General features: G+C 53.5%; 1 protein-coding gene across 1 annotated transcript; it reads left to right on the top strand.

Annotated features, from left to right (window-relative positions):
- Positions 1 to 317: 317 nt before the first annotated feature.
- On the top strand, positions 318 to 44254 carry ANGPT4 (angiopoietin 4). The gene is made up of 9 exons (XM_004433849.2): positions 318 to 809; positions 21807 to 21962; positions 23458 to 23579; positions 26507 to 26739; positions 30403 to 30518; positions 32594 to 32695; positions 34388 to 34554; positions 39933 to 40063; positions 41027 to 44254. Exons 1-9 carry the CDS (start codon positions 501 to 503, stop codon positions 41185 to 41187), a joined length of 1497 nt encoding a protein of 498 aa, XP_004433906.1. The 5' UTR covers positions 318 to 500; the 3' UTR covers positions 41188 to 44254.
- The last annotated feature ends 16694 nt before the right edge of the window (positions 44255 to 60948 follow it).

Genomic DNA, 60948 nt, shown 5'->3' with positions numbered 1-60948 from the left:
AGACAGACAGAGAGACAGAGACAGGAAGAGAGGCTTCAGTTGCTTTTGGTTTTCCGGGGCGGACAGCGCTGGGGGGTGGGTGTCTGCGTGTGTGTGAGTGTGTGCGCCCGTGTCTGTGTGTGTTGTTTTCTGTCTTGGCCTCTCGCAGGGAGGCCGGGCCCCCACTGGATAATCAAAGGACCCAGAGGCGGCCGGTGCATGGAGGGCAGGACAGGGCAAGAGTGAAGAGGAAGGAAGGGAAGGGGGAAAATAGAGGTGCGGGGGTGTCTGGGGGCGGGAGCAGGAGGCGGTGGGAGGAAGCGAGCAGCTGTGGTATTTGGAGCAAGTATAAATAGCCGCCTGGACGAGCTCGGCCAAACAGTGGTTTGCAGCTGCAGCCCTGCGGGCAGGCGGTCCACTGTCGGCCACACGGGTTCGTCCTGGGCACGGAGTTGGGCAGTGGGCAGGCAAAGCCCCTGGGGGCTCTGACCGGACACCCCTCGCCATCGCCACATCTCCTGATGCTCTCCCGGCCAGCCATGTTGCTGGGCGGCCTCCTCCTCACGGTGGCCACCATGACTGCAGCCCAGCGGAGGGGGCAGGAGGCGGGCGGGCGCCGCCGGGCGCACCGAGTCCAGCACGGCCAGTGCAGCTACACCTTCGTGCTGCCCGAGCCTGAGCCCTGCCCGCCGGAGCCTGAGGCCTTCGGGGGCTCCAACAGCCTCCAGAGGGACTCGCCGGCCGCTGCACTGAGCCTGGGGGACTGGCCGGCCCAGCGGGTGCGACAGCTGGAGAAGGTGCTGGAGAACAACACACAGTGGCTGCAGAAGGTAAGGGCTTGGCCTGCAGAGGGGGTGCTGGGGGGCTCTGGGGTCTGTCTCGATGGGCAGGGGGCGTGTCCGCCCCAGAGGCCTTCCCTGGGCACAGAGGGCCAGGCTGATGGGACCCTTGTCTCTGAATTGTACAGATTGGGATAATGAGGACCAGAGAGGGCAGGGATGAGCCTGAGGCCACACAGCAAGACTGGGCAGGGTCAGACTGGAAACCTGGCTCCCCAACAGCCATTCATTCATTCATCCGATAGAAATTCACTGAGCACTGACCACAGGCCTGGCCCATCCTAGATGCTGGAGGATACACAGTAAACAGAACAGTACATGCCCTTCTGGACTAGTGGGGGAAAGAGGCGAGAAAGAGATGAACGATGAATACCCGCTGCGTCAGATGGTGAAGCAAAATGAAGGAGGGTAGAGGGCAAGGAGTGACCGGGGTGGCTATTTGAGGTCAGGTAATTTGAGAGGACTTCTCGGAGGAGGTGGCATTTGAATTCAGAGAACAAGTGAAGTGATGGAGCCGCCCGTGCAGGTATCTGGGGGAGACATTCCCGGCAATGGACAGCAAGAGCAAAGGCTGTGAGGCGGGACGCAGTTGGGCGCCTGGGGGACAGCAGGGCAGCCGAGGGGCTGGGACAGAGAAAGAGGGGGAGGAAGGGGTGAGGGATGAGAGCCCAGGGAGGGGAGGGCACATGTCAGGCCTTGGGGCCACTGGAAGGACGTTGGATCTTGCTCTGAGCATCTCGGGAGCCACTGCAGGGTTTTGAGCCGGGAGAGACACACCTGATTTGATTTTAACAGAACAGGCTGTAGGGGGCAGGACGGGTGCTGGGAGCCCAAGAGGAAGGCCACTGCAGCCACAGGCAAGAGATGATGGAGGCCTGGAGCGGGATGGGCCAGGGAGGGGGGTGGCCGGTCAGGTTCTGGAGTATTCTGAAGGGGGAGCTAACAGGCCATGCTGATGAATTGGATATGGGGTGGCAGAGGTCAAGGAGTTGAGAACTCCACCACCATTTTGGCCCAAGGCCGCTCTAGGATCTTCTGTCTCACTCTTAGCAAACACTCTGAGCACCCACTGTGTTCCCAGCTGGGGCGAGGCACTGAGGTGCAGAGGTGAAGGAGGCGGGCTTAGCCAAGGGTGGGCATGGGGGCAGAAAAGGCATCCTGCGGGGTCCAAGAAGGGGCTGGCCGCAGCCCCTAAGTAGCAGCTGCTGAGAGAGAGAAAGGGCCCCAGGCCCTTGGCACAGCAGCAGCCTGAGCGGTGGCTGGTGGGGAGGGGAGTGGACCAGCTCCCGGAGCTTCGAATGTGTTAACCAGCAGACAGCGAGTTGTAGACTGTAAGGAGAGAGCAGAGGAGGAAGAGGCAGCCCACAGTGCCTCTCCAAGGAGCAGTCCCTTCTTACCCCACGGGTTCCAAATTATTCACATCATGTGCCCAATCAGCAAACAACGTTTGCTCCCCTGATGCCTGCAGATTTGTTTAATATTCATGCACATGGACCCATGTTCATATAACACGTACAGGGTACAACACATATGAAGATAGAACTTAAAAAAGATGACAAGAAATCATGTGAATTGAAGGTCTGGTAGTTTCCTCCTGTTTTCCTAAGGATGGCCCTGTGCACACCCTGAGACGATCTGTTCCCAAGATGCAGAGGCGTAACGTATCTAACCAACCTGTGTCATGCACACTCGCATACACACTCGTGTGCGTGCACACTTAACTTCTTATCTCATTCCTGCCCTGACCACTGTCTCCTCAGCCCCTCACTCACCATCTTGCCCACTCGCCCTTCTACCCAGCTGCCCTGCAGCACATCCAGCCTGTCACCATCCCACCCCAGATCCCCCTCGAGGGAGCTCTTGGCCTCACACACTGGAGCTCTCAAATCTGTGTGTATCTCTTCAGGCAGCTGTTTCCAGTCCCATAAGGGTCGTTCCAAATCTTTCCTCCTCCTCAAGCCTCTATCTTCACCCCGCTCATCCTCTCACCAGACCACAGGCCTCCTACTTCAACAAGAAATGGGGCCGAGGGGAGAGACGCCTCTCAGTTGCTGCCCCACACTGCAGGTTCACCAGTGCACCTGCCAGTCCCCAGAGCCTTTCTCTGGCCCAGAGGAAAGGGGTTCCTCCATGGGCCAAGGCCACTCTTCCCTCCTAGGCTGCGGGTCCCTCCCCTGCAGCCCCGCAACGCCTCAAACCAACCATCCTCTCCTGTGTGCCTGACAACTCCTCCCTCTCTGCTGGTCCTTCGCCTCAGGGTTTACTCACATCCCAGTATCTCCCCTGTTAGAAAAGGAAGAGGGAGAGGAGGGGAAGAAGCCTCTTCTCCACCCACAGCCGCTTGGACTTCTGGCCTGGCTCTCAGGAGTACACACACTCTGCTTCCGCCTCCTCACTTCCCACCGCCTCCTTCCCCGAAGGTCACCTCCCCGTCCACTTCCCGCTTCCCATGGCCATGGCCCGGTCTTCATCTGACTTGACCTCTTGGCACATTTGACATTGCTGACCAACACTATCCTTCCAGAAACTGTCTCCATCAGCAAGTCCTCATCTACAAAACATAACTACTGGGACCACTTTCCCAACCTCCACAGCCCCACCCTGGACCTGCCACCTCCGTCTCCTACCTCGACGGTCATCACGGCCACCGCCCTGTTTCCACCCAGGCCTGTTCTTCACTCAGTAGACAGAAAGATCACATTAAAACCTAAGTTAGATCCTGTCCCTCCTCTGCTCAAAACCTTCCCGGGGCTCCCATCTCTTCAGAAGAAGAGCAAAAATCCTTACTGGCTGGAATACACCCCCCTAGACACCCACGTGGCTCACCTCTGGCCTCCCTCAGGTCTCTGCCTAAGTGTCACCTCCTCAGAAAGGCCCTCCCTGTCCACCCCATTTAAAATAGCCACCTCCTGTCACTCTCTGTCCCTCCCTTCACCTGGCTTTGGTTTTCTCTCTTAGCACTTATCCCACCTACTCTTAAAAGCATTTCTTTTGGTCTGAGAGCTCCAAGGGGGCAGGGACCACATCTGTGTTGTTCCCTACTGGGTTCCCAGGGTGTAGGACAGTGCCTGGTATGCAGTAGTGCTCGATACGTGGCTGTCGAATGCGTGGATGCATGGATGCATGGATATGTAGGCGCATGGACGCATGGGTGCGTGGGTGCATGGATGCGTGAATATGGGGGTGCATGGATGCGTAGATGCGTGGGTGCGTGGATCATGGATGCACGGATGCATGGACGTTCCTCCAATCTCCCAGGTCACTCCCACTCCTCCTCCTCTCCTGCAATGTTCGTGTTTCCCAGGACGTAGTCTTGAGGCTTCGTTTCCTCCCACGCTTCATGGTACTGCCCCCAGGGCTGTCCCCAACACTCCTGCAGCACCTCTCCAGCCTGCTCCATGATGACATCAGATTGGCATCTTATGGACTCCTGAGCCCCAAATCCATGACCCTGACCACACCCCCATGCCGCCAGGCATCTCCCCTCTGAGGGCCCATGGTGTCTCAACTCCAAAGCTGCCTGAAACTCAGCTCTTCCCTCCCCTGCCCACCTCTCTCTGTTTGAGGTATTACCACCCAGCCAACAGGCCTCCTGCGGCCAAAGCCAGGTGAATGCTCCTGGGGTGGCATTCACCCCACCTCACCCCCGGGTAGCAGGTCCCGTCCATCCTGTCACCTCAGCTTCTCTCACTGGCCTCCATCCTCCTGTCTCCCTGGCTGCTGCCCTGGCTCAGGCCTCATCACCTCCCACCTGGCTCCTCTACCCTAAGTCTCACCCTCTCAACCATCTGCGACTCCCCTGGGTGCCTGGTGCTCGGGCAACACTGGCTGACCCAAGGGATGGATTTAAAGCGGTGGCTTTTGAGTCAGAAGGCCACCCAGCTCACGTCTTCAGCCAGCAGTGGAATGTCCTCTCCAGGTGTTTGTCCACCTAGCCTGACAGTCCTGGGCAGCGGTCACCATAGAGCGCCATGGGGCTAAAGAGCACTGCTGTGGGAGTCAGGCAGACCCGAGTTCACATCCCAGCCCTGGGCTTACTTGCCACTTGGCTGTGGATGAGCGAGTCTCGGTTTCCCCATCTGCAAAATGGAGAAAATGACAGGATGTCAGGGGGTGGCTGGGGAGACCCACGAGGATGCTCACATGCCGCTCTCAGCCGCCGCCTGGCTGCAGGGCGGGCTTCGGGATGACGTCAGGTTGCCCATGTGGGCAAGGATGCAGTAGATTGATGGGCTTTTATTGAATTCAACATCATCTCTATTTCGAGCCCTGCACCCCTGGGTGGGGAAGCTCGGTCTTGATCAAGACAGTCCCAGGGTGGCAGGTAACCTCGGGGCTGGGAGTGTCACTGTCCCAGATGGTGTTCTCGAGGGGTCCCCAGTCCTGCTTGGTTGCTGGTGGGGTCCAAGCTGGTGTTCGTTGTGACTTCTCCTGGGTAAGGGGCCCTTGGGGTTAAGCGCTCCCTTCATGCCCCTTGGTGCTCAGGTCACTGCCAGGTCACCCGGTGCCCGTGGAGCCTGCCATGAGATCAGACCCATCGGCCTAACCACACCTGGCGGGCACTTTCCCTGGGTCCTGTCCTCCTTGGGGAGCAGCATAGCCTGGAAGGTGAGAGCCCCAACTCTGAAACCCAGCTGTTGAGATTAAAGAATCGTCCTGCCCCTTCTTAGCTGTGTGACCTGGGGCAAATTGCTTCACCTCTCTGAGCGTCAGTCTCCTCGCCTATAAGACGGGATGACAACACTACTCACTTCTGTGAGGATTTAACAAGATGATGTGCATGAAGTCTTTAGCCTGGTGCCAGACATATAGTAAATTCTCTATAAATGCTGGCTGTTTCCATTAGAGGCTCTCCTAGAAATAGAAACACAAGTCCTGCAATCCTTGGGTCCTTCCTCCCCCAGCTGAGACATGTGGCCCCTGGCTCAGGGATACACAGCATGTGAACAGTCATCCCTCCGACTCCCCCGGGCCCCTGTCATGGATGCCTGCTACCTTCTGAGGCTGTGACCTTCCTCTGGCTTGTCTCTCGTGCATTCTCTTGGTCTGGGCACATCTGAGTCTTTGACACTTGAAGGCTTCTTTGTGGCTTCGGCTATAATATCCTAGAAGAGAAAAAAAATTAGTTTCAAAGTATTCTTATCTAGTAGCATCATCATCATCACCATCACCACTAGGGGTGACCAGAGATGACGGGGGTGGGGGGGTGCCTGGCCAGACCGAGCACCCAGCAGGATTCCGTTCATCTGGGTGGATGCAGGGGCGCTGTTGCAAGCTCCCAGCAGCCAATGCCTACCCAGCCCATGCCCCCAACCCCTCTCCTTGATCCCCCAGGTGAGGAAACTGAGGCTGGGGAGGGGAAGGGACTTGCTAGAATCACACAGCAGCGAGAGCCAGCCTAGATTCTCACTCCAAACTTCATACTCTTTCTCCTCACTCTGGAGGGTGTCAAGGAGATGGTGGAGGCAAGATCTGAGCAATAATGGGCTGTTTCCTTCTGCATCAGAATTCCTGAATCCCAAGATACCCACTGTCTCCTCCCAGCATGCAGCTGGCTGATGCCCTCCTGCCAGTGCTCAGAGTGCAGGGGGCAGAGGGTGCCTGCTCCCTCTCCCCCTCCTTACCACTCTCCTCTGCAGCCCTCCCCCTCTCCTTCCTTCTACTGTTCTCCCCTTCCTTCCACCTCTCTCCCTTCTCTTCCCCCTCCTCCTGGAAGGCCTCTGCCCCAGTGACTCACGTCTGGAGTTGGTGTTGTGGGGTGCACATCAGCTCTTGGCTCCGCTCCACCCCTCATCTGGGTGAAAAGCTGAAAACCCACAGCCAGGAATGTTGAGGGGGTCGGAGGACAGAGCCAGCTGGAGAGCAGGCTTCTGTAGCTGGGCCTGGCGGCTCAGTGGTTAGTCACATGGCCTCCCGGGGCCCATCTGGCACTCGGTGCCTCGTCTGTGGAGAGCATCTCCCGTCTGGAGAGCATCTGCCCACAGCAGGCGCTCAGTGGAGGCTCCTCGTGTTCCTGTCATTCCCTCAGCTACCCAGGTCTCCCCGCCAGGAGGTGCCACACTCTGCCCTCTCCCGTGCCCCCCACAGGGTTCCATTCTGCAGATGAGGGAAGTGAGGACACCAGGGCTGACACAAGCCCTCAGGCGCCCCAGCCCACCCCCAGCACCCGAGGGCAGCACAGCTTCCTCTGAGTCTCTGGGATCTCAGGGGCAGGGAAGACTCTGAACCCCGAAACTGTGGGGCCCCCACTCTCTCGCCTGCGTCGGCACCGGGCCCTTTCTACCTGTCTCCCTGTCTGTCTCTGCCTCTCTCCAGCTCCGCATCTCTCTGCCTCCTGCGCGTCTCTCTCATGGTGGCGCTGACTCACCTCTCTGACTCTGTGGTTGTCTCCGTCACTCGGATTCTCTCTCCTGTCTGGCTGGCGTCTCCATGAGTCTCACCCCTGTCTCTCTCTCAGGTCCTCCCCTGCCCCCTAGGCCATCTGTCCCTCCCACCTCTACCTCCCCAGGTGTCCGCATGCTCTGTCCACACTGGAGTACCCGGGACACACCGGCCGAGGGCCAGTGCCCACCCCTCGGCCGGGCTGCTCAGCTGGGGCCTCCCTCTCTTCCCCTTCTACACCCAAAGCCAAGCGGGAGCGGTCCGGGGATGGGCAGGAGCCTCCCGGCCTGGCACTGCCCCCAGCCTCTGCCGTCCGCTCCAGGTCCCTGACGTCAAACCTCAGAATAACTCGACCCCTCAGCCCAGTGCTCTCGAGGCCTCGCCTGGCTGGACATGGGTCAAAAGCACGTCCAGCGGGAGCGCAGTGTGGGGTCCTGGCCCAGCCCGAGACTCTCCCTGACTGGCCCAGGCCTCCCAGCTGCCCCGGCCTCCCCAGGCTGCCCGTAAATTCTTGGCATTTTCGCCCTCTGGTTATCCAAACAAGAAATGAATCTCGGTTGCCGAACAAAATGTCTTGGGATTTGATTTCCTAACTTCACCGCTGGCTCCTTTCTGTTTGGGGATGGGGGTTGGGACGGGGGAAAAGCATCTACTTCTTGGAGGAATGGGGTTGTGACGGCTGGCCCAGATGCGCTCGGCCTAGCGATGACCAGGGAGCAGCGGCCCCTCGCACGGCTTCCGCCGGAGGGACAGGTTTATCCGTTCAAGGGCTTGGCCAGGCCATCCCGCGGGGCAGGGCCACGTGTGTCTGGCTCTCTCCTCCGAGGCCCCAGAGCTTGGCCGGGCTGGGACGTACACAGACCCTCTCCCCTTCTCTCCTGGGGCAGGACATGTGAGAAAACAGGCCCCCTAAGCCTGCACCTCTGCCCAGATGCCGGCCTCTGAGCGTTTGCTTAACCGCAGAGTCGGCTCTGAACTGTCTGGAATGGACCCCAGAACCCGCTGTGGGGTCTGAGGCAGACTGAGCCGGGTCAAGGGGTCATGTCCCAGAGGTGCGACTGACCAGCTGTGGAGCTCTGGAGAAGCCACCTGCACTGATTGATTCCCCTGTACAGTGGAGCTCAAAATACTCCCGTCTCCCAGAGAGAGTGTTGGATAAGGAAAGGTAACAGAGTTTGTGGCCAGCATTCACTGAGCACTTGCTGTGTGCCAGACACTGTCCGACGTGCCTTGTGAGAATTATTGCATTTAATTCTCACAATGAGCCTGTGAGGTAGGATTGTTTGCCCATTAACGGATGAGGAAACTGAGGCACCAAGAGGTTGAGTGACTTGCCCAAGGTCACACAGCCAGGAAGGGTGAGTCAGAGTCACACTCAGGCTGTCCGATGCCAGAACCCACACTCTCAGCACGCAGGCCAGTGTCCTAGCTAACAAACGACTGTGTCCATTGTGACCCGGCCCCTGGGTACCCAGCTGGGGCCTGGGAACAGAGAGGCCCCCGGGCACCAAAGGGGACGCTCACAGCTGCTAGGTTTTTCCCTTCCCCCAGGAGCCCCTCAGCCAAGGAGAGCTTCTCTAGGGACTTCTGCACGGAAGACTCCGGCAGCACCTCAGCCAGCTGTGGCAACTCTGAAAGCTGAGGGGACCCGGAACCTCCCTCTAGGCGTCCTCACCATTACAGTACCCATCCTTGGCCCAGGGCCTGGGGAAACCCCACAGAGACAGAGCATGGCCTTGGGGCCCGGCTGACTCAACCTGAATCGTATCTCCGCTGCTTGCTGGCTGTGTGTGCTCAACCGCTTGCCACTCTGTGCCTCAGTTTCCTTGTCTGTGAAATGGGGACACTGCTAGAAGCCACTGTGCAGGTCACGGTGGAGGTTGAGTGAGTTAGTGCACACACAGGGCTGGTGCAGCGCCTGGCGTAGAGGGGGCCCAGTAAACGTCGGCTGTTGGTCACACACCGGAATGCACGGCGCAGGAAGGGAATCCGTGCTGGAGACAGCACAGGAATCCAACTCCAGCTTCTCTACGTCCTGCCTTATGTGTTTGGGAAAGTCCCCTTTTTCTCCTCCCTGGGCCTCAGTTTCCTCGTCTGCAAAATGGAGGATGCAGAGATCTTGTGGAGTCTATGAGAAACGTGGAAATGTGTGAAGACGCAGAGGAAAAAAATCACTTATCCCAAACACCTGATCATCTCCTAGTTGGTTTCCTTACAGTTTATTCTATGCACTTTAAAATTGTACTGAATGTTTTAGATAGAAAGATCAAATAAAATTCCTTGTTCCCACAACCCACCTTAAGAAACAAAACCTTACCAATACCTTTAAGCCCCTGCCCCGCTCCTGCCTCCTCCCCTACCGGAGAGCTGCTGTGACTTCAGCGTCGATGACCTCTCACTCTGTCTATCCCTCCCTGACCAACGGATATTGTTTCCTATATAAATGGCGCCACACTATTATATCTTTCTAAAATTTGCTTTTGTTCACTCAACCTTATATCTGTGAGGTTTATAGTTCTGCAGATGTGGGAAAGGCCTAAGCCTCAGTTTTCCGTCTGTAAACCCAGGACGATGGTAGGCGCATGCCTGGGTTTGCTGTGGGGCCTCAATGACCAGCGTGTGCCGAGGTCTGGGGACGTGCCTGGCGCTGCTTCTGCTCGCAGGAAAGTGGGAGGAGCTGTTACTGCTTGTTCTCTCTTTGGGGGTGAGTGCGCTGATACACCTATGGGCCGCTCTCTGTGCCCGACACTATTGTATGTGTTTTACAAACGCTGACTCATTTAACCTCATGACATCCTGAGAGATGAGGACTCTTACGAGCTCCATGTGTTGTGGGGAAACTGAGGCCCAGAGAGTTCACACAGCTGTGAAGTGAGGGAGGTGGGTTTGAACCCAGGTGGGCTGGCTTCAGACTCACACTCTGAACCGCTACACAGACCGCCTCTCTCTGCCCCCGTGTTACAGGTGGGGACACTGACCCTGGGCAGGGCAGTCACTCAGCTACATTCATTCCGGGGTCAGTGGCAGGAGTCAGACAGAACCCAGGGTTCCCGACACACAGCTGAGGACATCTTGTGTCTCCTCCCCATGGTGACAAGACACACAGAATGTCATGAACCTCATGACAAATCCATGCAGCCTTACAAAGTTCTGGGATTGTGTGCACACGCACACATGCTCACACGCACAGTTCTGAACTTCATTTGCCAGGTGCGAGTACCCATTCCTCCACTCACTCAACCATCCCTTCCACCAGTGTTTATTGAAAGCTCACTGGGCTGGGCCCTGTGCAGTGCGGAGGATCCAGCACTGAGCAAGGAAGACTCGGCCCTTCCCCTCCAGGAGCAGTGGGAGAGATACTAGCGTACTAATATCTCGTGTGTAATGACTGACCGTGATACATGCTGTGAAGGAAGGGCTCACCTGTTCTAGGGGTGAATAATGGGAAGCCTGACCTTGATGGAGGGAGGGCACTAGGAAGAAGGACAGAGCTGAGATCTAAAGGGTAAATTGGCAGTTACTAGGCAAGGGAGGGAAAGGAAAAGCATTCCAGGCACAGGGAACAGCAAGTGCAAAGGCCCTGGGGTGGAATGGAGCAAGGGGATTTGGAGGAAGTGAAAAGCGTTCAGTGTGGCTGGAGCACAGAGAGCCAGGCGAGGGTGGCCAAGCTGAGACTGGAGGGCTCACAGGGGCCAGACCAGACCTCCCCGGGCCTGACCCTGCTCTCAGGGTACTGGCAACTGATGTGGCCACTTTTCTGCCCTGCCCCCAGTGAGGATTGCTCTGCAATGGGCAGTGGCCATGGACATCTGGACCTGCTCCTCCTCTCCTTGTCTTCTCCCTGTGGCCCCTTTGCTTTGGTACACTGGGTACCTGCCTCCTCATGCGAGATGAGGCTCAGAAGGCGGGACAGCCACAAATCTTCAGCAAATGTTGATACACACACCTACTGTGTGCCAGGCGCTGCACTGGGCCCCCGGGCTACGACCTCGTACAAGACAGAAGAATCCCAGCCCCCGCGGAGCACGGATCCAGTGCCCATTTCCTTTATTCCCCTCAGGCCCCCTGCAAGGGGGACACAGTGAGCCCTGTTTCCCGATGAGGCCACTGAGGCTCAGAGCGGCCACGCTGGCCAGAAAGAAAACTGCCGAGCGGGCCTGGACCCCTGCCTGACTCGGCGTGCTGCTCCAGGCCCACGTGGACTTGGCCGCAGCTGGCAGTGTGGCACAGCCAGGCCTGTGCCGGGAACTGTGGTCGAGCTGACAGTTGAAAAGTGCAGCCCCCCTCGACTGCCCGTTGGGCCCTGACACTCTCCGCTCCTGGCTCCCTGCCCACTCTGAGCCCTGACCCAGAAGAAAAGCAATGGAATCTCTTGCGGGGAGGAAAACAGCGGAGGAGGACTGGGCCTGGCTGCTCAGAGAAAACAAGACACAGAACCCTGGTCTGGGTGAAACCACAGGGTCAGGGCCTGTGTGGGCTCCGAGGGGCTGGGAGGGGCTGGGCAAGGCAGAGGAGGGGGCCCAGCCCGGGCCAGCGCGCCCACAAGCCGCCAAGTCAGCCTCTCTGTACAAATGAGGAAACCGAGACCTGGGATGGCTGGGTAGGGATACAGCCAAGCAGCCGGGCAGGGGGTCTGACCCCTGCAACCTCCGCAAAAGCGATGCGTGAGTTATCTATCATGGCATAACAAATTATTCTAAAACATTTAGCAGCTTACAATGACCGCAAACGTTTATCATCGCTCACGGTTTCTGAGCGTCAGGAATTCGGGAGCAGCTTAAGGCAGTTCTGACTCGGGTTATTTCTGAGTGGCTGCCCTCAGCCGTCAGCCGGGCTGCGGTCATCTGAAGGCTGGCCCGGGGCTGGAGGGGCGGTGGCCCACTCATGGGGCTGGCAGGTTGGCGCCGGGGGGTGGTGGGAGGCCTCGGTTCCTCTCCAGACGGGCCTCTCCCCACGGCTGCTGAGGGTCCTCAGGACACGGTGCCCAGCTGCCTCCAGAGCAAGAGATCCAAGAGGGGCAAGCAGAAACCACACCGTAATGACGTAGCCATGGAAATCCACCCCAACCTTTCTATAATATCCTATTGGTCACATGGGCCGGTCCTGACTCAGTGAGGGAGGGATTGCACATGGGCATGCGTACCGGGAGGTGGGATCACTGGGGCCGTCTGGGAGTCTGGCTGCCACAGCAGCCCACCCGAGTGGCGAAGGGCGTGGTCTCAGGACCCGAAGGTGTGCATTCCAGGCCGGCCTCTGCCACTCACAAGCTGTGTGACGTGGGCGCCGGGCTCATCTTCTCCGTGCCTTCTTTTCCTCGTCTGTAAAATGGGAAGGATGGGAGAGCCAAGGGATAAATGATCTATTTGCGAGGCCCTCGGGGCCACGCTGAGGGCTTCCAGGATCTGCCTTCGGAGCCCGGCAGCTGGGCAGAGCTCGGCTCACCCCTCGAGCAGAAACAGGTCTAGTGTGGTCCCTGCTGTCTCTCCAGCGCCTAGCACCGGTCCTAGCACATCTGAACAAGTTTGTTGAACAGATGAATGAGCGCTGAGACTACGTCATACTCATTTCTGGAACGTTCCTCCTGCAGACACCCCGAGCTGGCTCCCTCCCCTGCTGTGGGCCTCCCTCTGCCCCTCCACCCTCCAGCCTCCATGTTGGCATCCCTTCCCTTCCCTGCCTGCCTTGTACCAGTTGTCTCTCCCGATGTCTGTCTCCCGGCCCCTGTGGCCTTGCCTCACCTCTCCCAGGGCCTCGGCAGCAGCTGTGGCTGTGTTGGGGTTCCAAAACTTATTCCTAGCAGCCGAACAATTCATCAGTAGAGATGGGGCACCCCTTACATAAACCACCCATTTGTTCTTTCAACAAGTATTTGCCGAGCATCTCTTACGTGCCTGGCGCTGTTTGGGCAAGGAGGATGTGGCCGTGAACATGGCAGCCCTGCGCTCCTGGGGCTGATGTTCCCACGGGGGAAACAGGCGAATAACCAACGACAGTGGCGATTTCACTTGCGTGAAGAAACCAGACGGTCACGTGGGTGGAGTGGGGTGCGGGGGCGCAGTGCTTACCTTCAATGCGGTGGCCAGGGGACGCTTCTCAGAGGAGGCGACATTGGCGGGGAGACCTGAAAGTCAGAAGGAGGCTGACGGGAGAAGCTCTGGGTGCTTCTGAAATTGGGGGATGTGGATGTGTTTTGGGGGGACACTGGTGGGCAACTCTCTGGCTCCCGTGGCCACTGCTGCAGACCCCAGGGCCCCTTCTCCAAACACGGTGTGCAACCCACAGACACAACCTCTGCCAAGGGCATGTTGTTCAAATCACAAGGGCACACACCCTTTAACTCGGCAGTTCTGCGTGAAGGGCTTGATCCCCACACAGCCTTGCAGGGCCGCTTAATGACCAGTGGACAAGCAGCCCTGGTGTGATGGCCAAAGCCTGGAAACAACCTACAGGCCCAGCTGTAGGGGACCAGCTGAGCAAACAGTGGTGGCCCACAGGTGGAATACTATGCGGCCGTTAAAACAGAGAGGGGAGTCTATCTGGATGAATGCGGAGCAATCTCCAAATTATATTAAGAAAAAAGAAGCCAGGTGCAGAATGGTGAACGGACATTTTTATAGACTGAAGCGGGGGGACATAAGCATTGCTGGTCCATGCACAGCGTTTCTCTGGAAAGAAACGCGGAACGCCCCTAAGTGGCCTGTGGGAGGGTAACTGCGGGCCGGGGCAGGGGTGGGAGGAGGTTTGTTTTCACTCCACATCCTTTTGTTCTTTGGAATTTTGAACAATGTGCTTATAATCACCCATTCAAAAAAATTAAAATTACAAAAATTTACGTTTAGATTAAAACACCCACAGAAAGCCATCGAAGCTCTGACCTTCCAGATTTTCAGTCTGGCTAGATCGAGCCACTAGCAACTGTGTGCAGCCTCCTGCAAGTTACTTTCCTGATTGTGGCCTCCGTTTCCCCGTGTGTGGAACGGGGCTGGGCTGAGGGTTCCCTGTAGGTCCTCCAGGCTCTCTATGTCTTTGCTGTCGTGTCCCTCCCTGCCTGGGCCCCAGGCCTAGGGGACCCCTGCTGCAGCCGTTTCCCCCTCATCATCAGGCCAGGCTCTAACCACCCCCTCCCGCCCTGGTGCCTGGGTTCAGCCTGCCTGGTTTTACCCTAATTCCCACCCCACTTCCAGTACCACCTGGTTTGGATCCTGTTCTTGGGGCAGTTTTGCCTGTTCCCAAAGCAAAGACCGTTTTTTCTCCTGGAAAGGAATTTGCAAAGAAGCCTGGTTCTCTCTGAGTGACCTGGGAGCCGCGGCAGGGTTTGAGCAGAAGATGCTGTGACCTGACTTAGGCTCACTGGGGTCTCTCGGGCTACTGTGAGGGGCATAGATTGGGGGCCGGGGAGCATGGACAGAGGCCCAGGGCACAGCGAGGAGGCTGTGAAACCCACCAGAGATGATGGACACTGGGCCCCGGGTAGAAGTGGTGGGCTGGGGAGAAGTGCTCAGATTCTGGATGGGATTCAGAGTAGAGACCACAGATTTGATATAGGGTAGGAAAGACAGGTGTGAAGGAGGGCTCCAAGGGGTTGGGCCTGAACAGCTGGAAGGATGACGTTTACTCAGAAATGAAATATTTGACCAAAGTCTCAGATATGCAGAGTTGGGACCAGTGGCTGCACCATAGCCATATGATGTAGTTTATTTCAAAGCTAATTCTTGCAGGGGTGGGGGCGGGGGGGGCGGAGTCCAGCCCATTCATTCATTCAACTTGACAAATATCCATGAGCACCTACGAGCTGCCAGGCGCCCTTCCAGGCACCAGAAGGAAAGGCAGGCAGAGCCCCTGCACTCCTGGAGTTGGTGGCCCGCTGGGAGGGCGCCGTCGCGGAGACCTGTGTGGGAGGGGTCTTCAGAGGTCTTACCCTCTCCTGTGCCTGGGCCCCTCTGGCATCTGGTAAAGCTCTGGACCATCTCTCAGAAGAATTATTTTAAAAACGTAAAATTAAATGCATAGATTTACAAAGGAAACAAATCGCCTTGAGATATAGATATCAAAATATTTTTTAAAGCAGATTTGTGATACACTCATAGATTGCCTCTGTATTAATACATTAAATACATTGCACAATAAATTAATACATTCAGTATGTAACAAGACCTGGTGGTGGACCTAGCACCTTCCATTATTTCGAGGTCATGATGAGCGTAAGCAGTATGTTGTAGGGGTACACGACTGCTGTGATGAAACGTGAGAACATCTGTGATTTCTACTGGTGAAAAAGTCACGGACACTGCCACCACCACCGTGGAGTTGGTGGCCTATATTCATCACTGTAGGAAAAGACCATTTCAGTTAGAGGTTGGTGACAAAAAATAAACTGTAACTTTTTTCCATTCACAGATCTCTGAGGAGTCTAGGGACATCTGTTAAGAACACCTGGTTTGTATACTGGTTTTTAAATATTATATTAATTATATCAGTATACATCTCATTCTAGTCTTTAAATCTAAACCATTTAGAGATATGTGATGTAAAAAGAAAACGCCATCACCATCACCCCGCTTGTAACCCCCTCCCCTGAAGCAAATCATCACTGTTAACAGTTTGTGTCTTCTAGGCATCCATATAAAAATACATCATACATATATACATAGAAAAATACGTTATTTGGGTCTTTCTTACACATAGATGGGTCCACAGCATACATAATGTTCTGCATCTTGCTGTTTTCACTCAAGACTATATCTGGGGCATCTTTTCAGGTCAGCATGTTCTTTTTAACCGCTGCGTAGTAGTCCATGACGTGGACATACTGGAATTTGTTATGTGTCAATTCCATAACTATGCACCTAGCTCTTTACGTAGGTTGTCTCAGGAATTCTCCCTATGACCTGAAGATGGAAGCTATGATTATCCCCACTCTAGAGAAGAGGCCCAGACAGGTACCTGCCCAAGGTCACACAGCCACTAAGCTGACAGCTGTGTTTCAAACCCAGGCTCCTCAGATGCAAGGCACTACTCTTTCTGCATTGACTTTCATCTTTAGTTGACAAAATGTTTTTCCCGAATATGAGCTACATGCACCATTTTCCATGAAAGAGACAGGCAAGGCGTATTATTGTTACTGAGCTTCCTTTTGATTCTGAAATACACCAGACACTCTCCCACCTCAGGGCCTTTGCACTCACCTTTCCCTCCATCTGGAATTCCCTTCTGCCTGACTCTCCCACAGCTGGCTCCCTCTCATCCTCTCAGCTCAGATGGACCCTCTGGTGAGGGTCTCCCTGCCACTCTGGCTAAACTTGCCCCCGACCCCGCTCATTACCCTGTCTTATTGTCTTCATAGCCCTCATCCCTATTGGAATTTAATGGAAGTATTTAGAGGAAGTGCCCTGGAATCCGCAAACTTGCCAATTTTGTTCATTCCTGATTCCCTAGTCCCTAGTACAGGGCCTAGCACGCAGTAGGTGCTCAAGAAATCATTCCTGAGTGAATACTTGAATGAAACTCAGAGGGTGAGGGATTAGTTTGAGGAAACGTATTTATTATTATAAACATATTTATATGTGGGACATTTTATAGAAACTTGTGTTGGTGGGTTTTTTTTGTGTTGTTTTTTTTTTTTTTTTTTTGCTGAGGAAGATTGGCCCTGGGCTAACATCCATGTCCATCTTCCTCTACTTTATATGTGGGACGCTGCCACAGCATGGCTTGATGAGCGGTGTGTAGGTCCATGCCTGGGATCCAAACCCACGAACCCCAGGCCACCAAAGTGGAGTACGTGAACTTAACCACTACACCACGGGGCCAACCTCTGGTGGGTTTGTTTTTTCTTGAGGAATAGTCCACATACAGTGAAGTTCACCCTTCTAATGTACAGTTCTATGAGTTCTGACAAATGTATACAGTCATGTAACCACCACGACAATCACAGTATAGAACATGGCCAATACCCCAGAGAGTTCCCCTGTGTCCCTTTGCAGTCAATTCCCACCCCCAGACCTTAGTCCCTGGCAATTATGGATTCTGACTTTTCCAGAAAGTCACATAAATGGAATCTGACAGTATGTAGCCATTTGAGTCCGGCTTATTTCTCTCAGCATGACACATGTGAGGTTCATCCACGTTGTGCATCAATAGTTCATTCCTCTTTATTGCTGAGTAGAGTCCATGGACAGATGGACCACAGTTGTCTATCTGTTCACACGTTGAAGTCTTTTTATACAGATAATGCAGGAGAAAGCAGGTTTGAGCAGATCTCCTGGGCCCCCGAGACTGCCCATCCATAGATACTCCCCTGTCGTCTATCTGAACACCCTTCCATCCTCCCCCAGCCCCAGCCTGTCAAAAATCCTTTCCTTTCCTTCAAGGCTTTTTTCAAATGCCCTCTCCCCAACAAGGAGCAGTCTACTGTCCCCATGTCACAGATTTGTAAAGTGAGGTTCAGAGAAGTGTAGCTTTCTCCAAGGGCCCACAATTCGAGTATAGTAGAGTCAGAGCTCAAATCCAGGCCCAAGGAGAGTGGGGGTAGCCCAAGGGCCAAAGATCAGCCTCTTTGCAGGCTGGAGGGGTGGTGGGAGGTCAGGCCTCCATCTGCCATCTCAGCCCTGAGAATCTGCCAGCATGAGGGTGACAGAGAAGGGGCAGGTCCATCCTGTGGAGGAGGGGGCATCTCTGGCAGATCCTATCCTGCGTCAGTTCCTCCATTGGGATCCTTCACTCACCCTTCCAGCTGGTACCTGAGCCCTAGGCCAGACCCAACCCCTACCACACAAGCCAACATTAGTCACCAGAGCACCAGCCTTGCCCAACCAGGCCCATCTGGCCCAGCTTACCCATCCCAGGGCCATGCTGGTGGGCGGGGGTGGCAAATTGGGTGATGGGCCCCAGCTGTGGGAGGCCTGTGCCCCGCCCAGCCACTTGAAGCCGCTGGACAAGTCGGGGACCAGTGAGGGTTCTTAGGGAGCTCCCATCACTCAAGATGACCCCAAGCTACCCTGAGGCCTCAGCCCAGCTCTGCAGACCTGAGGAAGCCCCTGGGCAAGGAGTCTTGGAACCTATCCCACCAGGTGGTGACCTTGGGCAAGTCTTCTGGGCCTCAGTCTGTCCATCTGCAGATAAGAAGCTTGGAGGAGATGCCCGAGAAGGTCTCACAGCAGGAATGAACTTGCTATTTGACTGCGTGGAGCAGAAGCTCAGGGCCTAGGAGTCTGCATTTTAAACTAGGTTCCAGAAGGTTCTTGACTCACAGGAAAGTCCGAGAGCAGCCTCAGAATAGGTCTATTTACCCTTATCCACCCCGGTGCCCCGCAGCCAGCCACATGTTAGAATCCCCGGGGGCTGATAGAGGTCTGGTGGGGAGAGCATGAGAAGCTGCCCTAGGGGGATGATGGTAGCCTGGCCCGGAGTGGAGGAAAGTGAATAGATTTGAAACTCACACTGGGATCATAGTGGCCAGAACTTACTAGTGGATCGAGTGGTGGCAGTTGAGAAAAAGAGAAGAGTCAAGGATGAGGTCTGGGCTGGGGACTAAGATTGCGTCCATTTACTGAGATGGAAAGATGAGAGGAGGATGGGGTGGGCATGCAGGGAGGGTGGCGGTGGGAGCTGAGGAGCCAGGGTTCCACGTCGGATGCTTTTGCTTGAGACGCTTGCTGGAAACCCGTGTGGAGATGGCGAGTTGGGGGGACATTCGGGGGAGCAGTCTGGGTGGGAGATGGTGCCGTCAGCATGCAGGGATGTGAAAGTCCTAGGACCGGCCGGAGCACCTGCAACAGGGCCCTCACACATTTGGGGCCTCGGACGCTTTGGCCTCTGTCTGGTCCTGGGTGAAGCTTATGGATCTCTTTTCAGAATAATACTTTCAAATGCATAAAATAAAAGTATAAGAATCCCCAGTGATATTGCAATTATAATCAAAATATTAAAAATTAAATCTGTGCTCTAATGCTAGCGTTATCCAGTGATGGGTTTGAGAATGTCCATAATTCTGAAGTCATGATGAGTTAAAAAAAAATTTAAAAACCCAGCATTTAAAGATACTATAACACCTGTGTTGTGATATGGAAATATTTGTGATTTCTATTGGTAATAAAGTTGCAGGATCAGGTAATAGAGCTATGGTTTGTGGCCTATGCTCATAATTGAAGGAAATATCAAATTTTAATTACAGGTTAGTGAATAAAAATGTAATTTTTTCCTCATCCAAGTCCACAGACAACCTGAATTCTCCTCACAGACCCTGTGGGCCCCCATGAAGGACTCTTGACCTAGGGAGAGAATGTACAGAGAGACGAGAGCTCAGGACTGGGCCAGGAGAGCCCCCCAACATGTGGGAGCCTGGCGAAGGGGGAGTCAGAGGGGTGTGACCGGGGGAGCGGGTAGGAGGAAAACTAGGAGAGGCTGCATCTGGGAAGTGCTTCCAGAAAAAGGGCGTGGCCATCTGGGTTCCTGCGCTGAGATGGAGAGGAAGAGGGGACATAGAAGTGTCCCCTGGCCCTCCCTTGTCAAGGAGGCCACCACGAGGCGAGTTAAAGAGTGAAGGGGCTCCTGGGGCTGGGGAGACAGGCCCGGGGGGTGGGGCATAGGATTCAACAGTCTGGTTTATATTTTTTCTTGAGTGTGGTAAATACACAGATTTCATTATATTGTTCTTTACGCTTTTCTGTCTGTGTGAAGTACACCATGATAATATTATTAAATTTTTTTCAAAGGTGAAGGTGGGCATGGAGGTGAGAATATGGAGACAACTTGTCCAAGTTTTGTCACTGAGGGGAGCAGAGAAATTAGAGACAGCTGGAGGGCGCTGTGGGCTCAGGATATATATATTTTTTTGAATTCTTAGACAGGAGCTATTGGAGCACATTGTGTGTTGCAGGGGACAGTTGGGGGTGGGGGGTGATGCCGGGGAGGAAGGAAAGGGCCAAGGGGACAAAGGCTTGAGAAACTCGGATGTGCTGGTCTCCACGGTGCTCAGTCCCTTGTGACCCGTACACCCCGGGTTCTCACATCTGAGCGAGCATCAGCTTCACCTGGAGGGCCGGAAGCCACCCCAGAATTTCTGATTCAGTAGGTCTAGGCTGGGACCTAGAAATTTGCACTTCCAGCAAGCTCCCGAGTGACGCTGCTCCAAGGACCGCAATCTGAGAACCACTGCTCTCAATACCAGCGTCGCCCACGTGCGCCCCCTTCAGGATTTGACGTTGCACTACAGTCGTACGTGCTCCTTCATAAGCATTCGCGGGGAGGAAGGGATGGGGAGGAAGGGATGGGAGCAGACAGTTGAGATGGAAGAGGGGAGAAGAGACCAAGGAGGAAACAGCTGGACCCTGGCCCCCCCAGCCAAGGTCACCACCTCTCCCCGGGGAGCACCAGTCTTCCCAGGGACCCTGGGAGCTGCCCTGTCAGACCTCCTGGAAGACTGAGCCAGAGGGTGAGCAAAGGAGCCAGGGCCGGGGGTAGGGACGCTGGTGAGAGCCAGCCTGTGTGCGGAAGGGAAGGGAGCGGAGGGGGGGTGCCAGCTCCCTGCCCGCGGGCACTGAGCCCTGAGAACACGCTGTTCACCTTTGCAGCTTGATCCTGGTCTCGCGCCAGACAAGCTTCTCCTGCTCCTGGGAAAGAGAGAAACCCTGTCAGAGAAATGAATGTTAGCTTGTCGGATCCCAGAACATCCGAGCCAGGAGGACCCTTGGAGACTGGCCGGGTCAGCCGTGTTTGGCAGAGGAAGGGGGCCAGAAAATAGAAAGTTCAGCTTGGCAGATGGATCTGAAAACCCTTGTACAGGGAAAGATGCGTCCCCACTCCCTGATGGCTGGCTCCCCCTGGGAAACTGGGTAACAGGCGTGATATTGGGGGCTCTGCTCTGACCCTTGGTGCTCCCCCTCTTCCATCAACTCATCGAACAGGTATCTATTGAGTACCCACTGTGTGCTAAGCATTGAGCTACACATGGAGATAAAGTGGTGAGCAAGACCAAGCCCCTGGCTTCATGGAATTGACGTTCCAGAAGGTGAACCAGGCAACAGACAGATAAACATGCGATATAAAGTCGGGGAGCAATAAGTGGTGGGAAGCAACCTGAAATGACATGAGAGGGTGAGCCATGCACATGGGGGTGGGGGGGAGGCTTCCAGGCAGAGGGCACTGCATGTGCAAAGGCCCTGAGGTAGCCACATGCTTGCTGTGTTGGAGGGATGTCATAGAGACCAGTGCATCTGGCACAGAATGAGGGAGAGAGGACTAGAAGAGGGAATCAGCGTGGTAGCGGGGGCCAGGTCATGGAGGAAGCTGCAGTTGTAAGGAGACTTTGGCTTTTCCTCTGAGTAAGATAGGGACCCTGGGAGGGTTTTGAACAGAGAAGGAACGTGATTTGACTTAGGTTTAACAGGAGCCCTCTGGCTGCCGAGTGGAGGATGGACTTGTATAGGACAAGGATGGCGGCAGAGAGGCCAGGGAGAAAGCTACTGGAATAGTCCAGGCAAGAGGTAACCGTGGCCTGGACTGGCAGGGAACCTCCCTGGTTGCTCTGTGTACTTCCATGGGGACACATGGAAGGGACAGGAGCCTTCCCCCAGGCCCTACCCATGACCCCAGCCCATGGTCTCCCCACAGCTAGAAAGGTACATCCAGATGAACTTGAGGTCGGAGCTGGCGCAGGCCCAGCAGCACATGGTCCAGAACCAGACGGCCACCATGCTGGAGCTGGGCACCAGCCTCCTGAACCAGACCACCGCCCAGACCCGCAAGCTGACCGACGTGGAGGCTCAGGTACCCGAGGGTGAGCGGCGGCCCTGGAGGGGCCTGTGGCAGGCCAGGCTGGCTCACAGCCCGGATCATCTCGCCTTGAGCTCTGTCCCTGGGTGAGGTCAGGGCCTCCTCTGGGCCTATAGCCCCCTGGGGCCCCTCCCTGATGAGCCTGTCACAGAACTGCCTCCCGCCACGTCCCAAGCCCTGGAGGCGGACACTGGGTTGGCTCTTCTGCCTCTGTGACTCCAGCGCCAGGACTGTGCTGGGCACGGGGGTGAGAGGGTAGTGGCAGAGCCCCCACCCCTGCTCTCAGGCGGCTCACAGTGCTCCTGGGGAAGATGGTAATAAACAAGCCATTAGACCTCAGGGGGCCAACGATGCTGAGAGAGGAGGCACTGGGAGCAGAGAGAGGGAGGGCGGGAACAGGTGTGTACGTGGGAGAGTGAGTGAGTGAATGGATGAAAGACGACCGACAAGTGGGCACGTTGTGTTGAACCCCTGCTATGTGCCTGGCACTGTTGGAGGTGCCCTCGTCCGGTTTACAGCAGTAAACAAAACAGGCACACATCCCTCCCCTACAGAGCTTCCTTCCTAATGAGCACCCGGAAAACGACCAGGATGAATAACATACGCGTGTGAGATAGTGACAGTGCTCGGACAAAACAGCATGGACAAGAGAGCGACACGGATGTGTGCTGGGATGGGTGAAGGCATGAGCTGCAAGTTCAGACAGTGAGGCCAGGAAGGGACCACTGAGAAGTAGGATTGGAGCCAGGCTTCCTGGGAGAGCCTTCCAGACAGGGAGGACAGCACGTGCAAAAAGGCCCAGAGGTGGGACCGTACTGGCAAGCTCTAGGCGCACCAGGAAGCCAGTGTGGCTGGAGTGACCGGGGGAGAGTGGGGGGCAGGGGGTCGAGGGGCGATGGGGACAGGTGGCATCACAGGGCCTTGTGGGCCATGGTCAGGCCTGGGGCTTGTCCACCGCGTGACGTGGGAGCCACAGGAAGATTCCAAGCAGAGAGGCCACATTTAAAAGCCTGCCTCAGGCTGCTGAGCAGAGAATGGGCTCTAGGGGACAAGGTGGGAACAGGGAGCCCTGTGAGGAGGCTGGAGATGACACGGGGCCAGAGATGACCGAGGCCAGGGCCAGAGCGGGGGCCGCGGAGTGGGGGGCAATGGTCAGGTCCCCATATGGAATGCGGAGCTGATGGGACTTGCTGATGGACTGGCTGTGGGGGTCGAGGGTGACTCCTCTGGGGCCTGAGCAGGAAGAAGAGTGGAACTACTGCGTGCAGTGATGGGGAAGAGCACATTTAGGGAGAGACTACAAACTCAGTGAGTGAGTGAACGAATGAACGAATGAATGAATGAACGACCACAGGAACTAACTCCCGGGAGGGTGGAAATAGGTCAGCAAGCATCTGGAATGGCAGGGCCCACGGGCAGGTGGGCAGCTGCTGGGCAGGACTCCCACGGGGCTTATGTGGACCCCTCCCCCTCCTGTTTGCCGGGGCAGGTCCTGAACCAGACATCGCGCATGGAGATCCAGCTGCTGGAGACCTCGCTGTCCACTAACAAGCTGGAGAAGCAGCTGCTGCTGCAGGGCCGTGAGCTCCACCGGCTGCAGGGCCAAAACAGGTGGGCGCCGGCGCCCTGGTTGGGACCCAGAGTGAGCACCGGAGCCGGGCTGGGCTGCGGCGGGGCCAGTGTTGGAAGCTGGACTTGGGCTAGTGCCCGGGCCAGGGGCTGGGGCCAGAGCGACAGGCCCGGCTGCTGGAGCGAGCGAGCATCTGCAGGGGCCGGGGCTGGAGCGGGACGGGAACTGGGTCAGAGCTGGGGTGAGGGCTGAGGCCAGGGTGGGAGACCAGACTGCAGCTGGGAGTGAAGGTGGCCACGGGGGCTGGACTGAGGCTGGGGCTGGGGGCCAGGCAGGCACAGGGCCTGGCTACCCGCCCCCAGGCGGGGACAAGGGACAGGCATTTTCCTGGGGCTCAGAACACCCTGATTCTTTCTCCGTTCTTTCTTTCTGTCCTTCTCTTTCTTTTCTTTCTTCGTTTCTTCCTTTCTTTATTTATTTTATAAATTTTTAATAGCTTTATTGAGCTACAATTTACATGCCATACAATTCACCTTGTAAATTTTAATTTGATCCCCTTATTTGTAAATCAACAATCTGATCTCATCCACCAAGTCCTCTTGCCAGAGGCAACCGCAGTTACCAGTTTCTGGCCTGCACCAGAGAGGCTCTGCATCTATAAGCAAATACGCGTGACGGGAACACCCTTCAAATTACAAAGGGAAAAAGAGTCACGGGGTACAGATAAGGCGGAGAAACAGACATCCGAGGCTGATTTCATCTCGGTTTCCAGCTGAGTGGAGAAAAATCTGCCAAGGTCAGGGTGCCGGGGGAGGCCTGTCCACACACTGAAGCAGCCACAGGCCTGTGCACGGGGCGAGGTGTTATTGCTGCTCACGTGCTGGGTCCGGATAAGGCTCTGAGGATCACCAGCTCCCTCTGATCTGGCTGCAGTTAATAATAGCTTGTCCACCTTCGTATTCTGATTCCCTCATCCCAAGGCACTCCCTCTGAATTGGCACCAGGTGCCTAGAAATCAGTGAAGATGGAGGGTGTCGACAGTAAGCTTTTGGCCCATGGAGACAGCCAAAATTCTAGAATCCGAGTGTGCCCAAAATCTCTCTCTTCCTGCGGCATAATGTGGGGCCCAGGGGGAGCTTCTTCTGCCCTGGCTGGACTCATTTTCTTAGTCTGGAGAAGGGGTCGGCATAACCCCATGCATAGGAGAATGTCTCCCTCCTGCCCCTCTCCCTCAGCCACCGCCCCCCGCCGGCAGAGGTCACCCTGTTCCTAGTTCTCGTACGTCCTTCGGTTATTCAATCCATGATTATTTTTTGAGCTCTTACCATGTGTCAGGCACTATTATAGACGCTGGGGTTACAGAAGTGAACGAATACACAAAAATCCCTGTCCTCGCGGAGCTGACATCTATAAGCTCATATTCCAGGGTTTCTTATGAATATGCAAACACATAGGTATGTATAGGCCCTTTTTGGGCCTTTTTAAGCCCAAATGTAGCATGCCGCTCTTCCGCACCTTGTCTGTTTTTCAGTTGTCCTGGAAATGGTTCTATACCTGCGTGACACACTTGCTCATTCTTTTCTCCCACTGCATCATGTTCCGCTGTATGGCTGTCCCCGAATTCATCTCCCCAGTTCCCAATTAGTGGGTATTGAGGATGCTTCCAGTCTTTTACCACTCCACCCAGTGATGTGATGAATAACGTTCCCATAGCTCATTGCACACGCGTGTGAGCAAATCTGGACAGTAAAACGCCTAAAGTGGCAGATGTGAGTCAAAAGCTTCTTTCTCTTTTAAAACTTTTCCCCTTTTTGTCCCCAAGTCATTACAAAAATGCCTCATGCTTGTTACATCATCAGACAATAGAGGCCTATACAAGATGAAAGGGAAAGTCGGTCCCCTCCCCCAGCCTCCTCTCCATCGCCATCACTCCGACCTGCTCTGCAGAAGTAACCGACTTTGCAGGTTTTCTTCACTTTCTCTATAAACACAGGCACCACTGTGTCCTTCCACGTGTCTTTTCACATCTTTTCCTAGAAGTTCACCCATATCCCTCTCCATTTACATTAATATCTTTTTTTTCTTTTTTCTTTTTTTTGTTTTTTTGTGAGGAAGTTCGGCCCTGAGCTAACATCTGCCAATCCTCCTCTTTTTTTTTTTTTTTTTGCTGAGGAAGACTGGCCCTGGACTAACATCCATGCCCATCTTCCTCCACTGTATATGGGACGCTGTCACAGCATGGCTTAACAAGCGGTGCATCGGTGCGCGTCCGGGGTCCGAACTTGCAAACCCCAGGCCACCAAAGTGGAGTGCACGCACTTAACCGCTGCGCCACCAGGCCGGTCCCTACATTAATATCTTTTTTCTTCCTCTCTGTTTTATCTTCCCACATGTGGCGTTAGACTAGAGGCGTTCACGTGCCAGGGCATTCCACTCCAAGTTCTGGGCATCCTTCCAACTCCGTGCAAACGTGCTCTGCCTCCTTCCTCTGCACGGCTCCGGAACATGTCCAGGGACACCAAAACAGAACAGGCTCAGCCAGTCCTGGCTGTTGGGTATTTAGGCTGTTTCCTTTTTCCCTGTTACAACCAATCTAGCATCGGGCGTTCTTGCCCATGCTCCCTGGAGGTTATCTTCTGAGAGTGGCCGCTAGGTCAAAGGGCAAGCATATTTGGGATTTAATAATGGCTACCTGGTTGCTGGCATGTCCCTCCCACCTCCACCTCTTTCCCCTACTGGATTCCAACCCATCTTACTCCAGGGCCGGGTCTCTCTTTCCTCCCCTCCTTACTCTGTGCCGTGGGTAGGCACGGCCCTCCGGGCTGTGTAACCCGGACGGAACGCTCTACCCTTCTGAGCCTCAGTGCGGGTCTGACCGCGGCGTCAGCCCGGGACGCAGGGGACAGCGTGCGAGTGTGACTGCAAGGTGGGGACGGCGGGCTTACCTCTGTGCGCCCCCGCCCCGCAGCGCGCTGGAGACGCGGGTGCAGGCCCTGGAGACGCAGCAGCAGGCGGAGCTGGCCAGCCTCCGCGGCGAGAAGGAGCGGCTGCGGCGCCTGCTGGGCCGCCAGAACGGCGCCCTCGCCGGCCTCGAGCGCAGCCTGCGCGCCGCCAGCAGCAACTCGAGTCTCCTGCAGCGCCAGCAGCACCAGCTGCTGGAGTCGGTGCAGCGCCTGGTGCGCGTCGTGGGCCAGGGCCCGGGTGAGCGAGCGGGCGCGCCCCGGGCGGGAGGAGGGCGGGAGAAGGGCGGGAGAGGATAGGCCCTGCTCACCGCCCGCCCGGGGTCACTCCAGGGCCTGGAGGCCACCGGGGGGAAGCCTTCGTCCCTCTCCCACCGACTGTGAAGTAGAAATAACCACAAACAATAATAATAATGGTGACGACAACAGTCCTGAGAGGAACCAATCCAGACTCTACTGGCTGACTCCATGACTGACCTCGGGCATGCCCCATCCCTCTCTTGGCCTCAGTTTCCCCATCTGTTTAATGGAGGTGATGGTGATAACAAGGACACCACTAGACCAGACTGACAGGTTTGAGTTCCAGGATCCACCCTTCATTCCCACTTGCTTGGGCTCACCCCACCCCTCCCGGCCTCAGTTTCCCTATCTATAGAATGGGGAGGTCGGACTCCATGCTCCCCGAGGACTTCTCTCACCCTAATGCCCCTGCCTCTACGCCCAAGAGGGCCAAACAGAAGTGAGGAGGCATCCCCGCCCCTGGCAGCTCCCAGCCTTCCCTGGCTCCTTCTAATGGGGCCCACTGGGGGTGGCCAAGGCATTCCGGGTTCCAGCTTCAATCAGTCAGACAACAAACACTTACTGAGCACCCACTGTGTGCCAGCCCAGTGCTGGTGCTGGGGACACAGTTGTGAATAGCACAGTGGTGCCGCATGGTCTCTTGCAAAAGTGCCCCACCCGCGATCTGTGGGTCTCTGAGGGAAGGAGGAGGAAATGCACATTTGCTGAGTGCCTACTATGTGCCAGCTGCTCTGCTTGCAGTGTTCCTGAAGTTTCCAGACCGTGAAAGGCCTAAAAGGCTGGGCTAAGGAGAGGGGGCTTTAACCTGAGGCAGTGGGGAGCCGCAGGAGGGTGTCGAGCAGGGTGGGGCTGTGTTTTAGGAAGCCTGATTGGAAGCGGGGAGTGGAGAATGGCTTGGTGAGAGAGCAAGACGGAGGAAAGGGTTCTGCCTGCTGCCAGGTCGCCATAGGAGGAGCTGGAAAGGCACTAGGACTCAAGCAGTAGTGATGGCTTCCGGGCCCTGTGGCTGGCAGCAATCTGGGGACAGAGGACGGCACCATGGTTCCATCTAAGTTGGGCAAGCCCTGCTGGGTAGAGGTGTGAGGCATGAGGTAGGAGAGCCAGATACCTTCCAAACTGTGAGATGGAGAGAGACCTGACCCCGTCACCATCCTGTGCAGAGCCCTGGCGGTGAGGCTCCCTACATCCATTCCACATGTGGGTTTCTTGTCGCTCAGCCCAAGGCACGGGGCCTGGGCCCGAGGCCTCCCCACAGGCTGACCGCTCACCCAGTCCCAGCTGTGGTCAAATGTCTGCTCACCAGTCTGGGTGGGAGGCTGTCCGGGCACCTGGCCTTGGGCACCCTTTGCCCGAACGCCCTGTCCTCCTGCCCCACTGTCTCCAGGGAAGGGCACTCCCGAGTCGTGTTTCCCGCCCTGTGTAAATGGAGAAACTGAAAGAGGATTGGTCACCAAACAGAGACAAGCCCAGGAACCAGGCATCCGTGAAGCCAGCAGGAAGGCTACACCTCTCTCTGCATAGCTTTGTCCTAGGCTGGTGGAAGCTGGCCAAGAGTGGAGAACTCAGGGCATTCGGAAGGTTAGGTGGACAGGGACACGGGGAGAAAAGACCTAACCCGTGCACAGTATCAGAAGCATTATCAGTTAACATGGTCTGTTTGCCGGCCTTACACAGGCTCGGTGTTGGAGACCCAGGGGGGTGGGTGGTAGGAAGGACACTGGCTTTGTAGTCAGATGGACCAGAGTTCAAGCTCTGGCCCCATCACTTACTAGCTGTGGGACTTTGCACAAGTCATTTAATGTCTCAAATCCTCAATTTTCCTCACCTATAAAATGGGAATAATAATAGCACCCATCTCACAGAGGATCAGATGCGTTTGTGCACAGGGAGGGGCTGAGCACAGTGCCTAGGGCCAAAAGGGGGAAAATCTGGTACAAATTACCAGCCCAGAGACTCAGAGGGGGCCCAGGCTGGGGCCAAACGATGTTGCATATCAGTACCAGTCCATCCTTACTCTTATGCTCCCTGAAAATATTTTTCCTGGCCCCAAACTGCCCCGGCAGTACCTGGCTGAGACACACTACAATGCATGGTGGGTACTTCACTGTTATTGTTATTGTTGTTGTCGTCATTGCTATGTTGTTGACTAAGGAAAACACTAGTGCACAGAGCCTTGGGAAGGGGGGCTGGGATGTGAGGCCAACTCCCAGCTCTGCCCTCGTCTGCCTGGGTAAAGCTGGGCCTGTCCCTGCTCGCCTGAGGCCAGCACCTTCCTGTGCTTGGCTGGACTCCCATTCCCCACAGACCAAGGGCTGACAGGTGGGGCCATGGAGACCCTGCCCAGGGAACATTTGTGCACAGGCGGGGCTGGATTTGGGTCCTTAGTCACTTCATTTGTAATCTGAGAATAACAGCCTCCTTCGCACAGGTGCCCCAGCTCCAGGACCCAGGATCCAGGCGCAAGTGTGAGGCCAAAACAGGAAGTCCCGCCCCTTGGTAGCCTCCTGGTTCCTCGTTGGTGAGGATACCTATCCATCTGGAACTTTAGCCCTATCCCTGGATACCCACCTACCCAGAGATTGGATTCTGGTGGAATTACAGCCCAACCCTCTGATTGGATCCCACTAAGGGAGCCAGAGAGGGGATGTGAATACCCTGTAGTTGATTTATCAGCAGTCATGTTTTTCAGGCCAGGCCTGGAGGCTTCCAGGGCCCTGGTGGGATTCTGTCATTAGGTTAATATTCTCTGGAGGGAAGAACCATGGGCCTTTAAGGCCAGTGGTCAGCTCCCAGCGAGGACATAATGAGCAGGACCACCTCCTGGGCTGCCAGGATATCCAGCTGGAGGGGTGGGCTGTGGAGGGGACCAGGGCCTCCCACCCAAGGGAGCTCCAAAGACAAGGGCCTGGAGAGTGGGAAGGCTCTGTCCTCAAGCTGTGTGCCCTTGGGCCAGTTACCTCACTCTTGGGCCTCAGTTTCCTGGTGTGTGAAATGGGGAAGTACCTCGTTGGAGTTCTGGCCCCAGTTACCCTCCCCCAGAAGATTCTAGCAGCCTCATCTCTGGCCTCCCTGCTTTGGGTCTCATCCTCTCCAGTCTCTGTTCCACACTCTGGCCAGCGTGCTCTTCCTCGGCACGGTCTGGGCTCCTTGGCCTGGCATCCAAGGCTGAAATCTCAGCCTCCTGTCTCCTTCCTTGCTGTCCCAGCCTCTCTGTCCCAGCCTCGCCCTGCTCCTCCAGGTTCATCAAACAGCTGGAGCTCTTGGGCCTCAGCTGCGCTCCCACGGTGTAAGTCATTTCCCCTCCCTGGCCTCAGTCAGTTCCCCTCACTGCACCCTGTTCCGTGCACACACCAGGACTGTTCCCGCCCCAGAGCCTTTGCATATGCTCTTCCCTCTGCCTGGAACACCCTCCCCTTCTCCACCTGGGTGACTCCTGCTCCTTATCCGGGTCCCAGCTCACTGTCACCCCCTCTAGGAAACCTTCCCAGGTCTGATTCATCTCCCTTTGCCCAGCACCTGGCACAGACCAGGCAGGAGTGCCCACCTGGCCCCTTCCCTCTCTCCTTAGCTCACCTCCAATCCCTTTTGCTTTGTCCCATTGCAGCCTCCATGAGGGCAGCCGAGCAGGTGTTCCAGGACTGTGCAGAGATCCAGCGCTTCGGGGCCAATGCCAGTGGCATCTACACCATCCATGTGGCCAATGTGACGGGGCCCAGGAAGGTTAGGGGGCTCCCCGGGGGCTGAGCCAAGGGCCTCCCAGACAGATCCCCCATCAGCTCAGGCTTTGTCCAACATCTGAGATACCAGAGCACGTGGGGTGGCCGTTCTGGTGCCCCAACTCAGTGAGGGGTCAGATCGTGGGGTTAAAGCAAAAGTTCCCAAAGTTGGAAGTGCATCCTTCTGCATCTTCTCCAGAAATGCCTTTAGTTGGAATAGCAGGAAATAGTTCTATGTTGGTTCAGGTAATGCTAGCTGCAATAACAAATAAATCCTGAAATGCCAGGGGCTTAACACAGAGAAGTTTATCTCTAGTTTACCTATAGTCCAGTTGGAGGCAGGTGTGGGGGCTCTGCTCCACGTGGGAAATCAGGGACCGGGCCTGATGGAGGCCCCACCGTCTTCAGTGAGTGGCTCCCAAGGTTGCTCTGAGCTTTGAGATGCAGTTGTCAGATGGGGGGCGAGGTCAAGGGAAAGTGCGGATGTCAGGAGGGTGGGTTTGGGGGCCAGGCCCAGAAGTGGATGAGCATGGAGAACAAGTAGCCAGTCTTCCCACCTCATAATTCCCTTTCAGTTTCCTTTCAACTGTCTCAATATATCGAGGAGAATGGCTCCATTTGTTTCCAGAATTTCTTTAACACTCCTTGCACACCTGCTAAACTCCCCTTGTAACAAAGAGAGATCAGGTCCTCAATTTCTAGCCAGAATTTTGCAACACTAGTTTGTTTTCATTATATTCATTTTTACAATTATCTGAATAAAAGCAAATATTACTAGTTTTCCCTTTGTGGTACTGATAAGATTTCCTTTTAAAATATGCTTAATCAGAGTATTTATTTAAAAAAAAGGGCACCATTTTTTTAAGTAAATAGGCTATATTAAATTAGGTAAATTCAGCTATGGTGGAATTCGGGAAACTATGAATAGCTGAAATTTGGGAACACTGATAGAGAGGGAAGAGCTAGCCTGGGAGGCAAGAGATCTGGGCTCAAACCTCAGCTTTACTTTTCTCACTTGCCTTGAACAAGTCCCTTCCCGTCTCTGGGCCTCAGTTTCCCTTCCTGTACCCTCAGCTACCCCCACAATAGATACCACTGTCTTGTCTCCCTGAGCAGGCCTTTACCATCTTAGAGCCTCTACTCCTGCTGCTGTCCCCACTGGAAATGCCATTCCCACTCATCTCTACCTGGCAGGCACATCATCATCCAAGGCCCTGTTCCAGTGCCACCTCCTCTGGGAAGCTTTCCAGGGTTGCCCAGTGACTCCTTCTTGGGGGTTCTCCTTGTAGCTGCCCAAATAGCTGTTCATAATCCATAGTCTGCCTTCCCCATCATAGCCTCCTCCAGACCAAGCCAGCCCCAAGTGTTGATTTATCTCTGATTCATCTAGTCCAGGGCCAGCCACCAAGTCTGTCCTCACTGAACATTGAACATGTACTGAACTGGCTGGAAAAGTAATACAAAGTGAACAAAGCTTAGACTGAAAGATGTGATTGTGATGGAAGGAAGCTCTTTGAGAGAGAGAACTCTTTGTGTCTTTTCCATATCGGCATCCACAGTGCTTTGAATGGAGCCTGGCACACAGTAGGTGCTCAGAAAACATTTGTCCACTGAATGTAAGAGCATTTCCTGAATCTACACTGTGTGCCGAGCACTTTACACCTCTCGGCATTTAATCCCTACAGCAACCTTGCAATAATAGTGAGTGAAGAGCCTCCATTTATTTAGTTCCTAGAAAGTGCCAGGCTCGCTTCTCTAGATGACTCATCTCGTTTAATTCTCACAGCAACCCCAGTTTGCAGATGACAAACTGAGGCACAACAAGGTGAAGGTATTAAGATGGTAATTTGACAAATGAGGAAAGGAAGGCTCTGAGAGGGCATCACTTGCCTACCATTTTAGAAACATGATGACAACAGGTGGGGAATTTGAACCTGGATCTTTCTGATGCCCTTGACCTCCAGGTTCACCTTTTGCTCTGTGAGGTTCTGTCAGCCAAATCTACACTTGGGCCAGCCCAGACCTGGCTTCTGGCTGCCTCCAAGTGCTTCCAACTCCCTCTCACCCAATTCTCTCTAGGTGTTCTGTGACATGGAGGCCAATGGAGGTGGGTGGACCCTCATCCAGCGCCGTGAGAATGGCAGCGTGAATTTCCAGCGGAACTGGAAGGATTACAAACAGGTAACGCTGCTGCCCTGGGGAGGGGCTTTTCGGCCCTAAAACCTGGGGCAGGAGAGGGGTTGTAGGCACGGGACTGGTTTGCCCTCAACCCTTCCCAGAAAAAACTCAGCCCACCTAAAACCAACCACCTTCAAATAGATTTGCCCAGGCACATTCCCTGTCAGGAGACCCTATCACCTGGAACTGAACCTTCTTTTTGCAGGTTCTGATATATACCCTAAGAATGAAAGTTTAACTTCATTTTTGTCTTAATTTTTGGAAAGATAATACATGTACATTGCTAAAAAGTTTTAAAGAACACAAAAAAAGGGAACAGAAAAAAAGTCGTCTCCCCCGCCCACCCCTGGCGGCATCGCTTAAATGAATGTCCTTGTCTTTGCACACGTATGTGACCACATCTGCAAGGGCGATTCTTTAATACAGAATTGTTGGCTCAAAGACCCCATGCGTTTTACAAGATGAGCAATAGTGCCCGATTGTCTTCCAATTTTTTAATTAAATTTTGAATACAGGAATTTTGGCAAGCTGACTTAAAAGCTCTTAAAGTTTTCAAAAGCAAGAGAAATAGAAAAAGATACACAGAAATACAACAATATTATTATTTGTGTCTGCCTGCTGTTCATTTGATAAATGCTTTAAAATAAATACCAAGTTAAGCTATGAGTATTCTTAAACCAGTTGGGTTTTAAACCATCATTAAAATGGCAAACAGGGCCGGCCCCGTGGTTTGGCGGTTGAGTGCGCACGCTCCGCTGCTGGCGGCCCGGGTTCAATCCCGGGTGCGCACCAACGCACCGCTTCTCCGGCCATGCTGAGGCCGCGTCCCACATACAGCAACTAGAAGGATGTGCAGCTATGACATACAACTATCTACTGGGGCTTTGGGGGAAAAAATAAATAAATAAAATTATAAAATGGCAAAGAGAAATAGGGTGGTCAGATGCAGAAATACACAAAAGAGTGCTGAACATTAACCATTAGGAAACCAGCGGCACAGCATGACTGAAATGGGGAGTGGGGCGTCTTAGGTGTGCTGCTGTCCTTGGTGCTGAATAAGTGTTCTGGCCAAGGGCATTGGTTTCCCATCACCCTGGGACAATGGTGACTCCCAATGCTCTTAGCTTTCCCTGTCTATGTTGCTGAAATTTTGCAGTACCTGCCATGTCACTGAACAAAGTTTGCTCTACGATTTATGCAGCCGATTAAAATCTTCAATTTTTTATTGAGATTTAAAATACATGCAGCTAAGTGCGCAAATCTTAAGTGTAAACTCAATGAATTCTTACATATGTATTACCCATGTGACCACCATTCGAAGCTAGATATACAGCACACACTTCCAGCACCCCAGAAGCCCTTCTTGTGCCCCCTCCAACTCAATACTCCCCAAAAGTAGTCACTATTCTGACTTCTATCACCACCGATTCATTTTGCCTATTCTTGAGCTTCATAGAAATGTGATTTCAATTATTTTTAACAGGATTTTACACTTACAAAAGTCGTAGTCTTTTTGCTCTAGGAGATGGGGCACTCCCACCCCCAGGCCTGCCCACACTATACTTTATGAACTTGATCATTAGGCAAGGTGGTTTTGGATAAGTGGCCCCGGAGCCTGGCCCAGCCCAGCTCCTCAGCCAAGGATGTAGCCTCCCTCCTGGGCATGCAGCCCACGTCATCCTCTCCTCCCCTTAGGGCTTTGGTGACCCAGCCGGGGAGCACTGGCTGGGGAATGAAGTGGTGCACCAGCTCACCAGCAGGGCAGCCTACTCTCTGCGCGTGGAGCTACAAGACTGGGAAGGCAATGAAGCCTACGCCCAGTATGAGCATTTCCAGCTGGGCAGCGAGGGGCAGCTGTACAGGTGGGCTCGGGGCCCACGCTGGTGGGCGGGCTGGGGTCCCTGGGCTAGGGCTACAGAGTCTGCACCAAAGGTCAGTCCCTGGGCGTCTCCTGTTCCTCCCATCTGTCCCCCATTTGGGTGCACGTCATGGGATCTGGAGCTGGTTGGTTAGCACTCAGCACGTCCGGCCACTGGGTGGGGTGGAGAGGATGTCACTGATGCTACCATCCCAGGAGCAGGAAGGGGCCGTCCAAGGTCAGTCACCCTGAGTCAGTCATTTTATAGAAGCCCAGAAGGGGGGAGGTGACTTTCCCAGCCTGTCCTATGCTGTGGGGTGAGGTGGAAAGGTCCCTGGGCTGGGAATCGGGGGACCTGGGCTCATTCTGGCTCTTCTCCAGCTCACTTTGTGAACTTGGGCAAGTCAAGGTTCTGGCTTCTCTGTACCTCTGCTTCTTAGCTGCAGGATGGGGTTAAATATAAGTATATTGTAAAATCATCAAGGTCTTCACCCCGCCCCCCAGCCTGGCTCTTGGCTCTGTTCCCAAGAAGGAAGGAGCATTATGGAGCACCTACTGTGTCCCAGGCACATTACTCCATTTAATCCTCCCCACAACACTCCAAGGTAAGCATTACTGTACCTCTTTTAGTGATGTAGAGACTGAGGCACCGAGCTCAGGTCTCCCTGCTGCCAAAATTCACGGTGTTTACATGATGTTGCCCCTCTGAGAAACTCAAGGATCTTGAAGATAAGCCTTGGTCCTGGTTATCTTTGAACCAGGACAGAATTGAATTCACAGGCTCACACTCACTGGGCTGTGAAGGACTTACATGTCATCTGGTTCTTCATGTGATGCTAGAATCAGTCACCATCCAGCCATGCTGGAATCCCTCCACTGATGGGGAGGTCACTTCCTCCCAAGGAATCCCTGATGACTTTGTCCCCCTGCACCTTCTGCCTAATTCCTCCTCTGGGGGCTTTTCAATGATGGGTCTCCACCCCACTCTCTTCTATTAAGTGCCCCTGGTTCCTCCAGCGAGGTGGTTCTGACATCCCTCCTTATGGGATCCACCCCAATCTGATAATATTCCTCCTTAAACTGCAAGGCTCAGAGCTGAATGAAACATCCCCTGGGTCTGGGCTGAGCCAGATGCCCCCTACTCCTCAAGCTGACCAGTGAGTAGCCACAACGCCCTGCTGACTCCTATTTAAGCCACTGACCACCAAAGCTGAGGCTTAAGTCCTGACTCTGTCCCTTTCTCCCTGAGTGACCTGAACAGGTCCCTCCACCTTCACATCTGTAAAATGGGTACCGTGTGTATACCTCCCATATTCACAGTGCTAGAAGCTTGCATGAGATGCTGCACTTGGGGCACTGGCACAGTGCCTGGCCCTTAGTAAATGCTCTGCAGATAATATTATAATCGCGTCTCCGAGCAGCCCTTCACACACGTGGCTGGCCTGCTCTGTGTGAGGTCACTTCAGCTCCCGTCCCCAGTGCCTGGTACGTGCATAGCAGGAAGCTAGAGGAGCATCTTAAATCTCTCCTGTACATGTAGCAATTCAGCCTCATCTCCTTGACCCAATTCTTGGGCAGCAGCTTCTGTGGCCCTAAGTCCAGGATCTGCCGTTTGTCTTGGGGAAGAAATATCCAGAGAAGTATTTCATTGCACTAAAGAACACAGCCCTTGGGGCCGGCCTGGTGGCAGTTAAGTGCGCGTGCCCTGCTGAGGCGGCCCAGGGTTCGGATCCTGGGCACGCACCAACACACTGCTTGTCAAGCCATGCTGTGGCGGCATCCCATATAAAGTGGAGGAAGATGGGCGCAGATGTTAGCCCAAGGCCAGTCTTCCTCAGCAAAAATGAGGAGGATTGGCGACAGATGTTAGCTCAGGGCTAATCTTCTTCACAAGGGAAAAAAAAAAGAACCCAGCCCTGGAGCCAGACTGTCTGGGTATGAATCCCGACTCTACCACTTATTGGCATCGTGACCTTAGACAAGTTACTTAACCTCTCTGTGCCTTAGTTTCCTCATCTGTAAAATATAATATCTATTTCATAATTGAGATAATCTGTTGAAAGACATCTAGCATATGGTAAGTGTTAAATAAATGTTGGAGATATACAACTAATATATTCAGAGACAGAAATACAATATTTCTGCATCTATGTATATCTCTTTTGTCCATCTAGACAAACATACATACGTATGTTAAATTTGGAATTCCCTGCCACATTCTCATATGTGAATTTGACACACTGCCTCTGGCTTTTTATGTGAGCTCCCTGCCCGTGGTTCCAGACTACTACGCCCAGGCCTCTAAGGGCCCACATCTACTTGACCGTCTGAAGAGCCCTAAATAATAACAGTATATTGAACACTCGCCTTGTGCCAGGCATGAGCTGGAACTAGTCATTTGAGGAAGAATCAGACCTGGGCCCCACCCCTCAAAGTTGTTCACAGCCCAGTGTGTTGTGTGTGTCTGGGGGTGACGAGTCCGCAGGCAATCCTATACCCCCGGGAGAGAGGAGCTGCTTAAGGGGAAAGCACAGGGGCACAGAGATGCTTGTGCAATCAGGGAGGGCTCCCTGGAGGAGGTGACACCTATAGAAGGTGGGCATTCTCCAGACGAAGAGAGGATAGGAAGGGCATCCCAGGCAGTGGGGATGTTCTGAAAAAAGGCAGAGAGAGAGTTGACAGCCAGCTGGCCACAGATACCCCAACCTGAGCAAGACTCTTTCAAGGGCTGCTGGGATCATAAAGAAGAGTCTCCGCTCATTCAGGAAAAGCTTGGGAGACTAAAGGTGGAGATCCTGGAAAGCACAGGAGGGCCTGGAAAATGCCGGAGAAGACCAAGAGGAGAGTGACAGGATAGACGCTAGTCCCTGTGCCCCCACTGTACAGAGTCAGCCGGTTGGTGAGGCAAGGAGGATCCCCACAGGGAAGCCCAGAGGCGGCGAAGCAGCGGCAGTCAGCAGCAGGGGCACCACATTTGTCAGACACAATATTGGGGGACTTCTGGAGCCCAGCTTGGGTGCATGCATAAGCCTGCAGAGGAGGCGGCCCATGGGGAGGACGGGGGAGGCACAGGCACGGCACAGGCACACACAGACACAGGGCATCTGCCTCCCAGGGGCGCCCACACCTCCAGACCCAATGACAAGTGCGAGATACACGCAGATACACAGGGACACACACAGCACACATGCACATGTGGAGGGCTCACCACACCCCTGGGGTACACACTTGGCCTACAGAGCACACAGACTCACAGAAGTGCATAGCTATACAAACAAGCACAAACACACACCCAGACACGTGCAAATGTGCCTCACAGAAGCCCTCGAAGATCAACACACACACACAATCCCAGGCATGGAGCAGATTCTAGAACACACTCAGACCCACTGTCGATACTGTTGCACAAACTCAAAATAGACACACAGAGGGGCGTGCAGGTGTGAAGAATCGTGTCCGGATGCTCACCACTGCAGACACACGGACCCACACACAGATATATGGACATGTGGAAAACACAGCCGTGTGTCTAACTTGGGGAACCCCAGAGACTCCTTTGTGTGTTTGGGTTCCCCGGGCCTGAGCCGTGAACATGTTCCAGGTGCATCTGATCAGCAGGTCCAGTGGGTTTCCTGGTGCCTGACTTGAGGGTCTGTCAGAGGTCTCACATCCCCTTTCTGGCTCCCAGGGGGGAGGGGAGGAGAGGCAGAGTCTGAGCTGAGGCCCTGGGGACAGCAGAGGGGCCGGTGCTGCTGGAGTGGCCTCGTGAGACCCGTCAGCTCTGTCCAGCCCTGGGAGCTCGCAGCCCCAGACTGAATGTGAGCCCAAACCTCAGCCTGAGCCCCGAGCCTGGCCTTGAACTGACGTCAAGGAAACCTCCAGGGGCCCTCAATGGCCACAAGGAGAAGCCAGGACCTCATTACGGGTGGGCCAGCCTGCCGGTCCCCACCCCGGGGAGCCCCTGGCCAGGCGGGCCTCTTGGCAGGCGGATTTGTAATACCAGTCAGGCGAGCCCAGGGTGGCACGTTTAAGGACATAGTTGGGGCTTCACGGCTGGCCACAGCCCTCTGGACCCTGAAGGCCATGCCCCTGCCTCACCACAGACATACAGAGCCCATGAGTGGGAGGTGCAGGGACTGAGCCAGGCCACACGCCCGTGCCCCACCCTCCGGATCCCATGGGGCATCTCCCGGGCCCTGCCCTAGGGAACAGCAGCTGCCCTGAGCTGCCCTGAGCTGCATCTGCTGTCCACTTGCCTCCACCCGTAGGACCTTCTTAATTGCTCCTAAACCGTCTTCCCACCTCAGCTGCCAGGGCCGCCCCTCCCCTGCGACAGGCACCCAACACGCTCTCCAGCCAGGCTCAGCGGAAGCCTGTGCCAGCGTGTGCCAAGGGCTGGGAACACAGGACAGACGAATAACAACCAGCACTAAATGTGCTGAGCGTTTACCACGGGCCTGCCCTGCTCTGACTCATCACACACTGAGCTCATCCAATCATAGGAGCTGAGTGAGGTTGTCCCTGTCAATATTACTATCGTTACCATTTTAATAGATGAAGAAGCTGACGCCGAGAGGCGAAGCAGTCTACCCAAGGTCGTGCAGCTGACGAGTGGCAGAACTGGGACTTGAATCCAGGTGTTCTGCCCCCAGAGTTCGTGGTCATAGTCACCACACAGGCTTGGACGTGCCCACCACGCCTCACAGCCTGGCAGAGAAATACAAACCCTCCCCAGCTGGCAGCAGATGTGGAAGTCGCAGGGCCGGGGGTGCCCCGGGGCACAGATCCATGAGGACTAGTGTGGTCAGGGAAGGCTTCCTGGAGGTGGGTGGATGTGAGGAGGTGTGACAGGGCTGGGGAGGGAAATGCACACAGCTCCCAAGTCAGGCCACACTGGGCTGGGATCTGGCTCTCACTCTCGTTCGTTCTGAGACCTTGGGCAGGCTCCTGTGGCTCTTGGGATCTCAATTTCCTCATCTGTAAAATGGGAATAAGGGTGTTGTGAGGATTAAATGAGAATGAGTTAACCCCCATGTAAAGCACTTTGAACAATGCCTGGCACATAGTAGGTGTTTTTAAAAATGTTAGACATTGGCCTCATTATTAGTATTATGATGATCTTCTCACTCCTGTCCATGCCTCAAGTTCAGTGAGATGAGAGGCCTGGCACACAGCGGGTGCTCTGTCCCTGGGAGGCAGCAGGCAGGGAGGGCAATTCCAGAGGAGAGACAACCCAGGCATCCCAGGCTGGCGCCTCCCCCTCCCTTAACAACCAGAGGGGAGCCCCAGCCTGGGACAGAGCCTCCTGGGGAGGCCCTTCCTGCACCAGCCCCAACCTGACTCTGGGCCCCTCTCCTATCACCGCCTCCGGGTGGCCTCCAGGCTTTCTCTGAGCGGATACAGCGGCTCAGCAGGGCGCCAGAGCAGCCTGGTCCTGCAAGGCACCAACTTCAGCACTCGTGACGCAGACAACGACAACTGTCTCTGCAAGTGCGCCCAGATGCTGTCCGGAGGTGGGTGCGCGGTGGGGTAGAGCCCCGCCTACCCACAGGCTCGCCTGGCTGGACACCCCCATTCCCTCCCGAATGAGGTTCTTGTGCAGCCCGGTGCTTCTCGGGATGGGGTGCAGGTCGGGGTCTCCCCCACCCACGGGCTGGCCTGGCTGTGCCCCATCCATACCTTCCCCCACCGAGTCCTTGAGGTCCCCTCCAGGGTCTCACCTCCTCCTAGAACGGGCACCACCAGTTTTCCCCTGAGACCAGGCCAGAGGAACACTGAGGGTGGGGCCCAGGAGGCACCATGCCCCATGAGTCCCAACCCCAGGCCTGAGAATTGCCACCCCCCAGGCCAAGCAGGACCAACATGGGGGACACCAGGCAGGGGCAGAGGGGCGGCTCCCCACCAACTCAGGCTCAGGCAGTGTTCTTTGGGGGGAACAGAGGTCAGAGAGTGGGAGATGAGAATGAATCAGAGACAGACAGAGTGGGAGAGACAGAGATAGGAAGAGAGACCTCTTGAGACACAGACGGAGACAAGAGAGATGGAGACAGATGGAGTCGAGGGAGACACCAGACACCAAACATAGGGCAGTGGAGATAGAGAGCTACACGGGGACAGGAGTACAGAGGGAAAGATGGAGAGCGAAATGCAGACCACCAAAAGACAGGTGGACACAGTGTGTGAGAGACAGAGACCCGGAAAGGCAGGACAACAGAGATCAAAGAGAGAGACAGAGACATCAGAGAGAGACACACACAGAGACAGACACAAGCACGGAGACCATCAGAGAGCTGCGCTCCAAGGCCCCAGGCTGAGCAGAGGAGTCTCCTGCCCCCCATGCCCTCTCCCACTCAGCCTCGGATCCAGGGGCTGGCTTCCTGGAGGAGGCAACAGCCCTGATTAGTCTTTCGGGTGGGGGACTGCCCTCACCCCACTGGGCCCCCACCTCCCCAGAGCCTCTTCCTCCCCCTCCGCAGGGTGGTGGTTTGACGCCTGCGGCCTCTCCAACCTCAATGGCATCTACTACCCGGCCCACCACCACGTGCGCAAGCTCAACGGCGTCCGCTGGCACTACTTCCAGGGCCCCAGCTACTCACTGCGCACCACTCGCATGATGGTGCGTCCCGCGGGCATCTGACGGGCAGCCGCGCCTGGAGGCTTGACCACAGGCGGAGCTGGGGCTCGGAACCGCCCTGACGAGCTGGACAAACACAGGACACGGGGCCAGGGCTTGTCCGGGACCCCCTGGGTCTCCTGAGCCAGCCCTCCTCGCCCCAGGAGTCCAGAGGAGTCAGCCGCCTCCCTGTGCCCCTCATTGTGAAATGGCAGGCGCTGGGGGATCCTGCCTCTGCGGTGTGCCTCTCTCCTCTTCCCTCCCGTCTCCTGCCTGCTGAGGCTCACAGTACCCTGCATGAGCTGAGAACAGACTTAACTTGGCTCCTCAAAGGAACACATGACTAATGGTGGAATTTCAGGAGGTGGGAAGGTATTTACAGGCAGGAGACTGCAGAGCTGGAGGCCCAGAGTCTGTCCCTGGGGTTAGTAGGAAGGTCATCTATTCCAAGCTTTCTCAGCCTTGTGACGCCCTTGAACTTCTGTTCACGGCTGAAAGGGCAGCGTCCACCCCAGAATGGGCATCACTATTTCCCCCCACACTGTCCACCCCTCTGCGGCCCCAGCATCTGGAGCTCAGATCTGGTCTCTCAGGGGCTTCAGGAGATCTAAGAGGGATTCCTTTACCCCTAGCGTGTCCTCGAATGTGTTTCAGAAAGAATAACTCAGGATCCCCTCTAGAAGTACCTATGATCAAGTGAGAGAGGGAAACACCAGGTTAAATCAATGTGAACAGGCCGTCTTGGCTGCAGGACTTGTCAGAGCCTTTAATGTGGTCATGTGCCTTGTGACCGCCCAGGAAGGAGCTAGAGTGGGCAGCTTTCTCCAAATATACTTATTTGAAAATGGGCCCTGTTCATCCCAGAGCATCTCTCAGGGCTGTGGATGCCCTTGGAAAAGCTGGTCCTCGCACGTCCTGAAGAGGAGGTCCAGGGCCCCCTCCCCTACCCCCATCTGCACTCACCCTTTCTGGCTACAATGAAGGTCTCAAACAGCCTCTAAAAACAACTTGAAGGAAGCTTTGGGTTAAAGCAGACACACACCATCCCTGAGGAAGGGTCTAGGACTAAGTTCCCTGTCTGTGCTGTGGGCTGGTGTCCTCCCGGACTCCTTCCAGCCCTAGGAAGCCGGATCTCTGCTTGGGGCTGCCCCTCAGCTCTCCCTGTAACCCTGGCTCACCCTGGCTCAAGTTCAGGCACTGTTGGGGACTGTCCACTCTGCCTTGTGCAGAACACCACTCTCCAGTCTAGATCTTTCCCCTCCAAGCTGGAATCCCAGCCCCTCCTCCAGCCTCGTCCAGCAGCGATGCTGCAGCTGGGGGTCCGCGGGAGGAGGGAGTATGGGGGAGACTGGGCCTTTTCGTGAGACCAGGGGCTCCTCGTGAGCTTCTCTCAGAGCACAGGGTCAGACGGGCCACAGCCACTCTGCCACCACCCCCTCACTGTGTCACCCTCCTCAGCCCTGATGAGGCCACCACAGTCCTGGCATCTTCGGCTAACACCTGGGCCCTGCCAGGATGGCTAGGATGCACCTCTGGCTTCAGAAGCTTTTCTCCTGGATTAGGCTGGGGCGGTGGGAACAAGGCCCCTTCGTGTCCCCGCCCCGGCTCTGCCCAGCCCCTGAGTCACCTCCGCCAATCCCCTGAGTCGAGCCAGCGCGGGTTAACGCTGAGTTCCGTCGGGAAAACTGAGGGATGTGGCTGCTGATGGTGGCATTTCAGGCAGGAGGGGGAAGTACGTAGGGGCAGGTTGGCCCAGAGGGCTCACCCAGCCTTACACAGTATTTGCTGACGGGCCTTTATTTAGCACCTGCTGTGTGCAATATGGTACTGCGGGGCCTTTGCAGTCAGACAGACCTGCTCCGGCTCTTGGACTCAAGGCCAGTGGCTCAGCCTCTCGAGGCCTCGATTGTCTTGTCTGTGAAGTGGGGATGATGCCACTCCCTCCTCACTGGGCTGTGGCAAGGAGGAAATGAGACCCGTATGTCAACTCTTAACAGAGCCTGGCGTGAAGCAGGTGCCTAATAAATGTTAGTTCCCAGAGAGGTGAGTGGGGTGCGCCTCACCCCTTCTCCTGGACCCAGGTAAGGTAAGCATTTACTTTTGTATCCCCAGCGTTTATTTTTGTGCTGCAGAGTTTATAGGCTGCCTGGATGCTGGAGAGGTGAGGGCAAAGCTGTGGGCCCCGGGACAGACTCCTCTGCCTGCGGTGAAGCCCCAAATCCCTGACTGCACTCCAGTTTCCTAAAAAAGGCTAAGAAGCTGATTTGGGGCACCCTCGGACACCTGTTCTTAAATAGTCATCCTTCCTTCTCACTTCCATCCTCCTCCATGCCAGGACTCCCCAGCGCAGGGGATAGAAACTCTCCTAAGGAATGGATTGACTCACATACCAGGAGGTCTAGGGGTGGATTCAGGCACAGTTAGATCCAGGGACTCAAACGACATCCCCTGTCCACCCCTGTGGCCCCACAAGCCCCAGGCTCATGTCCTCCCAGCCCAGCATCTCTAGGACAGAAAGCTCCCCTGTCCCCGTGGTTCTAGCAAAGGCATGGTTTTTCTCCAGCCAGGACTGGTCCTGTGCCTATCCCTGCACTTGTCACAGATTCTGATTGACCAGACCTGTGTCACATGATCATGCCTGGAACCAGGGGGTGGGGTCAGTCCCAACCAAGTCATGTGGACTAGCAGTGGGGACACTGAGGCGCTGTTTCAGGAAGCAGTGATGCTGGGCAGGTAAGAACCGGTGATCAGTTTTCTCCTTCCATCTCTCTGACTCCCATCTCTCATCTCTCCATCTCTGTCCCTTCTCACTGCGCCTGGCCCCAAGGCCTGGCCCCGGGCTCCAGCTCATCCCTGGGTTCCCCCAACTATCAGGGACACAGCTGTGTCCTGCCCAGAGCTGTCAGCCCCTGGTCCACAGTCCTGCCTCAGTCCCTGGAGCAGAGCCCCTGGCCCTCTCTGAGCCTCCGTTTCCCATCTGTGCAGTAAGGATGGAGCACCTGCAGGCCTCTAAAGGCCCTCTGACGGTGAGGCTGACTCACGATGGCTACAGACAAGACCAGCTGGAGGACCCTGCGCAGCACAAGGCCCTGTGGAGGACATGGCTGCGGCCTTGGCAGGGTCTCCTGGGAGCTGCTGCTCACAGGAACTGGCTTCTGGGATATCTGCATCTGCAGGTTCCTATGCAGAATCCTTGTCACCTCTCTTTCCATCAGACCAGCATTCTCCCCATTTTAGTGATGAAGAAATTAGAGCTCAGAGAGGGAAAGGGTTTCATCCAAAACGGCACAGCTCATCACCACCTCCAGGGCACTTGCATCTATGAGCTGCCTCCCTCATCCAGAGCTCTCTGGAGGCATCTTGGCACTGACCATAAAAATGCTGATGTGATGTCCCCTCCACCTATAACAAGGGCTGAAGGAACATTCTGGAAAGCTCTCCAAGACCAGTGTGTCTTTCCCATTGGCACCTGATAGGTCCCGATGGAACTAGATGGGCAGAACATATTGTTCCCAAGATGTCTGCTGTTCCCAGCAAAAACAATTTCCACCCTGGGGAGAGAGGTCACGGTGCACACTCCAGGGAGGACAACCGTGGTGAGGTAGAAGGTGGCCCTTTGCAGGGGGTAGGGGAGCAACCAGCATCGGAGTGGTTTGTCTCTTTGGCTGGGTATTTGATCCCTTTTTCCAGATTTTCTTCCCCCTCAGTGTCTGTGTGAGCCTTCACCTCTCCCCTTTAAAGATGCTTCAGAAAGCTAACAGCGTTGCCTTGGCAACACCAGCATCAGCATCTTTTGATGGAGCAGTCCCTCAGAGAATGGAGTCTGGTCCAGGCCACGTCCGGCGTAAATGTGTTCCTTTCTTGTGCTACAGTAACGTGGGGTCGCGTAGCTGAGGTTCCCCGAGGGCAGGGGAATCGAATGGTGTTGAGCACCCGACACACTCCTGCACTACCCCGTGAGACCTCTCTGAGCCTCTTTCCACGTCTGCACAGTGAGGAGGCTGGAGTCCAGTTCACGAGGAAGTGGTGTGAGCTCAGGGTGATGATGGACATCCAGGCCGGGCACGTTCATTCATGTATTTATTCGTTTACGCGTGCATTCGTTCATTCACATGGCAGGTATGTAGTGAGGACCTGCCTGGACCAAGGCCTGGCTGGGTGATGGGGATGGAGCAGTGAACAGGACAGACATCCACGGTCCTGTTCTCATAGAGCTTAACAGGCTAGAGGGAGAGACTGGCCAAAACCAAATTTTTTTTTTTTTTTTTCTTTTTTTTTTTTTTTGGTGAGGAGATCAGCCCTGTGCAGCCATCTGCCAATCCTCCTCTTTTTTTCCTGAGGAAGACTGGCCCTGGGCTAACATCTGTGCCCATCTTCCTCCACTTTATATAGGACACCGCCACAGCATGGCTTGCCAAGCAGTGCGTCAGTGTGCGCCCGGGATCTGAACCAGCGAACCCCAGGCTGCCGCAGCGGAGCACACACGCTTAACTGCTTGCGCCACTGGGCCGGCCCCCAAAACCAAATTTTTAAAAAAAATTTTTAAAACGAAATTAACAAATTAATATATTGCAAGTGAAGAAAATAAACAGGAGGTAGAGATAAGAGATTAGAGAGGGTCCAATTTAGGATGATCAGGGACAGCCTCTCTGAAGAGGTGATACATAAATGGGGGATGAATAAGGTGAGAAAGAGGCAGCCAGGTGAAGAGCTGTGGGAGGAGTAGGCCCATAGAGGGAGCAGCAAGTGCAAAGGCCCTGGGGTGGTCATGAGGAGCTACCAGGAGGCCAGTGTGGCTGGAGAGTGCTGGAGAATGTGCCCTCCGAGCACCTGCATTGGAGACGGACTCCCCACCCCAAGGCCTGCCGAGGACTGGGTCCAGCCCCCACTCTCATTGGAGCTGCTGCCCCTCTCTAGACCTCAGTTTCCTGGTCTGTGAAATGCAGGAGAGGGACCCCCTTTGTCTGAAAGTCACCCAGATCCTATTATCGTATAAATCTGTGGTCAAGGGCCCTGTCGTGTCCACCACCCCGAGCTGGGTGCCACTGGGAGAGTCAGAAGGAGGAAGAGAAAATAAGGGGCTTGGCCTCAGGCTAAGTGGGGGGTTAGGAGAGTCTCCTACAGGGGGTCTGCCAGGGGGACTCAGGTGCAAATACTGGGCACTGACCTCATGCCTCCCCCATGCTAGTTCTACATGCACCACCTCTGAATCCGAGTGAGTTCCATTATGACCCTCAATTAACAGACCTGGAAACTGAGGCTCAGAGAAGTAAAGTGCCTTGCCTAAGGTTACACAGTGACTTGGGGTACAGGCCAAGCTGCTGGAGCAAAAAGACCCCAAAACTCAGTGGGTTAAGTATTTCTCTTCCCTGTAAGTCTGGAGCTGAGCAGTCCACGGCTGGCGGGCAGCTCTGCCATCCTCAGCCACAGCTTCCCCCTCTGGGGCCAGGGCAGCGGCACCCAAAGCTACCATTTCCCAGCTGACAGGAAGGGAAACGGGACATCTGGCACTGCTTCCCCTGCGACACCTGCCCCCTCACCCTGGCGTCATCTGCCTGGGAGATCCCAGCAGCCTCCTAATAGGGCTTCATCTCCAGGTTTGCCCCCTCCTGGCCTACGGTCACGTCACTTCTGCTGCCTAGAGCCTTCAGTGGCTCCCCAGTACCCTGAGAATAAAGTCTAACACTTAGCCTGCAGTCAGGGCTCTTCACCACCTAGCTCAATCCTTCTCCAGCTCCACCTCTGCTCCAGGGGTTCTTAAACTGGGGTTCAGAGGCTTCAGGCCTGAAGCATTCCTTCCAAAGAAGGGGTACCAGATGGTCATCGGCTGTCCTGGGAGAATTGCCCATTTCCACTTGACCTTTACGTGGCATAGAATGCGGGGCCCAGCGGCTGCTCTCTGTAAGGAACATGGCTTATTGGTTCCACCCTCTGGTTCTGCAGAGAGCGGGTCCAGGTCCCACTTCTACCCCTTACGAGGATAACGATAGAGCCTCCAAAATCCCGTGAGGGCTTAGTAAATTGTAAGGTACCTGGACAGGGCCTGTGCAGAGTAAGCTCTCTGTGATGTTAGCTCCCGTTTTTTCTCCTACCAGCTGCCTCACGAACTTCCCTTAGAATAGCCGTGGAAGCCCCATAATGGCCCTATGAGCTAGGTACTGTCATCATCTCCCCCTTTCACAGATGGGGAATCTAAGGCCCAGAGAAGTGAAGTCACTTGGACCAAGTCACGCAGCGAGGGGTTATGGAGGTGGCTTTGGACCTGGTTCAGAACGTTAGCATGTTCACCTTGGTCTTACGTTCCCTGTGACCAAAGTTAAAAGAAAATAAATACATAAGCAACTACCAAGTTCCAGCCGGCCAGTGCTTGACAGTCACACAGGAAGACAAAGGCCCATGTCCGCGCCAGACCCTCCTGGGGCAGGATGGGACCTTCCTTCCTGCTTCTGACTTCCTGACTCCTCTAGCTTCAGAGCACCTGGGCCGCTCACGCCACCCCCAGCTCTTTTCTGAGTAGAACTTAGCATTCTTCTTTGTCAGCCTCCCTGGCCTCCCCTCTGTGCTCTGGGCAGAGGAGGGGCAGGGACAGGCCACGCTTGTTGATTCTGATCTGGGGGGCGGGGAGGGCTGTGGGAGCCCCAGAGGCCCCCTGGCTGGCTGAGGCCCCTTCCCTCAGCCTTCACCTGCCTCTTGGTGCTGGAAGAGGCGTCAGGACCACTGTCACCCAGGCCTGGCTGTGTCCACAAATCACAGGGGACCGGACTGACCCCTTCCCTCTCCTGGCCTCACTCTCCTCATCTGTAAAATGGGAGTGAGCAGCCCAGCCCTGCTTGCTTCACACAGTTGCCATGGGACTCAGATAAGATGTTCCTTCCCTCCACAAGTGTTTATTGAGTGCCTACTATGTGCCAGCAACTGTGCTGGGCGCTGGGGACATGGCCAGGAACAAGACAGACTGACCCCTGCTCTAAGGTGCTTACAGTCTGGGGTGGGTGGGAGGAGCAGAAATTTACCAAACAACGAAAAGTACAATGAGCATGATAGAGGAGCTACACGGTGCTGTTGGAGCAAGGACACCGACCTGGTGGGGAAGGCGTCCTTGAAGGACCAGGGGGAGTCAGGTGAAGAGGAAAAAGAGGGTTCAGGCAGAGGGAACAGCACATACAAAGGCCCAGGGGCTGGCCCAGGGGCAAGCTTCAGAGCCCTCAGGAAGGGGCCGAGGCCAGAGCTCTGGTAGGGGCTGAGGTGGGCAAGTTCTTGGGTGCCAAACTGAGAAGAGGACACAAGAAGACGTGGTCTAAACAGAGGGAAGCCAGCGCCGTGGGGGAGCCCAGAGCCTGCAGGCTTTCCCACCCCCCAGTGTGAGCACGAAACCTTGAGCGACTTATTCCCCTCTCAAAACCTGCATTTTCTTTTCTTTTCTTTTCTTTTTTTTTTGTGAGGAAGATCAGCCCTGAGCTAACATCCGTGCTAATCCTCCTCTTTTTGCTGAGGAAGACTGGCTCTGAGCTAACATCTATTGCCAATCCTTCCCCAAAGCGCCAGCAGATAGTTGTATGTCACAGTTGCACATCCTTCTAGTTGCTGTATGTGGGACGTGGCCTCAGCATGGCCCGAGAAGCAGTGCGTCGGTGCGCGCCCAGGATCCGAACCCGGGCCGCCAGTAGCAGAGCGCGCGCACTTAACCTCCAAGCCACAAGGCTGGCCCCAGAACCTGGGTTTTCACTCCCAATGAAACAGGGATCACAAAACCTATTTTGCCAAGGCTTTAGAGAAAATCTACTGTACGTGAAAGACCTAGCCCACTGCAAAAGACCTTTCCATAAATGATGACCACTGTTATTCTCAAGGCAGACTGTGGCATTTCTGGGTTTTGCCATTATTTCCTGTTTCTTGAACATTTGTCATTGCTGAAACTTGGTAGCAGACAAGTGGGAGTGGGCCCCAAAGGTTTTAGGGAAATTTTTAAACTGAGAAAAGCCAAGCCATCCATTTGTTCTTTTCCTGTTGTTTGGGAAAGGACCCCAGGGTTCCACAGGAACCTAGTTTGAGAACAATAACTGAACGGTGAAGGAGGGTCTAACAAACCCAACACCTGTGCAGCAGGCTCTGATGACTGTAACAGCAGCCAAAGAGCACAGAACATATCAGTCCCTAACTGGAAACATGGTAAATTCACACCCTGGAAGAGAGAATTCACGGGGAAGGGGCACTAGTGCAGCTTTTGGGGTGCTAGGAATGTTTGTTGCTTGACCCACGTGAGGGTTACACACACGTGTTCAGTTTGTGAGGATTCATCAAGCTGTAGCTTTATTTGTGCATTTTTCTCTATGTATGTTTCTCTGTATGTACAGAGGTATGTTGGAGAGGGGAATTATATATGAACAAATATACTGTAAACACAAAGAAAGCTATGTGGGGAAAAATAAGAGTTTAGAGAGGAATTTGGAAATAGCTAACAAAATTACATATGCATTTACCCTGCGACACAGTAATCCTCGCTTGCAGGAATCTGCCCTGAATATACATAATAGATGCACAAAGTTATTCATTGCAGCTCCATTTATATTAACACAAGATTAGAATCAACCCAAGTGAATAAACTATGGTCCATTTATTTTTGCATATCAAACTACCCCAAGCTCAGCGGCGAAAAACAGCAACTATGTCTTGTCTTTTGCTCATGGATTCTGTAGGTCAGGAACTCAGCCAGGGCTCTGCAGGGATGGCTGCTCTTTGCTCCATGAGGGCTAGGACTCAGCTGGAAGACCCAAGGGGACGGAGGTGTCTGGATCTTGGGGTGGGGTTGGGGGAAGGCTGGGAGAGGTGGGAATGGAATCGTCCGGAAGTTTTATTTCTGTCATTCGGGTTGGGATGACTCAAAGCCTGGGCTTGGGTGGGACTGCGGCCTGGAGCACCCACACATGCCCACACCTCACAACATGGCGCCTGGGCTCAGAGAGGAAGCGTCCTGACAGCAAGCATTCCAAACAGGGCCAGCAACATGATTTCCAGGGCCCAGTGCAAAATGAAAATGTGGGGCCCCTTGTTCAAAAGGTAGGAAAGAAGTGCCAGCGTGGATACTGAAATAAAAAGCCTTTACTTTTCTTCTAGTCCCTCTCTGGACTTGTCACAGTGTTCTTACTTTACTACTAAACGTTATTCTAAGTAAAGAAAAATTAAAATTTTAAATGATTAGCATGAATTTTACCATTCATCTTTATATTATGCAATGAGAGTTTTAAATGCAAATGGACGAGCATTAACTCATATGTGGAATCACTGAAATGGCGCCGTTGGTATTTCACAGCTCATACACGTGTGTTTCATTCTTACCAGGACAGCGGAAATGTGGCCCCAAACTAACAGAATTGCTTTTATCTCACTTCTTGATATGCACACATTCTGTCAACACCCCCTACTTCCTCCTTACTGATGAGTAAGGAGAGGAGAGGGAACAATGGAGGGCCTAACTTCCCCTCCTTTCTGTGTCTTCATTTTCAGTGTAAGTGGTTGGCTATACAGGGAAGTGACATGAATAAGAAAGGATGTGATAAGATTCCTTGGTTGTCGGTGTTTCTTAGAACACCACCACCTTTTTTTCTGTAGCCAAAAGAAATTCTGGTTTGAACAGAAAGCATGGCCTCTGGGCTGCGCCCCTACTTACTCAAACCAGAGACGTCACAGGCTTACCTTGCACTCATTTTGAGTCTCACTGAATGTCCCTGCATTGTGGGTTCACCAGAATTCTCTGCTCACGGGACACTGTGAACACTCTCTGTGAATGGTGGACACCCGTATTGCATATATTTCTTCTGCTCACATGCATGATCCATCATCCCACTGGACTTCACTTCCAATACACAAGTTCAAAGATAAAATGATTAAGAAGTTCAAGATGTGACAGCAGAGCATGAAAACAAGAGAGGAGCCCTCCTGAGCATGGGGGTCCCACGTTCAAGGTAAGCGTGTTATGGAAGCCATGGAGCAGGCATCACAAACACGTGTACTAATAGGGTGGCGGGGAGCTAGTGCACACGTGTCCTCTGCATAGGCACAGTCCGTTGTCCCATCAGACTCCACTTACAAAACAAGCTCAAAGATAAAATCATTAAGAATTTCAAGACTGCAGCAGAGCATTGAAACAAGTGAATGACCCTTCTGAGCACAAGGTCCTGTGCAGCTAAATGCGTCCCACGCCCATGAAGCCAGTCCTGGTTCCAAGCCAAACAGGAAGAAGCTACATGGCCTTTTATGACCTAGCAGGTGAATAACACTATAAAAGCATCACTTCCACCCTATTCTACCGGTCAAAGGAGTCACAGAGCCCCAGCCCCGATTTGGGGAGTGGGGGTAGGGGCAGGGGGACAGTCATAGACCCCACTTCTCGATGGGAAGAGTGTCAAAGAATGTACAGCCTTTTAAAAAGACCACACACACACCACTTTGGGTAGTAATGTGCCCACATAAAGGTCACATTTCCCAGATTCCCTTGATATTAAGGTATGGCATGTGACCATGTTCTGGGAAACATGCAAGAAGAGATGTCATGTTAGGAAAATGGGAAAGTTGACCCAACCAGGAGGTGGGCCCTTTTTCCCTCTCCCTTTCCTTTTACGTGAGCTGCAGGTGTGATGGTTGGAGCACCAGCAGCTTGGACCATGAGGTGAGCTTGAGGATTGAAACTACAAACTGGGCTGGATGGGCAGGACAATAGAAGGAGTTTGGATTTCTTTTGATTGTAGAGCTGCCATGCCAGCCCTGGACCACCTTACACAAGAGAGAAACAAACTTTTATCTCATTTAAGCCACTGTTGTTGGGACTTAAAATCTTAACCAAGACACATTTTTCCCAGAGACTTGTGGGAAGACTTGAGATCCCAAGAAGGGAACCCAGAATGCTGCCTGGTGCTAACTCTACTGTGATTCTTTTCAAAGAAAAGATTTTTAAAGAAAGATTTTTTTTTTTTAATTACCATTCTGGCTCTGCACCATGGCTGGTGTGATCTTCTCAGAACTCAAATCTAGTTAGGTCATTCTCAAGCTCAAAATCTGTTTTGCCCACTGCCACTTGACTTCAGAGTAAAGAAGAAAGCCCTGGAGGGTCTGACCCCCATATCTTTCCAGTCTCATCTCACATTGCTTGGGACAGCTGCTGCCATTTTGCTTTCCTGAGGAGAGTCTGCCCATGTGTGAGGACAAAGAGAAAAGCAGGGCCTAGAGATGGTGTCTGGAGTCCTGAATCAAGCTGTACCTGAAGCCAGGTTCACTGTGGACTTTTAAGCTCCTTGAACCAATAAAAGTTCTGTTTTGCTCAGGCAACTTTGAGTTGGTTTTCTGTCACCTGAAGCTAAGGAAGCCCAAATGGCACAAGAGCTCGGCTGTGAGGGGTTTCAGGAGTCAGCAGAAGGTGGACACCCAGGGGTCTGATGTGGTCTTTCCTGGGCTCAGCAACTGAGCCATGAGGTGGTGACATATACTGGACAGCCATTCTCATCTTTCTGAAAATCAAGAACAAGAGCTCCCGGAGCCCCCGCTCTGAGACTCCGCCTTCCTCTAAACTGCACACGCGGTGATGAAGATCTTCATTGTCTTGGCTGTGGTGATGGTTTCACAGGTGTACACGTATGTTACAACTTACCCAATGGCTCGCTTCAAAGACGTGCAGTTTATTGCATGTCAACGTTACTTCAGTAAAAGTGTCTAAAAAAAGTCACCAAATTAGACGTTAGATAAGGTACAAGTTATTCTTTTCTCTTTGTTCCCAAATTTCCTCAGACAGAGCATTGACCAGACGTAGAGACTACCATCTTGAATTGAGGAAGTACAATAGTTCATGTAACCCTCACAAGTCAGCAAGTAATCGACCCTGTTCTTTAAATGAGAAAATGGGATGAAGCAACTTACCACGATTTTTCCCTTCGGCCCCAGCTCCTTATACAGCACATCAGGAAGCTGTAATCATTGATCCAGAGCGACAGGTACGAGGATTAGCAAATGACGACCACAAACAATCCACGTATTATTTTTAATTGATATCACTAGACCTTGGGGAAGAAAACACAATTAACCAGACTTGTTGGCATTTTGGGAAGGATATGTTAAGAGGCACGTCTGGGGAGCAGGGAGGGATGTTCAGGGAGAGGGGAGTTGCTATCAAAGGGACCCTTCTGGGGGACTCTGTCCTAGGGGCCAGGTGGGGGGAAGAGCCTTTAGCTCTCTGGCTCACATGACCCACATCCAAAGACCCCTCTGGGGACTCACTCCCCTCAGGCTACGGCCCCCAGGACCCCTGTGTGGGTAGGAGGCGGGCTTTACTAGACTCTTGTAATGCTGTGATTCAAATAAGAAATATATAGATTTAATCTTCCTCCCATTTCTGACAAACAGTTCCTAAAACCCTTAGAATTTCCTAAGCCATAAGAGCAATGACAGCATCTTTTACTATAATACTTGGTCTTTTGTCATTGGTTCCTGAATACGCTCCAGAGCCATAATGGTGAAAGGAAGGTCTTGCTATGCACCTGATTTACGTCAGCGAGGTGACTTTTGGAGAGCCCTGAGGATGCGGGTTGGTTGTCAGGGAACCAATTTGATTAGAGGGTTGGAACTTTCAGCCTCATCCCCAACCTCCAGAGAGGATGGAGGTTGAATTAATCACCAATGGCCAATGATTGAATCAGTCACCTATGTAATGAAGCCTCCATAAAACCCAAAAGGACGGCGTTCCGAGAGCTTCCCGGTTGGTGAAGGAGTGAAGGATGGTGTGCTCAGAGACAGCGTGGACGCTCCCTTCCCACCTGCCTTGCCCTATGCATCGCTCCCATCTGGCCATTCCTGGGTTATATACCTTTATAGTAAACAGGTCATCTAGTAAGTAAACTGTTTTCCTGAGTTCTGTGAAATGCTCTGGCAAGTAATCGAACCCGAGGAGAGGTGTCTTGGGACCCTCCTACTTACAGCCGGTTGTCAGAAGCACAGGGAACAACCTGGACTTGAGACTGGCGTCTGAAGTGGAGGGAGGACAATCTCGTGGGATCCGGCGCTAACTCCAGGCAGACAGCATCAGAGTTGAGCTCAGCTGTAGGACATCCAGCCGGTGTCGTGAGCTGCGCGGTGTGTGGCAGACCCAGGCGTCCAGTGGCAGACGTGACGTGGTGCTGCGGTGGAGGCTGAGACAGAGGAGCCCACGGTGGGTGGTTCTCCTTTCCGGTTCCCCTCAGCGCTCCCACTCCGCAGGCACCTGCACAGGGACTGTGGTCTCAGATGTTCTTCACACAAGTCCCGGAGGGAAGGGCCCACTATGGGAACTGCATCCTCTTTCCTCCAGATTCCCCCATAAGCTGTGCCCAGGTCACATGTCCAGCCTCAGGCCAGAGGCTGAGCCCTGGGCTATGCTTGCCCCCCTACCCCGCCTTCACCTGCTGCCCCCTCACCCCTCCCTGGCCCCTCTGTCCTCCCCCAGCCCAGCCCTTCAGTCCCCAGGGGCAAGGGATGTGGACACGCAGTTAACCAACGTGATCCCAGAAGTCAGACAGAGGCCCTGAGTGGACAAGTGTTTGTGGTTCCCTTTTCCACACATATGCGTTACACACACCCTCATACAGAGACGGAGATCCACACATCATGTGCCTGCCACCTGCCTGGGGACATTTATACACATATGCATGATATAGAGAACAAGCCCACAGCAGCCCACAGGCTATAAAGAGAGCCGACAGATTGAATAATGCACAGCCATGCAATATCTGTGTGACCTCAAGCAAACTACACACCCTTTCTGTGCCTCATGTCCCCTTCTATAACAAGCCGGTAACAAGATTTGCTCACGGGGTCCTTGGAGGATCGAATGCACAGGGGTCTTCAAGTCTGTCGTGCCATCTAGTGAAGCCATGGAGCCCTTCTCAGAATGATGTTTTCAAATGCTTGAAATAAAATGCAATGGATTATGAAGGAAACAAATTACATTAAAAACACGGTCATCAAAATATTTTTAAAGACACAGTTGTGATATGGTATTGTGTATGCTTTTTGGTTAACACTTAAATAACAAGATCTAATGGATCTCATAAGTACTGCAATTTCAAAGTAATGATGAGTGTCAGCAGTGTTTTGAGATATCCATAACCACCTTGGAAGGATATGAAAGTAGCTATGGTTTCTAGGGGTGAGCAAGTTCCAGGCACTAATGATCACAACTGTAGGCTAGGTCTTGTTTGTAATTCAAAGAAGTGCTGAATTTAATTAAAGGTGAGTCAGGATAAATTCCATCCATGGACCCCAGTGAGACCCCAGGTTAAGAATCCTTGAATTAATACATATAAAACGCTCAGAACAGTCCCTGGTACATAGTAAGTACTTGACTATTCATATAACACATTCATAATATAATCCATTCATGTATAATTAATACTATCACTGTATGATTAAGATATTGTTAATATAATATGCAAATGGGAAAGGAAAACTTCTGGGAGAAGAAAAGTACCTAAGATGCCTGCCTAATTTGAGCAGGAATGAGCTTATTGCACCAACTTGAGTAATTTCTGGAGCTCTTGAGGGAGAAGGAATCCACCCAGACCTGCCAGTGTCGACCTAGATGGAGGAAGAGAAGGCAGCCCGCCGGCCAGGAGCTGGCCTGGATAAGCTAGGCCTGGGTGTTGCTGGAAATTGCCTGACACTCTCAGGTAACGGCCGATGTCCTATGAACACAATGTCACAGAACACCAGCATCAGACGAGATGCTCTGGACGGATGAACCAAGACAAAAGCAAGACCACTCTGTAATCGTGTCTGAACACGAAACATTTCCAAGCCACAAAAATGACCACACATCCACATCCTGGCTATACTGTGACTGCTGCCTCTTCCCCACTGGCAACGTTAGCCTGGCTCCCATCTGCCTTCTCTACAGAGAAGACTTACCAAGACCCCAACCATCTAATGACTCCCACTTCCTGACAGCATCCAATCCAGAGGAAAACTCGCTTCCTTAAACTCTCCTCAAAACCACCTAACACAAACCCAAATCCTATGTAAGCCTTTTCTAACCCTCTCTCACTGAGACACCCCAGGTTCCCCGTGGCGTGTGTTCTCTCTCGCCACAATGAGTAACAAACCCCACTTGTTTAACTACAGGGGTGATCCTGCTGGTCAGAGGCTGAAGGGCATCACCAGAAAATTACTTATTTGTGCATAAAGTGAGGTCTCAGCTCCTCAAGCTGATAGTTTTCAAACAGCTAAAAACTGAAACAAAGCTACAAATTAAATATGAACACACTACAAAACTAATAATAATAACCATTATTATTATTATTATTATTATTATTAATCCACCCAGGCACTGCTGTGTACTGTCCCTGCCTCACTCATTCAGTTCTCACAAGCTCCGCCTGAAATAAATTCTGTGTCTGTTCAGGACTAGGTTTGACTTCATGTAACAGAAAACTCAGATAATACACACTTATGAAAGAAAGTGGCTTGTATAGCGATTAACTTTTGCTGTGTAACAAACTACCCCACAACTTAGTGGCTTAAACTAACCACTGATTTGCTCATGACTCTGTGGGTTGGCAATTCAGACTGGGCTCAGTGGGGACGGCTTGTCTCTGGGTCCGTCGTACATCTGCAGTCAATCACAGTCGAAAGTCTCACTCCCATGGCTGCTGCCTGGCTGTAGACAAGGCTGGTGGAGGTAACGGGCCACAAGGCCTCTCATCCTCGGGCAGGCTGGCCAGGCTTGCTCGCATGGTGGTCTCAGGGTCCCTGGTGCAGCAAGCCCCATGCACAAGCCCTTTTCAAGCTTTGGCCTTTTCTCGTTGGCCAATTCACACGGCCCAACCCAGATTCCAGGGGTGGAGGAAAGATGCAGGTCCTGATGAGGGAGGCTGCAAAGTCACATCACAAAGGGGTGAGCATACAGGAATGGGAGGAATTTGAGATCATTGTTGCAAAATATCTACCTCGGTTTGTTTTTCTCTCACGTCAAGAAGTCTGGGGAGCCAACAAAGAGCTCCCAGTGGCCAAACATGGAACAATTTCAGCAAAAAAAAAAAAAAGTTGTACTAGATTATAACCCAAGGAATAAAATAAATATCCATGAGTCCATACTGATATAAATAAGTACACAAATAAATAGAAGAGATAAATCACGCATGCAGAAGAATTCTGAATAATTTATGTAGATGCTCCACCCTTGGGGAGGGAAACAGAACTCCCACTCCTTAAGTGTGGGCTGCGCATAGTGACCTTATTCGGAAGAGCACAGCGTGGAAAAGGGGGGGAAAAAGCAACTTTACGTGGAGAACCCTACAGTGATCCAAGTTCACATCCACACTGATAAGTCACATTGATAGTGCCTACCCTTGATAGAATACGAGGAGAACGCCACTTTACCTCTGGGGTCTTCCTCCCAAAACACATTACCCGGTCTGATCATAAGAAAATCATTAGACAAATCCCAATTGAGGGACATTTTACAAAATACCTAACTAGTACTCCTCAAAACTGTCAAGGTCATCAAAAACAAAGGAAAGCTGAGAAACTGTCACAGCAAAGGGGAGCCTAAGAAGACGTGACTGCCAACCATAATGTGGGACCTGGATGGAATCCTAGAACAGAAAAGGGACATTCAGGGAAAACAGAGGTAAGCTGAGTGAAGCATGAATTTTTTAGTTAATAGTAATGTAACGATATTGGTTCATTAACTGTGATAAATGTACCATACTAATATAAGATGTTAATAATAGGGGAAACTGGGTGTGGGGCATATAGGAACTCTGCACTATTTTTGCTATAATTCTGTAAATCTAAAACTGCTCTAAAATAAAAAGTTTATTTAAAAAAAGAAGTCTGGAAAGATCAGTCCAGGCCAGGGCTGGTGCAGTCTCCATGGTGTCATCAAGGTCTTAGGTTCCTTCTAGCTTCATGTTGCTTCATCCTCACTATGTGGCTTCATGGTCAAGGTCACTTCTTGATTCAAGATGGCTGCCGCAGCTCCAGCCATAATGCCCGAGTCCCATGTAGGAAGAAGGAGAAAGAAGGGCAAATTGGCTTTCCTCCCAGCTGCATCAGTGTCTTCTAAGGATATTTCCAGAATCCTCACCTAACAACTTCCACTTACTGGCGACAGGTAGCTGCAAGAGAGGCTGAGAATGTAGTCTTTTAGCTGGGTACATTACCACCAGGCGCAAAATCAAGATTTGGTCAAAAAACTAAAAGGAGAGAAGGGAACTGCATAGGCAATTAGCAGTCTTTAAGGTCCTATCATAATTCTATTTTAGAGATGAGAAAATCTGAGGCTCAGAGAGGTTGAGTGACTTGCCCATAGTCTGAGGACTAGGCAAAAAGGAAGATGGATTTGAACTAAGAAATCATGACTTGAGCCTGTGGCCCTAACTACTAAGGTATGCCACCACAGCATCAATGCAGCAACATTAATTTAGTGATGTGGATGACGTGGCTTTGCTAAACCTGACTTGTCACCAGCAGTGTGAATGTGGGACACTCAACCGTGCTGCCACTTCTTTTGGGTTCATCACACACTTCCATCCAACTCCATGCGCTGGTGACCTGATTCTCCCTCTGCTTGGCTCTATTTCACCCACGGGGAAATTCCTTCCTACTCTCTGCCTCTGCGTCACTTGGCCTGCACTTAGCAGGAATTCATCTTTCCACCTCGAGGCTGCCTCTGCCCTTTCTCATCACCCAGAGCTGACTGTAGTGGTAAAGCTTAGCGGTCAAGATCACAGGCTCTGGAGTCAGCCTGCGCTCAAATCTTGGCTGCAGCCCTTACTCGCTGTTGACCTTGTTGCAAGTAACTTAACCTCTCTGTGCCTCAACCTCCGGATCTGTGAAATGGGGAGGATAATAGTACCTATCTTATAGGGTTGCTGTGAGGGTTAAATGAATGATACATACAATGAACGTGCAAAGCATGGGGCCTGGCCTATACTTAGTTCTCAACAAACGTTATTCTTCGATGCCAGTGTGATCCCAAGTCCAACACAGTCTCAGGCAGGACTCACCTGTGGTCACACAGCTGATTCATGATATGCATGGGTTACTTTCTTAGGGTCATCATCAAAACGAAAGCAAACAATTAAAAAATTCTTATGGAGAACTCATTAATCACCATCCCCAATTCATCCCCAGTTATCAGCTTGAGAAACACTGATTTAGGGCAAAAATTTAGGGCTTTTCAGATCTGGCTCCGATCCCAGTTCTGCCATGAACTTGTGGTGTGACCTTGGACAAGTCTCTGTCCCTCTCTGGGTTCAGTTTGCTCAGCCCCCAAATGTGATGTTGATACTATTACTGGATGGAACAGACAATTGGTTGGGAAAGGAATCTGTGGTCTGTGAAGTGCTTGGGGACCAGGGGTTCCTTCGGAGGAAACGGGCCCTGCAACTAATTAGAGACAAGCTTACTACTCCAGGAACCGCTCCCCTCAGGGCTGGTGTTTGGGGGACCCAGGAGCTCTCTAGGGTCTGTCCTAAACCTGCTGTGTGGCTTTAAGTAAAACCTCTCCTCTCTCTTGTCCTCAGTTTCTCCATCTGCTCATTGAGGTCCCACCTGGTTCCCCGCACTGGACCACCCAGAGAGGCTCAGTGACCTGCTCGAGGTCACACAGCCAGTAAGTCATAGGGCTAGATTCCGAGTCCAGTGCCCTTTCTGCACAGAAGCACAGACCAGACGGTCACTGCTCCCTGCCAGTCTGCCCTCACCCCCCAACAATCCTCCGTCCCCCACTCAGCACATCCACCAAGGGGAGTTGGGTGACAAACACCAGGAGCCCGGCGGTGGATTGATGGGAAGGGTTCCCAGTGAGGCTCAGAGGCAGAGCCCATGGCTGCTCCCTAGGGTACTGGCCGGGGATGGCACATCTCCAACCACCCTCTGCCTGTGCGCCCTCCATTCGAGTTTCAAATTCCCAGGAGAAACTTGCGGGCCTGCAGTCGGGTGTCTGTTAACAGCGAATCAGCCGCGGTCAGACGACAGCGAGCACAATTCCAACACGGCCGGGGAGACGTGGTGGTGATGCACACCCTTCGTGGTCAACACACATTCCCACCTCCAGGCGTTTGCACAAGCTGTTGCCGTCCCTCTAGAGAAAAACAGGAAGTCGTTCCCAGCCCTGGGAACACAGATAAATGCATATTTTTATCTCCCAAAACCTGCCTGTGGGTTTACCGCTTACAAGCGCTGTGAACCTGGGGGCCTGGTTTTACGTGGGTACAGGGCCAGAGGGGAAAAAACTACATTGTTTTGTTTTCCCAGAAATGTATGCCGGGCAGCCCAGCCCACAAACACTTGTCTCCAAGGAAACCAAACTTCCCTCGCCCTGGAAGGCTCTGCCCTGCTGCCCCTTCCAGCAGACATGACCTAGCTCGCACACCCAGAATGATAATAATGATGATGATCATAAAGCTGGCTGACATTTTTTGAAGCGCTCAGCTAGCTGTCTGACCCGCATCTCTCATGTAATGGTTGGGATTATTAATAGCCCCATTTTACTAGTGAGAAAACTGGGGCTCAGAGAGCTTAAGTGACTTATCCGACGTCACACAGCTAGTAAGAAGCAGAGCCAGAATTTGAACCCCAAATGGTCAACTGTTTTGGGGGCTACAAGGGCCCCCAAAACACGTCTAGGGCATGAGGTCATTTAGCAGATGGAGACACCGAGGCCCATAATAAGGAAGAGGTTGGGGACGTGCATTTGTGCATTTACAGAGCTCCCACCCAGATTTCATGTACCTGAGCTCATTGACCCTCTGGAGGAAAGCG

This window comes from Ceratotherium simum, chromosome 21 (assembly GCF_057802395.1).
Source record: "Ceratotherium simum simum isolate JZ-2026a chromosome 21, ASM5780239v1, whole genome shotgun sequence".
Classification (NCBI taxonomy): Eukaryota; Metazoa; Chordata; class Mammalia; order Perissodactyla; family Rhinocerotidae; genus Ceratotherium; species Ceratotherium simum.
This window is presented reverse-complemented; position numbering and strand designations above follow the sequence as displayed.

Coding starts and splice junctions, on each gene's coding strand:
- ANGPT4 (XM_004433849.2), top strand. CDS start 501: ATGCTCTCCCGGCCAGCCATGTTGCTGGGCGGCCTCCTCCTCACGGTG. Junction 23,580..26,506: donor CGGCTGCAGGGCCAAAACAG/GTGGGCGCCGGC, acceptor CCCGCCCCGCAG/CGCGCTGGAGACGCGGGTGC. Junction 32,696..34,387: donor ACTGGAAGGATTACAAACAG/GTAACGCTGCTG, acceptor TCCTCCCCTTAG/GGCTTTGGTGACCCAGCCGG.